At 55.0% G+C, this 70407-nt stretch overlaps 2 gene segments (V, D, J or C); both read right to left on the reverse strand.

Moving 5' to 3' along the window:
* Positions 1-14739: 14739 nt before the first annotated feature.
* Positions 14740-43050, reverse strand: LOC308614135 (Ig gamma chain C region-like). The segment is given in 6 exons: positions 43017-43050; positions 42342-42497; positions 16138-16470; positions 15762-15806; positions 15294-15623; positions 14740-15210 (listed from the first exon to the last, which is right to left on the reverse strand).
* Positions 43051-48100: 5050 nt separating this feature from the next.
* LOC308614136 (Ig gamma chain C region-like) lies at positions 48101-49959 on the reverse strand. The segment is given in 5 exons: positions 49946-49959; positions 49525-49841; positions 49125-49211; positions 48655-48984; positions 48101-48571 (listed from the first exon to the last, which is right to left on the reverse strand).
* Between the last annotated feature and the right edge of the window lie 20448 nt (positions 49960-70407).

Here is a 70407-nt window from a genome sequence, read left to right on the forward strand (position 1 = left end):
CTCTCCCCCAGCTCTACCCCAGCACCCCAGGAGCCACTGGGCTGCCGGCACAGGGGCAGGGAGGGTAGGGGGGATGAGCCCTCGGTGCTGGAGGAGACTGGCTCCTGCGCCTGCTCAGCTGCAGGAAGGTAGCCAGGACCTGGCCAGACAGCCTGGGACGGGTGGGCCTTCAGCCAAGGCAGTGTGAGGTCCCTCTGAGGCTGGGCCTCCCTGTAAGGGCCTATGGGGTAGCCAGGGGCCAATGCTGGCTCCGGCCAGTGGGTTGCTTGGAGGGAAGGCCAAGCTGCAGATGTTTCTGACCAGGACACTAACTGGGCGGCAGCATTAGCCTCCAGATCCCTCAGACTCAGCCAGGGGCTCACTGCCCTTGGTACCCATGGTGGGGGCTAGGCTCCAGAGTTCTCCTGGACAGTGAGACCAGCTGACCCCCTTGTTGTCCTTGGTTGTGGCCCCAAACATGGGCCCAAAGATGCTTCAATCCCCCCTCCCCGGCTTCCGTCCCCCAGGGCAGGCCTGGCTCCACTGCTGCCCGCTCCCTCTTGGGGCTGACCCACCACCACCCAGGCCTCCAGACGTCCTCCACCCCAGGGAGGCCCCGCCTCTCCAGCTCCGTGCCTGTCTTCCCAGCAAGGACGCTGTCATCACGCTCTCTGAAGTGTGCAGTGCGTTGTCTCTCTTCTAATTTAAATGCTCCCGTTACTAATGAGCTGAAGTATCTCTTCAGAGACTTGGGAGACATTTGGACGCGTCTGTCTCTGATCTCATCCTGCTTTCTGAAGAGTTTCTTGGCGAGTTCCTGGGAATTTGCAAGGCAGTCATCTCTAGGCGCCTGCCCCTTGCTAGTTTTAACCTTGGGATAAACGTCTCCCGGTCAATCCCCTGGTTGTTAATGCTGCTTATTGAGCCCTCCTTTAACAGAAGTTCTTGATTTCCACGTGGCAGATTCATCAGCTATTTACCCTACAGCTTGCACGTTTGGAGGCCGCCGTGTGTGAGCCTCCTGTGGCTGTAGTAACAAAGGCCCACAAACTTAGTGGCTTAAACCACAGAAATGGACTCTCACCCTCTGGAAGGCAAGAAATCCAAAAACAAGGTGTTGGCAGTGCCAAGCTGCCCTGAAGCCTCCAGGGCAGGGTCCTTCCTGCCTCTTCCAGCCCCTGCTGGCTACCGACATCACTCCAGTCTTTCCTCCACTTTCACATGGCCATCTGCCCTGTGTGTCATCTTCTCCTGTTATAAGCCACTGGACTTAACAATGCTTCTGAAATCTCGTGTGATCTAATCCCAAGGTCCTTAACCTAATTACATTTGCAGGGACCCTATATCCAGACAAGGTCACATTCTGAAGTTCTGGGTGGACGTACATCCCACCAGGCTGTTGCTGTGACTGTGCTCTGCCAGCCTTGCTAGTCCATTTCCTTTCGGCTATATTTAAAGTTAGCCTTTCAGATGTAAGTGTTTGATCCCAGCAGGCTCCACCACCACCCACTGTGCATATGGTGTGGAGTAGAAACCCAGGTTGAAGTTCTCCACGGAAGAAGCCAGTTTCCCCCCCACCTCAGAAGCTTTCCCGCTGCCTGAAGGCGCCACCCTCATTGTAGTCCACGTTCCTAGGAACGACCAGGCTGTCTCTGAGTGCTCCCCTATCCCTTGGGTCTGGTAGTCTGTGCATGAGCACCATCCTTTTCAGTGATGGTTTTGTGTATGTGTTAACATTCAGGGGGACAGTCCCCCTGAAACCCCTCATCCTGTGCTTTTATTTTTCAAAATGGTCTAAGCTGTAAATGGATCTCACAAACAAAACAAAGAAACAAACAAAACCAACCCAGCTGGAATTTTGGTTGGGAGTACACTGTACTTCTTAGTCTGGGAGATAGATGACACTTTAATCTAACATGTCATTCTTTCCTTGACCAGTGTATCTCTCTAGCCATTCAGATTTCTTTTATATCCTTGAATAGAGTTCAATTTTTTTCTCAGAGGTCTTGGGCGTTCTTTCCCAGGTTATTCCTCCCATTGCTGTGACTTGTGCTCGGCTTTCTGTTACATTTTCTAGTAGGTTTTTGCTGACATAGAGGAACACAGCTGCTTTTGGTAAGTTGGTCTTGCATGGAAATTGTCCCGCTTTTCTTGTTAGTTCTAACAGTTTGTCTGCTGATTGTGTTGGCTTTTCCTTGGAAATGATCACATCATCTACAAATAATACCTCCTTCACATCTTTCCTTTCAATCTTAACAGCCCTGTTTCTTTTTCTTGTCACGTAGCATTGGCCAGGACCTCCAATAATCTATTAAATAAATATTTTCCAAACTGTTTTGACCACAATCCTTGTAAAAAAAGTGTCTTATATTATAATCTAATTCACATACACACATTATTTATATGTAACATATATTATGTATATTTATGTAACTGAAACAAAATTTTCATGAAAATATTTACCCTTGTTATGTACAATGCATAGACTTTTTTCTTTGTTTATTAAAGAGAGCTGCTGTAACTGTCTGATTTGATTTCACAATGCACAAATAGTTAAGCACATATCTGAGAAGCACTGCAAAATAGTGTAACAGAAGCGACAGGCGTCCTTGCTGTGTCCCTAATCTTATGGGAACACCTCTTAAAGTTTGTCTATCAAGTGTGTTCACTGTAGCTTTATTCCTTCTTTCCTATATTCTTTTGGGTTAATAAGTACTTCTTAGTACTTATTAGTTAATACTTAGTACATAGTAAGTACTTTAAGTACTTATTCCATTCTAACTTCTCTGGGGACTTCCCTGGTGGCTCAGTGGTTAAGAATCAGCCTGCCAATGCAGGGGACATGGGTTCAATCCTGGTCTGGGACGATCCCACATGCCGCAGAGCAACTAAGCCCATGTGCCACAGCTACTGAGACTGCACTCTAGGGTCCATGCACCATAACTACTGAAGTCTGCTCACCTAGAGCCTGTGCTCTGCAACAAGAGAAGCCACCGCAATGAGACACCCGTGCACCACAATGAAGAGTAGTCACTGCTCAAGAAAGCCCACGCGTAGCAATGAAGAGAAAGCCCACGCGTAGCAACAAAGACCCAATGCAGCCAAAAATAAGTAAATCAATAAGTGTATAAAAAAAATAAGGAGGGGCTTCCCTGGTGGCGCAGTGGTTGAGAGTCCGCCTGCCGATGCAGGGGATACGGGTTCGTGCCCCGGTCTGGGAAGATCCCACATGCCGCGGAGTGGCTGAGCCCGTGGGCCATGGCCGCTGGGCCTGCGCGTCCGGAGCCTGTGCTCCGCAACGGGAGAGGCCACAGTAGTGAGAGGCCCGCGTACCGCAAAAAATAAATAAATAAATAAATTAAAAAAAAAAAGGAAACGAAAGAGGCATGACAACTGAAACAATGTGTGATCTAGGATTTCCTTTTTTTCTTTTCTTTTTTTTTTTTTTTTTTTTTTTGCGGTACGCGGGCCTCTCACTGTTGTGGCCTCTCCCGTTGTGGAGCACAGGCTCCAGACACGCAGGCTCAGCAGCCATGGCCCACGGGCCCAGCCGCTCTGCGGCATGTGGGATCTTCCCGGACCGGGGCACGAACCCGTGTCCCCTGCATCGGCAGGCGGACTCTCAACCACTGCACCACCAGGGAAGCCCTAGGACTTCCTTTTTCAAAAAAAATTTCTCTGTTGACTTTTAATAAATTTATATTTATTCATTTATTTATTTTTGGCTGTGTTGGGTCTTTGTTTCTGCGCAAGGGCTTTCTCTAGTTGCGGCGAGCGGGGGCTACTCCTCATCGCGGTGCACGGGCCTCTCACTGTCGTGGCCTCTGTTGTTGCAGAGCACAGGCTCCAGACGCGCAGGCTCATTGGTTGTGGCTCACGGGCCCAGTTGCCCTGTGGCATGTGGGATCTTCCCGGACCGGGGCACGAACCCGTGTCCCCTGCATCAGCAGGCAGATTCTCAACCACTGCGCCACCAGGGAAGCCCCTCTGTCGACTTTTTAGATAAGCCTCTTTGCATATGGATTCAGTGAATATGCTGTGCATCCTGAAGGCATCACAATGAACTTAGATTAAATACTTGACTACCTCACATACGTCGTTAGAGCCTTGAGGAAGCACAGTTTCATTTATGACCTCATCTTTTGGGCTACTGTCATATACTTTGCATCTGTACCTATTATAAATCCCACAACACTCTGTTAATAATTTTTACCTTAAACAATCAATTATCTTTTTAAGAAGCCAAGAGAAAAAAGATTAGTTTTTGCACTTGCATATTTTCCATCTCTGATGCTCGCCTTTCCATCCTGTAGATCCGAGTTTCCATTTGGTGTCATTTCCTTTCAGCACAAAGATTTTCTGTTAGCCTTTCCTTTACTGCAGGTCTCTTGGAAATGCACTCCCTCGGTTTTTGTGTATCTAAAAATGTCTATTACATATTCATTTTGGAACGATATTTTCTCTGGATATAGAATTCTGGGTTGAAACTCCCCCCTTCTATTGTTTCCTGGTCACCATTTTTTCCGACGAGAAGCCAGATGTAGTTTGTTCCCTGTATGTCGGTGTTCTTTCTCTGGCTGCTATCAAGACATCTTCTTTACCTTTGGTCTTCGTCAGTTTGCACAATGTGTCTCAGCATGGCACATCATGTTGTATTTATGGTTAGGAACTGGCTGAGCTTCTTAAATCTGTAAACTGATATTTTCATCACATTGGGAAATTTTGCTTTTTATCTCTTCAAAGACTTTTCCTGCCCCATTCTATCTCTTGTCCCTTTCTGGGACTCCAAAATTTTATGTATTTTCAAATGTTTCATAGTGCCTCATAGGACATTGAGTCTCTTTTCTTTTCTTTTTTTGCAATATTTTTCTTTCTGTTCTTTGGATTGGATTAAAAGAACATTTTATTGATATATAAAATATATAGGTATTATATATGATCTATGTATTATATATAAATATATTTTACATACATAATACATTAGAATATCTATAATAAATACAGAATGTCTCTATATTGAAATGTAGTTTTCTGACCTTTCTTTTGCTTTCTCCAATCTGCTGTTAAGCTCATCAAGTGACTTAAAAAATTCAGAACTGTACTTCCTAGTTCTAGAATTTTTATTTGGTTCTTGTAGATAGTTTAAAATTTTCTGTAGAGGTTATCTAGACACTCATTATGAGCATATTTTCCTTTAAGATCTCTGAACATATTTATAATAGCTGCTTTAATGTCCTTGTCATAATTGGGTCTGTATCTGGGTCATCTTTGGATCATTCTCCATTGACTATTTTGTATTTTGACCATGGGTCACATTTTCTTATTTCTTTGCACATTTAGTAATTTTTTTTTTTTTGCAGTGCGTGGGCCTCTCACTGTTGTGGCCTCTCCCGTTGTGGAGCACAGGCTCTGGACGCGCAGGCTCAGCGGCCATGGCTCACGGGCCCGCCGCTCCACGGCATGCGGGATCTTCCCGGACCGGGACATGAACCCGTGTCCCCTGCATCGGCAGGCGGACTCTCAACCACTGTGCCACCAGGGAAGCCCCGTTTAGTAATTTTTGAATGTGTGCTGGGTGTGGTGGATGAAGTATAATCCAGAGTATGGATTTTGTACTCTTCCTCAGAGAAGTATTGATTTTTTTGTCAGGAGGCAGTCAGCTTGACTGGATTCCAAAACCTGTCTGCCATGGGATTCTTTCTGTGGTTGGCAGTAGCTAATGTCTCCTCAGTTCTTTCAACCTCCTGCTTGTGGTTTTTCCCAGGCCCTCTGGAGTTTCCCCTACACATGCACAGGTAAGGGGACAGTCAAGGATTTGAGCAGAATGTACATACAGAATTTGGGGGTTCCCCTTCTGTGGCTCCCTCCTTTTATGGACATCTCCCCTTAATTTCCAGCTGCCCTTGCAATGCAGCCCTGCATCCCATGATCTGACCCCTCGAGCCAGTGTGACTACAGTTCCTGTTCATGTTCTAGTTGTACCTGGTACCTGGTAAGGGTACATCCTCAGAGAAATATTTCAAGGGGATCATTTTCTTCTGTGTCTGCTTGCTTTCGGTCATTCCCCAGTGCCTTCAACTCCTCTTTTAAACCAGTTCCCCCCTCACCGCCCCCCCCCCCCACCAGGGCTTATAATTGCTATTTGAAAGGGATTAGTCTGGCCCAAGCTGCCTCACCTGTGGTGGAGTCAGAACTACTTTCTCTGATGTGGTTTTTCATTTTCATTTCCCTCGTAACCAGTCTGGTTCCTTTCAAATGTTTGAGGGCTCTTTGGACACTTTGTTTTTTTTTTTTTTTTTGGTGGTACACGGACCTCTCTCAGTTGTGGCCTCTCCCGTTGCAGAGCGGGGCACGAACCCGTGTCCCCTGCATCGGCAGGCAGACTCTCAACCACTGCGCCATCAGGGAAGCCCTGGACATCTTTTGTGAAACATCTGTTTAATTCTCTTTACCACTTCTCTACAGAATTGTTTGATTTTTCTGATTGATTTGCAGGAGTTTGCTATATATTCTGGATCTGTTTCTGTGAGTTGTATATGTTAATAGGAGAAATTGTGAAAGACTTGGAAATGGACCAAAGGGTTACTCCTTGTGTCTTCGGTGGAAAGCAAGGCATTGTCTTGCACACCCTTCAAGGTAATCTTATTCTACGGGCTCTATGATTTTCATTATCTTTGAGCTACTTCACAACTCTGTAAGCCATGGATAATTGATGGCAATGCAAATTCTCTTTTCTGGAAGGACGATTGATTCTTCTCCGCCTCCTATGTATAAACTCATTTCAGCATCCTTGATTCAACTATATACATGTAGTACTTTGAATTCTACTTTGAAGTGGGTGTAAACCATTAATTGAGTTAAATAAAATTGTGAGATGTGTTCTTTATGTATCTGTGTGAGAGTCATCATCAGACCATGTTTTGAAACCTATCATGTCACTGACATCTGCTCCCACTTGGCCCCACGTATCCTGGGTCCAGAAGTTCTGTGGCCAGGAGGGCAGGAGACCAGGTGTTGACAAGCAGACCCAAGGCAGCCACACCATTCCTCCAGGGCTCCGCTTCAGGGTGCTACCCCCAGGGGAGTTCACCCTGGCCCCGAGACTGGGCTGTTTCTTCCGTTGTAGGGCCTCATGCTCCAGCTTTCCATTCGTAGCACTTATCCTGATGGTCCTTACGTCACTGTTTGTGGAATGATTTACTGGATGCCTGCCTTTGCCCTGCTCCCTCCTGTCCTTGAGGCCAGAGGCCACATCTGTGTTATTCACCACGGGGTACTCAGTGCCCAACGATGATGGCAGGGTTGCCGTCGGGTGAGTAGTTTGTCCGGTAGATAAATGGACGCCCCTTCACAGGACGTCCAGAGCTTCTGTCTCTCCAAACATCTCCAGGCTGGAGGGACGTCCTCAGGCAGCCTGTCCCCGAGGGCAGGAATCGGATGAGGAGGGTGCTGTTGAGTCTCCCTACGGGGTAGTGGGGGCAGTGGAAAGAACACGAGCTTTGGCTCCGGACGCAGATGAGGCCCTGGCGTCTCCCCAGAGGCAGGGTGTCCTCTCGGGCAGGGGCTTCCATGGTAAGATTGTGACGGTGACCCCCGCCTCTTGGGGCGCTGTGAGTGCGAAAGGAGAGGAAGTCCCTGTAAGGGTCAGAGTCACGGCCCCACTCAGCTGGTCACGGCCCCACTCAGCTGGTCACGGTCCCACTCAGCCGGGCCCTGCGTTCCGACATCAGTCCGGGCGTCGCTGTGGAGGTATTTTGTAGAGGTGGTAAACATCTACAGTCAGCGGGCTCCAAGTAGATGAGATGCCCCTGCATGATGTGGGCGGGCCTCTTCCAACCAGGGGAGGACAACAAAATTGAGACTTCCTGGAGAGGAAGGAATTCTGCCTCAAGACAGCAGCACCTACTCCCGCCTGAGCTTCCAGCCCGCTGGCCTGTCCCACAGATTTCAGAACTGCCAGGCAACCCTGCACAAACATGAGAGCCAGTTCCTTGAAAGAAATCTTGTTGTCTCTATATGTCGACATATGTATGTCATCTATATCTATGTCTATCTTTAGCTGAGTTTTAGCTCTGTCTATAGATGTACATATATACATATATAGCTATATCATATGTATGTATGTATCTATTATCTGTCTATCATCTATCATAGATCTATCTATCAATCATCTATCTATCATCTATCTATCTATATCTGTCATCTATGTTCTATTGGTTCTGTTTCTCTTGAGAACCCTGACTAATAGTCTCTGAAAACCCTCTGAAAGTCAGGACACCATGTGCACGACAGATGTGGTTATTACATTTGTGCTTGTTGTCGAGTTTACTTCACTCAGTGGCATTTGAGGGTGGCTGTATCAGCCACCTTTCACTTGGATGCACTGTGATCATAGCCCCCAGGTGAACAGGCTACGATGTCAGGGTCTATTTCTCTCTCGCTGCCGCGTTTGTTGCAGTTTGTCTGGGCTTCTCTGTTCTGGGATCCAGGACAAAGGAGCAGGTGCTTTCTGGAACTTGCCAATGTCAGGGCAGAGGGACGAAGCAGCGGTGGTCTGCACAGTGGACACTCCAGTGCATGCTCCTCAGCTGACGCAGAGCCAATGTGTGCTGAGTGTCCTTGTCCCCCAGGACAGAACCACAGAGGGTGGGCCGTGAGTGGTGGGGACAGTCATCGATGTACCCCCAGGATGAAGACACACTTGAGGAGCCCAGAGCCAGCTGCCTGACAGCTGGGTCACCTCGTCCTGTGCACTGTGCCCTCCTGGGTCTGTCTGTGTCACTGACGCTGCAGGCACCTTGCTTGGTCTGGTTCTCCCCACACCTGGCCGTGGGCAAGCTCTACAGCCCCCACTGGCCTCTCCCCCAGCCTGGTCCTCTGCAGCCTGCATTTGGAAAGAGCCCAGGGGTGACAGTGGGGGGGGTTGTCACGCAACCCCAAGTCATGCTGATGCTTTTACCAACTCCTCCACCTACTGGCCCCCAGCCCCAGCCCCAGCCCCTGCCCACATCCGTGCCGGTCGGGGCCGGGTCCGGGCAGGCCCTGGCTGTGACTTTACAATGGTGATCCCAGCCTGGACAGCAGGCTGACGGATTCACAGGGATGACGGGGAGACGGGTGCCCAGCCTGGTCCCTCTCTCGTGCTGCGACTCAGCCACGTCTGGGGGTGCCCGTAAGAGCCTCTTTGGGGAGGCCAGGCTGCACTCCCTGCGCCCTCCCCTGCAGGCTGACTGTCCCTGTGACTCTGGGCGGGCCTGGTGACGTTGTAGCAGCAGGGCTCCACACGACCCCCAGTCCCGGCCTGGCCCGTCCCCAGGCCCGCCCCATGCAAGCTGAGCACACCTGGGGGCTTCAGCAGCACGCGTGCCCAGAGTCTTGTGTGCCTACACCCCACAGTGGCGGTGGCGGGTCCTTCCTGCATCTCACCAGCCCTGCGACTGCTCTGCCAGCCCACCAGGGTCCTGGGGGTGGGGGGCACCTGGCCAGGGGTTTCCTGTCTCAGGTCGTCCGGCTGCTCCAACAAGGCACCACACACATATGGACGGCAGACAGTTGCCCTCACTGTTCTGGGGGCTTGAAGTCCAAGGTCATGGAGCCGACAGGTTCGGTGTCTGGTGAGGGCCGCTTCCTGGTTCACAGATGGCATCGCCCTGCTGTGTCCTAACGTGGAGAAGGACTGGAAGCTCTATAGGGTCCCTACAGGGACACTAATCCCACTCACAAGGGGTCACCTGATGACCTCATCAACTCCCCAAAGCCCACCTCCTAACGGCATCATATTAGAGGCTTAGGGCTTCAATGTATGAATTTTGGGGGAAATATTCAGTCCATTGCATCGCCTTCTCTTCCCCTCCTCCACCCATACCGACCATTCTGTCTTGGACCCCACAGACACCACACCACGGACATCACACCACAGATGCCACAACGGGATTCAGAGTTCAGACTGACAGTGTCTCCCTTGGTGAGGGAGGAGGCTGGGACCGGGTGGTGGCCCAGGGGTGCAGGCGTGTGTGTGCGTGTGCAAGACACAGATGGAGGTGTGTGGTGGTGAGGTGAGACACTGACAGGTGTGTGTGGAGCTCATGGTATGGGGGGACTCTAGGGGTCAGGAGGCAATGGGAGGCTGATCTCAGGCTCACACAGGGGCAGCCTGAGGGGCTCAAGGGCAGGCGTCGCCACTGGGCTTCGGGGTGCTCGGGGGGCATGGAGAAGTGAGGGATGCCGTGTGGTGTGGCACTGCTGGGGGGTGAGGGTGGGAGCCCTGGGGCTCAGTGTGGGGCAGTTCTCGAGGAGCCCAGAGGCAGCCGTGCCAGGGACGGTATTCAGTTAGGAGGCCGTGGGGGCGGCCCTCGTGTGACCACCCTGGCATTCCTGCGGGGTGGGCCGGCTAGCGGCTGATTGTTGGTCAGGGGGATGGAAATGAGGGACAGGGCCCAAGCTGGGCAGGCTGTGCTGCCCTCAGGCAAGTTCAGCTTCTTGGTTACATGTTTAGGGGGAGGGAAATGCTGGGTGTAGGGTGACCCCCAGGTCCATCACCTGGAGCCCCCACGGAGCCCAGCAGGCAGAGGGGCTCCTGTGCCAGCGTGCCCAGCGTGCCTGGTAGGGTCCCCGAGGGCCAGATGTTCCCCTGGACACTGCTGTCCACGGTCGGCCGTCCTGTTTGCCGCCCCTCCTGGCCTCCCCGTTTGGTGCAAGGACCCCTGAGCAATGCAGTCCCTTCCCTGCATACCATTCTCTCTGTGTCAGCCTCTGTCTGTCTCTCTTTCCCAAAAGGAAGCTGGACTGGCACATTGGACGGCCTTGGGGCACAGTGTCCATGCTGACCAGACTCTGGCAACCGGTCTGGGGGGCTGTCCTGCTGGTCCCCTCGCCCTGAAATGCTGCAACAAACACAAGCGCAGCTTCCAGCAGCCCAAGGCCACGTCCCCGGGATGAGCCAGCCCCTGTGAAATGCAGGGCTGAGGGAGCCCAGCATGGCCAGCAGCCGACCCAGACGCCGGCCCACTTTTTTGGAGCTTTGACTGAGAAGGGCCGACAGCTGTGGATCCTGACTCTGCCCTCTGGGGAGGGTTGTGTCTCCTCTGAGGTGGAATCACCAGGAGGGATGGGTCCCTGGTCTCTGTGAGGGCGGAGTCCTGACCCATCCCTGCATCCTTGCCCACCGGCGGGCACAGCGGCTTCATGGCATCTGCACGGCCACCCTTCCTGGTCCCTCACCGGAGCCCCTGGAGCCCCACTCCTGCTCTCCTGTGACACACTGGTCACCTCTGTGCAGCCAGCTGAGTTCAGTGCCCCCCGGACGCCCTCCCCTCCTGCGGTCCTTCTCGCTGCCCAGGCTGTCCTGAGCGCTGAGCCAGGTCTGCCTCTGCTCCCCTTTGGCAGCCCCTCCCCACCGCTGCCCCTCCTGGCCTGGCTTCCTGGCCTTCCCTCCTGGTCCTCCTTTCTCGCACCCAGCTCGGCTGTTTTGGGCTGAATTGTGTGCCCCAACTTCCAGTTTTGAAGCCCGGACCCCCAGGACCTCAGAATGTAACTGTATTTGGAGATGGGGTCTGTAAAGATGTGATGATGCAAACTGGGGTCTCCAGGGTGGGCCCTAATCCAGGCTGACTGGCGTCCTTAAAAGAGGAGGACATTAGGACAGAGACACGCACAGAGGGACGGCCACGTGAGGACACGGGAGAAGACGGCGTCTACACGGCACGGAGACAGCCCTCAGGAGAAGCCAGCCCTGCACCTCCTGGATCTGGGATTCCAGCTTCCAGGGTGTCAGACAGTGATGTCTGTTGTCAAAGGCCCCCTGTGGTGTCTGTTACAGCCTCCTGTGCAGACACACCCAACACGTGCGACTTCCCTGTGGCTCCCCCAGGCCCCTGGCTCGCCCCTGCGCCCACAGGCCAGGCGGGCACCCCAGGCTTGGGTGGTGGGTGGGGGAGACCGGCTGTGGATTTCACGAGGGTAGGCGGCGTGCTAACCTAGGGAGACTTCTCAGCGAGCTAGGCGATTGTAAAGAACACTTTATTGTCATTAAAAAAATGAAGAGACAGCGAAGAGCATCAACGGGCTCCAACATTCAGAAAAGGAGAAACGCCTCTCAGGCTGCGGTGACGTGGACCTTCTTTTCGGTCCGGGGAGCAGCTCCTCCACATGCGGATGCTGACTGTGCTTTTCTGCAGAGACGGGAGAGTTGGTACTGGGCCCTGAGGCGGGGGCCCGGGGTCGGAGGCTGGCCCTACGCGGGTCGCGCCTCTCACCCCCACCCCTGTGCAGGCGGAGCTCCTGCTGTACGTGACTCAGGCCTTTGGCTGCAGGATGGGTTGGCCGTGCCTTCTGCCTTCTTCTCCGGGAGCCCCTCCAGCTCAGCCCGCGGGGCACCAGGTCAACAGCGTCCTCTTCGGGAGGCCGGTCTGGCTGGACCTTACCGCCTCCCGTGCTGGGGCTCCCGTGCCGGCCTCGGGCCCACGACCTGCTCTGAGCAACCTCCTCGGTGGAGGTGACCTGAGGGACTGTTAGCAGCACCTGCAGAAAGTCTCCTGCTGGGAGAGGCGGGCGCTGAGGGGGGCGGTTTCCCTCCAGCATCTGGCACAGGCCCTCCTCCTGGGGACCCTGCATCTGGAGCCTGGCTGGGACAAGAGGCAGTGGGTGGTCCCTGTGCAGAAGCCCGGACGCCGGCCTCCTCCTCTTTGAGGGGGACCCCCAAGCCGACCCGGGCGTTCCCGGTGTTCCCTGGGCCCAGGAGGTGTCCTGCGGGGACATCAGCTCAGGGTGGGCATCACGTGCAGTCCACTCGGGTCTGTGAGGGGGGTAGGGGGCAGGTTGTAGTGGCCATGAGACCAGAGGCCGGGAGAGCAGGTGAGGGTGCTTGTGAGCTCGGAGGCTGGCGAGGTCAGCGGGCGGAGGAACAGGCCTGGCACAGGCTGAGCGGCACAAGGGGATGGACGTGGTCCTACAGGTCTGGGGCGGCCCTGGACGCAGCCCGTCATGAGCACTAGGCGCCCTGGCCGATCATGTTTCTGTAGTCGGGGACGATCGTCTGCTTCAGCTCCACCACCGATGAGAAGATCCACTTCACCTGAGGGGCGGCGGGGGTGAGTGCAGGCTGGAGACCACCCAGGCCGCCCCCCGGGGCCTGACCCCCAGTCCCTGGGCCGATGGACAACGAGGGGTTCCAGTGGGGACAGGAGGCCATGATGGGGACAGTGAGGGAGAGTGTGGGACAGTGAGGGAAGGTGAGGGACAGTCATGGAAGGTGTGGGGTCAGTGAGGGGACAGTGAGGGGACTTGAGGGACAGTGAGGGACCAGGGGCCAGGTGGAGACACAGTGGGGACCGCGAGGGCACAGTGGGGCTGACCCGCCCACCTTGAAGAGGGTCACGGTGGCGCTGTAGCACACGCTGAGCAGGAAGAGGGTGATGAAGATGGAGATGGTCGTCCACAGCCCGTCCAGCTCCCCGTCCTGGGCGTCAGCACAGGCCTCCTCCTCTAGGAGCAGTTCTGCACAGGGAGGGCGGGGTCAGTGCTGCGCCTGCCCCTGGGGGGCGGGGGGGGCGCTCATCGGGGACTCACAACGCAGCTCCCACTGTGGCGCGGAGGTGGCGGGATGCCCCGGGTGGGCCGGGCAAGAGGCACCTGAGGACAGTCGCTGGGCACCAGCCCCAGCCCCCCATTCCTCCAGCCTGGGCCCCCGTCTCGGCCTGCCTAGTGTGTCCTGCTCCCTCTCCTGTGCTGTGTGCTGAGATGGGGCCCTTGTGGGGAGGGTGCCTGGACTCCCTGGCAGGACAGTGGCTCAGGCCCTGGGCTCCTCTCCCGCTGGGGGCCAGACCCGGAGGGCGGGAGGGTCAGCAGAGCACGTGGGCCCTGCCCCTATTGGGCTCTGTCCCGTGGGCGTTGGAGGGTGGGGACCAGGCTGGGGTCTACGGTGAGGGCTCATGAGACCCAGCTCTGAGGTCGGGTGTGGGTCTGTGCGGCTGCCCTGTGGGAGGGCCCGTGTGCAAGGCCCGCGTGTGTGCACGTGGGTGTTGTGGTGGGTGCACTGCACACGTGTACGTGGGCAGGTGAGTGCCTGTGGATGAAGGCAGTTGTGTGCCGGCTGGTGTGACTCAGTGGGGGGTCTGTTTTCAATGGCTCTGGGCTCGGTGTCCACGGGTGCGTGTGGAGGGTCCCCCCCGGGCACTCAGGGCCGCTTGCCTCTGCCCCTTTTGGGCACAGGGATGAGTGTCCCCACGAGTGCCAAGGCCTGGTCCCCGGCAGGGACAAGCAGGGCAGAGCCATCTGGCCTGAGGGGGGGGGGCCTGATCTCCCGTGCCCGACCGTGAAGGAGGGCCATCCCCCTACCCCGTGCCGTGTGTGGCCCCCGTGGGGACACAGAACCGGCACGCGGACTCTGGAGCCAGGGACAGGAACATGGGGACGAGGACAGCCAGTGTCCCACAGCTTGGGCTGCAACAGGGGCGGGAAGAAGTGGGCACTCATTCTCCTGAGGGTCTCTGGTGGGCTTCTCCCGTTCCGGGCACACACTCGAGCCCCAGCAGCTGCGGGGTGGAGGGCGGCCGGAGCAGCTGTTGCCTCCAGGAGAGGCCCTCCCCGGCCTCGGGCAGCCCCCAAGCGGCCTGCGCAGACCCGCACACTCTGGGTCCGGCCCTGAGTGGGGTCAGCTCTCCCGCATTGCTGGTGACACCTGTGACCCAGAGCCGGGTCCACCCCTGCCCCTCGCAGGCCCGACGTGGCCCGGGGCTCTGCTCGGAAAGAACCATGACAGCATTGCGGGGCCCAGGGCGGCGCTGGGTGCTTTATTTCACGGCGCCCAGGAGGAATGTACACAGGGCTGGGGCTCGGGCGGCCTCACTGGGCCCTGAGAGCCCAAGGGGAGGGAGGGCTCGCTGGGGCACCAATGCCGTGTGGCTCATTTACCCGAAGACTTGGAGATGGACTTCTGCGTGTTGTGATTGTGTAGAGCCTCGTGCAAAACCACACACGTGTAGGTGTCTCCCTGCTGCCAGCTCTTCTTGTCCACCCTGAGCTTGCTGTACAGGAAGAAGGACCCGTCGGTGTCCAGCTGGGGTGGGGTCGTGCCGTACTTGCCCTCTGACTCTGGCTGCCCGTTTCTCTGCCACTCCACGTCGATGTCGCCCGGGTAGAAGGCGGTGACCATGCAGGTTAAGCTGACCGAGCTCTTGGCCAGCTCTTCCTGCGGTGGGGCCAGTACATACACCTGTGGCTCCTGGGGCTGCCCTGTGGGGAGAGGTATGGCTGTTAGCACGATGGTCACTGCTCTTGGCCCCAGGGACCCTCCTGCGCCCGTCCACCTGACCCACCTTTGGCCTTGGAGATGCTCCTCACGATGGGGGCCGGGAGGCCTTTGTTGTTGACTTTGCACTTGAACTCCTTTCCCTTCAGCCAGTCCTGGTGCTGGATGGGCAGGGCGCTGACCACACGGTAGGTGCTGTTGAACTGCTCCTCCCTTAGCTTCGTCTTGGCCGTGTGCACCTCTACAGCGTCCACGTACCACGAGAACTGGATATCGGTGTCCTCCTTGCTCACGTCCACCACCATGCAGGTGACTTCCGGTGTTCGGGTTATTGTGAGGGTGTCCTTGGGTTTCGGGGGGAAGATGAAGACGGACGGTCCTCCTGGGAACTGAGGGGCTGGTCGGGGAGACACGGTGGGGGTCAGCCCCTGGGTGGACTTCCTCTTAGGCACCCATCCACCCCCCCACACACCCCAGTGCCACGCCTGGGCAAGGTCCACCTCCGAGGGGCGGAGGCTGAGGCCGGCTCACTTACGTGGGCATTTGGGACACCTGGAACAGGGGTTTGGCCCGTTGATTTCTGCAGAGAACAGACTGGAGGTTACCGGGGCTGGGGATGGCCCGGGGCTGGGCTTAGGGCAGGGCCAGGTTTTGGCAGGTGAGACCTGTGCCCGCCTCTGTGGGCCCAGGGGCTGGGGGAGGCGTCCAGCCTGTGCCCACACTGGACCTGGTGGAAACACCCAGAGGACCCCCTCCCTGAGCCTGGGAGGCCTTCAGGTGAGGGAGAGAGACAGGCCTCCCGTGACACCCTGGGCGGGATTCACCACTCCTGCTGTGCGGTCCGTTCAGGTGGGAGGGCTGACCCCAGGTCTGTCCCATAGTGGACACCCTCCCTGCGCCCGTCCTCTCACCGATGCGCTTGTCCACCTTGGTGCTGCTGGCCGGGTGGGCTACGTTGCAGGTGAATGTCTTGCCGGACGAGGTGCTGGCCAGCACGGTCACAGTGCTGCTGAGAGAGTACAGCCCCGAGGACCCTCGGACGGATGGGAAGGTGTGCACACCGCTGGATTGGGTGCCCGAGTTCCAGGTCACAGTCACTGGCTCAGGGAAGTAGCTCGAGACCAGGCAGCCCACGACCACTGTGGAACTAGGTGTGTCCCCACAGCTGGGAGGCAGAGGGTAGACTGCCGGGGCCGTGGTGGGGGCTGTGAGAGAGAGGCCGTGTGACTGCCAGGGCCTCACCCCTGCGAGGGTCCAGGCAGGGCATCAGGTGTCCAGGCCTGGGGCACCATTGTGCCCAGAGACTATGTGATTCCAGAGTTTCTGAAGGCCAGCGGCCTGGCATGGTTTCTGCCACTGTGGTTCTCTGCCTTCGCAGCTGTGGGTCCTGGACTCAGCAGCCCAGTCAGGGCTGGGTGTCCACCTGGATTAAAGTCCCGTGGACCCCAGTCCCCCTGTGGGTCCCTGGCCTGATCAGGCCCTCGGTCTTAGCCCTGAGCAGTGGCTACTGCTCCGTGCCCACTGCCCTGCTCTGTTCCTGTCCCCTTGTCCTGGCCTGCTCTTTGCCACCCAGGGCCTCTGTGTTCTGGATCACTCTGCCCATCGGCATCCCTGGGAACCTTGCACCGCCCTCGTCATTTTCTCCTGCACGGTGGTAGCAACCCAAGCACCATTCCCCAGCTGGACCTGTCCCCTCTGAACCGGGTCTGATTAACCCAGACCTGCAGCCCCCTTAGAGCTCTGAAAGGGCCCCTCGTTTCCCCTCAGCCATGCCCGCTGCCCTGTCAACCTCACCTCACTTTGGCATGTCGTAACCTCGTGTCCCAAGCCCCGACAGGCACCTGGAATACTGGGGACCCTGGGCCCATGAATTGCAGCCCATCAGGTCCCCTCAGTGATGCCCGTGCCCCTTCAGCCTCAGAGACCTTCCCTCCCATGGTCGTCTCTCCATCCGGCCTTGCCGTCCACCTGGCCCCTCCCACCAGACCAAAGCACCTTTAGCTCAGCCCCTCGTCCCCTGACCCTGGGGCTCATGGGCAGGCCCTGCCCTCCCAGCCCCCTGCTGCCCTGCACATCCCCGCCTGCTCCCCTGAGCCCCCCCATGCCTGGCCTTACCAGCCCCCTGAGCTCCAGCAGAAAGGCTGCTCTGCTTTCTCTGTGCACTCAGGTTCCCCTCCTCTAGATGTTCCCTCACCTGCCTCCAGCCCCTCATCCTGGCCCCTCAGCTGAGCCCGGGCTTCCTGTCCATCGAGTGTCTAGCCTCTGCCCATCTGAGCTCCGGTTCACCATCTCAGGCCTGAGTCCTCCCTGCCCTTGTGTCCCTTCTACCCGGCCCTGGGCCCTCAGCACAGCCCAGGGGGACCCCCAGCCCGATGTCCTGTAGGACTCCCTGCTCTGCCCCCACTGCCAGCTGCCCTGCGTCCTGCCCTCCCAGCCCCCTTGGCTCAGGTCTCTGGGCTCAGCTCACGGATGCTGTGTCCTCATGTCACCTGCTCACCTGGCGTCGGACTGACCACTGTCCCTGGAGTGCTGGGCACAGAGCACCAAATGGCCCTTGCACCCTATGACACTTGCCGACTCAACTGCTCACCCCAGTACCTGGTTGGCTGAGGTTCTGGGCAGGTCCCTGCCCTCCCAGCCCCAGGCTCACCTACACTAGATCTACCTGCTCACCCATAGCTCCCAGGCAGCTCCCTGCCCTCCCAGCCCCAGGCTCACCTGCAGAAGCTCTACCTGCTCCCACAAAGCTCCCGGTACATCCACCTGCCCTCCCAGCCCCAGGCTCACCTACACTAGCTCTACGTGCTCACCCAAAGCTCCCAGGGAGCCCCCTGCCCTCCCAGCCCCAGGCTCACCTACACTAGCTCTACGTGCTCACCCAAAGCTCCCAGGGAGCCCCCTGCCCTCCCAGCCCCAGGCTCACCTGCAGAAGCTCTACGTGCTCACCCAAAGCTCCCAGGCAGCCCCCTGCCCTCCCAGCCCCAGGCTCACCTACACTAGCTCTACGTGCTCACCCAAAGCTCCCAGGCAGCCCCCTGCCCTCCCAGCCCCAGGCTCACCTGCAGAAGCTCTACCTGCTCCCCCAAAGCTCCCAGGCAGCCCCCTGCCCTCCCAGCCCCAGGCTCACCTACACTAGCTCTATGTGCTCACCCAAAGCTCCCAGGCAGCCCCCTGCCCTCCCAGCCCCAGGCTCACCTACACTAGCTCTATGTGCTCACCCAAAGCTCCCAGGGAGCACCTAGCCCTCCTAGCCCCGTGCTCACCGACACTAGCTCTACGTGCTCACCCAAAGCTCCCAGGCAGCCCCTTGCCCTCCTAGCCCCAGGCTCACCTACACTAGCCTACATGCTCACCCAAAGCTCCCAGGGAGCCCCCTGCCCTCCCAGCCCCAGGCTCACCTACACTAGCTCTACGTGCTCACCCAAAGCTCCCAGGGAGCCCCCTGCCCTCCCAGCCCCAGGCTCACCTGCAGAAGCTCTACGTGCTCACCCAAAGCTCCCAGGCAGCCCCCTGCCCTCCCAGCCCCAGGCTCACCTACACTAGCTCTACGTGCTCACCCAAAGCTCCCAGGCAGCCCCCTGCCCTCCCAGCCCCAGGCTCACCTGCAGAAGCTCTACCTGCTCCCCCAAAGCTCCCAGGCAGCCCCCTGCCCTCCCAGCCCCAGGCTCACCTACACTAGCTCTATGTGCTCACCCAAAGCTCCCAGGCAGCCCCCTGCCCTCCCAGCCCCAGGCTCACCTACACTAGCTCTATGTGCTCACCCAAAGCTCCCAGGGAGCACCTAGCCCTCCTAGCCCCGTGCTCACCGACACTAGCTCTACGTGCTCACCCAAAGCTCCCAGGCAGCCCCTTGCCCTCCTAGCCCCAGGCTCACCTACACTAGCCTACATGCTCACCCAAAGCTCCCAGGGAGCCCCCTGCCCTCCCAGCCCCAGGCTCACCTGCAGAAGCTCTACCTGCTCACCCAAAGCTCCCAGGCAGCCCCCTGCCCTCCCAGCCCCAGGCTCACCTACACTAGCTCTACGTGCTCACCCAAAGCTCCCAGGGAGCCCCCTGCCCTCCCAGCCCCAGGCTCACCTGCAGAAGGTCTACCTGCTCCCCCAAAGCTCCCAGGCAACCCCCTGCCCTCCCAGCCCCAGGCTCACCTACACTAGCTCTACGTGCTCACCCAAAGCTCCCAGGGAGCCCCCTGCCCTCCCAGCCCCAGGCTCACCTACACCAGCTCTACCTGCTCACCCAAAGCTCCCAGGCAGCCCCCTGCCCTCCCAGCCCCAGGCTCACCTACACTAGCTCTACGTGCTCACCCAAAGCTCCCAGGGAACCCCCTGCCCTCCCAGCCCCAGGCTCACCTACACCAGCTCTACCTGCTCCCCCAAAGCTCCCAGGCAGCCCCCTGCCCTCCCCGCCCCCTGCTCACCTGCTGCCTCCATGCCACTTGTCCCTGGAGCTCTGGCCCTCAGCACCCATGCCCTCTGGCCCACCCCCGGGCCCTCACCCTAGTGCAGCTCCACTCCTGCCTCCTTTCTTTCCTGGGGCTGAGCTCTCTTCCCTGGAGCCGCTAGGTGCCCACCCTGTCTCCGGCCCACTCTCTCCTGGCAGAGACGCTGTCCCACCGTGGGCCCCTCCCAGAGGAGCTCCTGGCCTTCCGAGCTTCACCCTCCTCTCTCTCCCACCACCCGCGGGATCCTCCTTGGTCGCTTCTCCCTCCAGTTGCCGGGTCACCTGCCCTCTGCCTCCCCGCTCCCGGCCCCCAGCCCCTGCTCCCGGCCCTCAGGCCCTGGCTCCGCTCGCCCCTCGTGTAGCCTGTGCAGCTGCGTGCTCAGCCTCTGTGCGGCCAGCTCTGCGCACACAGGAGCCCAGGCCAGCCCTGCCTGCTGTGCTCCCAGCGCTACCCAGAGCCCACCGCCACCCCGGGTGCCACTGCCCTGAGATCCAAGCCGGCCCCACTGTCCTGGGCAGGACCCTCAGCCGCCCCCCACCCCCAACACGGGAGGCCTTTCCTTCCCCTGTGCCGAGCCAGCGTCCTCCCTCTGTCCTTGCTCAGACCCACCTGTCCATCCTGGCCTCGTCCTCAGCCCCAGCCCCTGTGCCCGCAGCACATCCTGCTGAGCGAAGCCCTGAGGCTCCCATCCCCAAGCCTATCATGTTCCTTGAAGGCCCAGCAGCCCTGCCGAGCTCTGCCGCCCCTGGGTTTCCAGCCTTGTTGGTGTGGACATGCCCCTGCCCGGCTCCCTAGTCCCTGCCCTGGGCCAGCACTGTGACCCCTGGGCAGCCCGCCTTCCCCGTGCCCGCTTTGCTGCTGCAGCCGCTCTGTGTGGTCCCCGAGGTCCGTCTTCCCTCCATGGCTCCCATTCCACGCCCTTGTCCTGATCCTCTCAGACCCCACTCACCAAGTGTTGGGGTGGTGGACTCGCTCCCCTGCAGCCCAGGGCTCCACGTCCCCTCCCTGCTCTGGCCCCAGGAGCATGTGGCTCTTCAGGGCTGTGCTCTGTGTCTGCAGCCCTGCTTCCTAGGACTGGTAACCAGTTCCTGGATGTGTGAACTCCTTGACCACAACCCTGCAAATATGAAGAAGTGGATTGAAACCGTGTGGCACGACCTGCTTCCTGAAGTTCCCTTTTCTTTTGGGTGGTTTCTGTCTCAGAGGGCCTGGGGGAGTCCCGATGCAGCCGGGGTGTCTCTTTTGGGTGTGTGTGTTGTGGTGAGCGGTGCCCTTGGACCCAGGGGGCAGAGTGGGCACCCCAACTGTCACAGGTTTCCACCTTCTGCAGAGATTGTGCCTGGTTTGCCCACCGCAGTCCGGGTACCGGGCCCCTCGCCTGAGCCCTCTGGGTGTCCTTACCATGGTGGGCACCTCTCCTGACCCTGGACAGTGTGTGGTTGGGCGCAGCCTGCAGCCCAGCCCCTGCCTCGTCCTGCCTACCTGCCTTGGTGGCCTCCCCTCCAGACCTCTGTTTTCCGACTCTTCCCTCCTCCTCTCCCTGGCTCCATCCATGGCCCAGATATCTGACCAAAGGCCAGTGTAACGTGCACGGTCAGAGGGCAGTTGTTACCCCGGCCACAGCTGTCCCCCGGAGGACAGAGTTCACGATGGTCACTGGGGCCCGAAAATGGCCATCTAGGTGAGAGAGAGCGTGCAGCCTCTCCACTGCTGTGTGTGGGCCGAGACTGGTCGTCCCATATTTGGGGGACACTGACCCTCAGTTTCTCGTTTGAGTGCTGCAGCGGACCCTACACCCTGTGTGTGCCCCCTGGGCCATCCCGTAACTTCAGCATTAGGTCTGGGATTGGGGACCCGAGAGACATCGTAGCCCCCAACCCAGAAGTGCCATGGGTGGAGATCTTGTTCTCGGAGAGACAGCAGTGAGCGGTCCTGAAGTGGGATCTTAGTTCCCTGCCCAGGAATTGAACCCGGGTGTCCTGGATGAAAACCAGGAATCCTAGCTGCTAGACCACCAGGGGCCGGAGGCTAGGAGCAACGTTGCCCTGGCTCTTGCCCTGTTTGAAAGCAAGAATGTTTCAAGGAGGCAAAAACTGTAAAAAGCAGGTATAAAGTTTATTATTAGAAGCACAGCACAACGTGTGGGATAGAGAAGTAGCTTATTTAAGACAGGAGCAAGGCAGAGATACTCACCTGGAGAGAGAGGGTGTGGGCGTCCTCCCTGATGAGGCGCAGTAAAGGGATGGTCAGGTGGTTTGCACAGGGCAGTTCTCCTGGATCTTTGTCTCCCTCTGGCGCATTTCCTCGCCTCTTTTCCCACCTCTGACCTGTCCTAGGGCCCTCCCGACAAGTGTGTGTCTTTTTGACAAGAAAGATTCCAACGCAAAGGCTGACGGGAAGTTTGACCACACGTTATGGGGGGGCAGCCCCTCCCTTTTCGACCCCCGAGGAGGCTTCCTGCGCATGTGCAGTCGGGGAGCTTTCCCTGACCTCAGGAACGATAGACGTGGTCGTCTCATCTCTACTCCAGCAGGGCTCAGCTCCGGCCACTGACTTTGTCCTGGGAGTGTCAGGGAAAACAGAGCTCCAGTTCACTCTGCTTGGCAAGCTCCAGCTGCTCAGCCCAGGGGCCCATCTATCTCTTACCCCAAATCTCCCCTGAGAGACGTGAACCCTGTGATATTTTATTGGGAAGATGAAGGGTGAACGTCTGTCTTCTGCAGCTTCTTCAGGTTGGCATGGGGCTCACAGATCCTACCTAGTTGGGGGTCATGGAGCTCTTGCTCCGTTTTATTAAGGGGCCCCAGGGTGACTTCTGTTGTTACTTTGACAGGATCTATTCTGAGGAATGACTGGAATCTTTGCATTATTGTCATCTTGTCTAGAAGACTGCTGTGTTCTAGAGAGAACAAACTAAACAAGTTGGTTAAAAGAAGGCAGGGGTCAAAGATCGGTAAAAGAATTATTGTAACCAGGGGCCCAAGTAGGAGTAAGAACCAGGTTATGTTTCATAATATATATATATTTTTTTGCGGTACGCGGGCCTCTCACTGCTGTGGCCTCTCCCGTTGCGGAGCACAGGCTCTGGATGCGCAGGCTCAGCGGCCATGGCTCACGGGCCCAGCCGCTCTGCGGCATGTGGGATCTTCCCAGACCAGGGCACGAACCCCTGTCCCCTGCATCATCAGGCAGACTCTCAACCACTGCGCCACCAGGGAAGCCCCTTGTAACATTTTTTGATGGTAGTCCAGGTAGTGTCAGTGCTTGGGTTACCCTGTCCAAAGGAATGGAGCATTTGGCACGGTTATATACATTTTTTTAAAAGTTTTTTTTCTGATGTGGACTATTTTTAAAGTCTGTATTGAATTTCTTACAATATCGCTTCTGTTTTGATTTTTTGGCCACAACATCTTTTTTATTAGCCCATTGTGATTGATGTAGGTGTAACAGACCCAGTTAGAAGTAGTTGGACAATGTGAATGTTAATAGACAAAATCCATCTCATTTCTTTTCAGGAGAATAAGTCTGAAAACCAGTCTGGACCTGGCATTTCGAAGAGACTTGTAGCCACTTATCTGGTTTTATCTAAGTAGGTTTTAACGCTTAATGTGGTATTAACACATAAATAACAGGAGCTATTTGTCATCATACATGTTTTTTCATCTTGTTACCATCTGATCTAAAGCAATTTCATTGTCTAAAATGTAATAGATACAAGAAGAGACCTTGCAAGCGTAAGGTTGCAGTTACTAGCTGCCAGCTGGTGTTGTCTTGAGACTAGCTGAGGGCCTCACATCTGACACAGCTCATAAAGCTTAAGTTCTCAGCAATACAAGGACTGGCTGAAATCACACCCATAGTGGCACCTAGTACTCCCTTGGATGTCTGAACCACAGTTCTTCTATCTTGACTTTTAATTGTAGTTTTCTCCTTAATAGCCCAAACTGTTGTCACCATTAATGATTTTAGTGTTTTTCTAGTATGAGAAGATGCAAGAATTTTGGCCCTTAAAAATCTACCTGAGAATATGTATCTGAAGGCCTGTTCTGTCAGTTTTCCCCAGAGCACAGAGTGCCTCTTTCCTGAACTCCACCTTGAACTCCATTCAGGGGATGTTGAAGGTTAGCAGCCATAGTGGCTCATGATTTAATCCTGGTAGAGGTAGGCAACAGGTGCTAGTTTCCAGTTGGCAGGGTCCCTTCATGGTCATGAATTTGACCAAGGTTTGGGGGGCATTTCATGACCATTTCGTCTCACAGTGCTAGAAATGCTCATTCCCAGTTCTGGCAAAGATTTCTTTGACAGGCCACTCAATGTGCTGTTACTGAAGTAGGCCTTATTAACAGTGGCCAAAAGTCTCTGGACCACCTGTCTTCCTAGTCTCTTATGGTCCAGGAAACTCTTCCCTCTTGTTGTTTCTTCCCATACCAAGAGTTACACTATTACAATCATTGATCTCATATGGGACTATATATTATCATTTTATCAGAGGCTCAGTCGTACATTTGGTAATGTAAGAAAGAATGATTTTGTAAAACAGGCAATAAAAAATAAAATAGCTAGCAGTATTAGTAAGGTCATAAGTAAGAATGTATTAGTAAGGTCATAAGTAAGAATGTAAGTCAAGAACTTCCATTAGGTGCAGCCCAGTATATCCCCAGGTTGTCTGACTTAGTCTGTTTTTTCTAGTATTACTAGGCTGGTTCCTTTAAACTTAAATGACCATAGCCTGGTGTTAATCTCCTGTTTGTAGATAGTGGAGATCTTTATCCAAAGACTGATTACGAAGTTAAGCTTCAGGAACAAACTTAGAGTGTCCTTTTAATAACTTAATTAAATCTTGTAGCAATATAACAACAGCAAGGGACCATCTGGGAAGTGGGTTTTAATAAACACCTTAGTTAACAAATCTAGAATTTAATATTTAGTGAAACATAATCTTCTTTTTTTTTCTCCCTAAAGTACCCTCATCTCCATTAAACACAGCCAAATCAAGACTAATTTTTTAAAATCTTTATTGGAGTATAATTGCTTTACAATGGTGTGTTAGTTTCTGCTTATAACAAAGTGAATCAGTTATACATATACATATGTCCCCATATCTCTTCCCTCTTGTGTCTCCCTCCCTCCCACCCTCCCTATCCCACCCCTCTAGGTGGTCACAAAGTACCAAGCTGATCTCCCTGTGCTATGCGGCTGCTTCCCACTAGCTATCTATTTTACGTTTGGTAGTGTATATATGTCCAAGCCACTCTCTCACTTTGTCACAGCTTACCCTTCCCCCTTCCCATATCCTCAAGTCCATTCTCTAGTAGGTCTGTGTCTTTATTCCTGTCTTAACCCTAGGTTCTTCATGACATTTTTTTTTCTTAAATTCCATATATATGTGTCAGCATATGGTATTTGTCTTTCTCTTTCTGACTGACTTCACTCTGTATGACAGACTCTAGGTCTATCCACCGCATTACAAATAGCTCAATTTCGTTTCTTTTTATGGCTGAGTAATATTCCATTGTATATATGTGCCACATCTTCTTTATCCATTCATCCGATGATGGACACTTAGGTTGTTTCCATCTCTGGGCTATTGTAAATAGAGCTGCAGTGAACATTTTGGTACATGACTCTTTTTGAATTATGGTTTTCTCAGGGTATATGCCCAGTAGTGGGATTGCTGGGTCATATGGTAGTTCTATTTGTAGTTTTTTAAGGAACGTCCATACTGTTCTCCATAGTGGCTGTACCAATTCACATTCCCACCAGCAGTGCCAGAGTGTTCCCTTTTCTCCACACCCTCTCCAGCATTTATTGTTTCTAGATTTTTTAATGATGGCCATTCTGACTGGTGTGAGATGATATCTCATTGTGGTTTTGATTTGCTTTTCTCTAATGATTAATGATGTTGAGCATTCTTTCATGTGTTTGTTGACAGTCTGTATATCTTCTTTGGAGAAATGCCTATTTAGGTCTTCTGCCCGTTTTTGGATTGGGTTGTTTCTTTTTTGTTATTGAGCTGCATGAGCTGCTTATAAATTTTGGAGATTAATCCCTTGTCAGTTGTTTCATTTGCAAATATTTTCTCCCATTCTGAGGGTTGTCTTTTGGTTAGATCACTCCCTAACACCATACACAAAAATAAGCTCAAAATGGATTAAAGACCTAAATGTAAGGCCAGAAACTATCAAACTCTTAGAGGAAAACATAGGCAGAACACTCTATGACATAAATCACAACAAGATCCTTTTTGACTAATTTGTTTGTAAAATAAGTCTGGCCCATTGACCACATAGGCTCCTCCATACTGACTCTGGTGTAATTCCTCAGGAGTCTCAGACTAAATTCACAAAAGGCCTCTCAAGGCCGAGAAAGCCATGCCAAAGTCCTGCCATCACATTTTGCCTGGTGGATTTCTCTCTTCTAGAGGTCCCCCAAATATTTGGAGATTCCTGTACGTGTCAGGAGACAGTCTTTTGTATTTACCTGATAAGGCTGCTCATAACCAAGTGTCTCCAATTTCTGGAGGGACAAGGCAGAGAGAAAAGAAAAATGTTTTCATTTGATCCACAGGTGTAAATCACCTAATTGTCGTAAACCATAAGTAGCTTGAAGAGAAGGGCTTCTCTATATCTGAAAAACAAAGATTAGAAGCCAGTAATATGTCAGGCAAAAATCATAAAAATCATAATCATATTTAGCAGTTCGTTGGATCCCATGTAATTGGTTTTGGTTTTGTTTGAGTACAGTTTTTCCATTAGTTTTATTGACCTTGCCTGATGGTAGAGGGTGATAGTGACGGTGATAATTTTAAGAAATTTGTAAGGTTTTTGGTTAAGGCTTATATGATTTGTCCAGTGAAGTGGCTGCCTTGATCACTGGAGATTATAGAAAGTGTACCCCCAGTGGAAAACACATTTTCTAACCATTTCCTCTTTCATTGTGAGGGCATCAGCCTTGCAGCCAGGGAAGGCTTTAAGCCATCAAATAAAAAATGAGGCTTGCCAGGGAGCCGGGAGAAGCCAGACAGCCATCTTGGATTTCCCGTAGCCCTGACTACTTAATTTACAGTTATTGTTGACCCGTTTCAATTTCTCTGATTTTGGAGTAGACCGCTGCCATGCTACAAGGGCGTCAGGATGGCAAGTCTGACAATGAGGGGTTAATCTTTGTGTAGAAGTGGAATGAATTTTATCTGCATGTGCCATAATCTTTACAGGCTCTGTTGTTATTACCTTTTATTTGACAGTTTCTCCTGTAATTTAATCTGTCAAATAATCCTAGTTAGTTTAATATATATTTTTTGAGATGCTCCAGGGGCCTTCTGAAGCACCTCAAAGTTAGCTGGAGGTCAGAAGAACTTTAATTAGAATTTGACTCTTAGGAAGTTTGTTAAAAATATCAAAAAGTTTTAAAACACTTAGTCAAATAGAATCGTAGGTCATTGTGAAATAATACTTATTTATTCAACCAAAGTGACAAAAGATTTTAAAAGCAAATATAAGTCACTTAAAGGCAAATAAATTCATATAATCTGTTACCAAAGGCAGCTTTCCAAGGAAACTTTGTTCTCTTAACAGAGAGAGAAAACCAAATTCCAGTCTTCATATCTTCTATCACTGACAACATATATTCTACTTGCTTCACACACCGAAATATTTCCCTTATCCTTTTTAAAAAATATTTTATTTATTTATTTGGTTGTGTGGGGTCTTAGTTGCAGCAGGCAGCCTCCTTAGTTGTGGCATTTGAACTCTTAGTTGTGACATGCATGTGGGATCTAGCTCCCTGACCAGGGATCGAACCCAGGCCCCCTGCATTGGGAGTGCGGAGTCTCATCCACCATGCCATCAGGGAAGTCCCTCTCTTATCCTTTTAGTAGCTTTAATGATGTATTATAATTTTTAACCCTTAAAAACCTTAATCTCTAGTGAAAACCAAGAAGAAAGCAATTGTGAACTGTTTGTCATGTTGGCATTTTCTGATTAACAACCTTAAGAACATATTCCATAACCTCTAAAAACATGCACTTTCACAAAGCACAATTTCTTTTCTCAGTGTGGTACAAGGCATGTGTCCAATAAAGCCAAACATCTTTAGTTTCCCTCTTGTAAGAAGACAAAAGGTAAATTTACATTTGTTCAGCAATCAATATTCCAGTATTTTATCTTAAAAATGATTTAGACCTTTAATGAGTTTTTCTCATTTGACCTGATTTAGCAAAGCTCTAAAGTTTCAAGTTGCCAAAAATCTGGAAAAACTAAAACATAATTATTTCCAAAGTGTACAAACGTTGTAAGAGATTCAACACTGAATATTTCCCAGATCATGTGAACCTGAAATTTATTTAGCTTAGTATCTCTTCTATTTAGAATTGCTTGATTTGTAAGTGCTTACTTTTAAAAAGCCAAGTAAATAGAGCTTATTGACAAATTAACTTCAGCAATATTATCCAAAGACAAAGACACATACTGAGGCATAAATATATCCAGACAGATATCTCATAGTTTCCACTTGAGGTTTAAATGCCTCTTTGTCTCTCTCTCTCTCTCTCTCTCTCTTTTTCTTGGCTTGAAGTTCTACTAATTAATCCAAGGCCGAAGTCTCAGGCAAAATGGGCTATGTCTGTATTTCAAGGACAGCATAAGAGTTAATTTCAAGTTTTCCCCTAGGCATATTTTTGTTCTCTCAGGGTCAGAATTCTGAAAAAAAGTGTTTTAATGAGCTAGCTTTCTCTAACTGCACATGCAAAAAGAACCAGTTTTGTAATTTCAAAAGAGTTTTACCTTAACCAACTTTCTCCGGAGTCTAAAGAATATTGTGGCCATCCAGTGTCAAAAAAAATCGTCTTTCTTTTTCTGTAGTCATAGTTTCATAGCTAAAATATAGACCAAATATTGCTCAAATTGGCCCTAATAACAGGGGCAGGCTGGCTGATACACTGTCCCATCAGGGGTTGTCCCTCTGGGGAGGTGGGGATCTTAGTTGGACCAGAAGAAACTGGAGGGAATTTGCATGAGTGGGAGAAGCTTGGTTTCCCCCATGAGAGCTGGGTGCGGGGTGGTGGTGGTTAAAAGAGGATCGTTTAGAATGTCAGGAGAGTGGTTTTTTTTTTTTTTTTTTTTGATTCCTCAGGCTTTTGATTAGAGGAGCCACATAGAGCAGGGTTATGATAAATGGCCATAAAGGCCTGAACATAGGGAAGCTCAGTGCATTTCGCCATCCTGTGGCAAAAAGATCTAACTGTAAGCAACACATTTTAGGCCATTTTCCCAACCCCCAACTTATATAAAGGCCAGGCAGTGTTACAGCAAAACCTAAGCTTCCCCTTTCTCAGCCCATCTGGCTTAGAAAGGGGATCCTCCCATGTTGAATAACCTGCAACCAAGAACAGTGCTCCTAGAGATGAAGGCCAGCACCCTGGAAACAGTAGTAGGAGGCGCCTGACGGACACTCAGAGGGCCTGGGTTCCCTTCTCTCGTCTAATGGGGTGTGGGGTGCCCTCTACTCCCCCACTGATTTCTTTTCTTTTCCTTTTTTTTAAAAAAAGATCTTTACTGGGGCTTCCCTGGTGGCGCAGTGGTTGAGAATCCGCCTGCCAATGCAGGCGACACGGGTTCGAGCCCTGGTCCGGGAAGATCCCACATGCCACGGAGCGGCTAGGCCCGTGTGCCACAACTGCTGAAGCCTGCGCGCCTAGAGCCCATGCTCCGCAATGGGAGAGGCCACTTCAATGAGAAGCCCGCACACTGCAACGAAGAGTAGCCCCTGCTCACCACAACTAGAGAAAAGCCCGTACGCAGCAACGAAGACCCAACATGGCCAAAAATAAATAAATAAATTTATAAAAAAAAAAAAAAAAAAAGATCTTTACTGGAGCATAATTACTTCACAATACTGTGTTAGTTTCTGTCGCACAACAAAGCGAATCAGCCATCTGCATACACATGTCCCCATATCCCCTCCCTCTTGAGCCTCCCTCCCACCCTCCCTATTCCACCCCTCTAGGTCATCGCAAAGCACCGAGCTGATCTCTGTGTGCTATGCGGCTGCTTCCCACCAGCCAACGATGTTACATTCGGTAGTGTGTATATGTCGATGCTACTCTCACTTTGCCCCAGCTTCCCCCTCCTACCCCACGTCCTCAAGTCCATTCTCTACGTCTGCCTCTTTATTCCTGCCCTGAAACTATGTCCATCAGTACCACTTTTTTTTTTTTAAGATTCTCTATATATGTGTTAGCGTACGGTATTTGCTTTTCTCTTTCTGACTTACTTCACTCTGTATGACAGACTCTAGGTCCATCCACCTCACTACAAATAACTCAATTTCATTTTTTTTATGGCTGAGTAATATTCCATTGTATATATGTGTCACATCTTCTTTATCCATTCAGCTGTCGATGGACATTTAGGTTGCTTCCATGTCCTGGCTATTGTAAATAGTGCTGCAATGAACATTGTGGTACATGACTCTTTTTGAATTATGGTTTTCTCAGGGTATATGCTCAGTAGTGGGATTGCTGCGTCATATGGTAGTTCTATTTTTAGTTTTTTAAGGAACCTCCATACTGTTTTCCATAGTGGTTGTATCAATTTACATTCCCACCAACAGTGCAGGAGGGTTGCCTTTTCACCACACCCTTTCCAGCATTTATTGTTTCTAGATTTTTTTGATAATGGCCATTCTGATCGGCATCTGGTGACGCCTCATTGTAGTTTTGATTTGCATTTCTCGAATAATTAGTGATGTTGAGCATCTTTTCATGTGCCTCTTGGCCATCTGTATGTCTTCCTTGGTGAAACGTCTATTTAGGTCTTCTGCCCATTTTTTAACTGGATTGTTTGTTTTTTTGATATTGAGCTCCATGAGCTGTTTGCATATTTTGGAGATTAATCCTTTGTTGTTTCATTTGCAAATAATTTTTCCCATTCTGAGTGTTGTCTTTTTGTCTTGTTTGTGGTTTCCTTTGCTGTGCAAAAGCATTTAAGCTTCATTAGGTCCGATGTGTTTATTTTTGTTTTTATTTCCATTACTCTAGGAGGTGGGTCAAAAAAAATCTTGCTGTGATATATGTCAAAGAGTGTTTTCCTATGTTTTCCTCTAAGAGTTTTATAGTGTCCGGTCTTACATTTAGGTCTTTAATCCATTTTGAGTTTATTTTTGTGTATGGTGTTAGGGAGTGCTCTAATTTCATTTTTTTACATGTAACTGTCCAGTTTTCCCCGCACCACTTATTGAAGAAGCTGTCTTTTCTCCACTGCATATTCTTGCCTCCTTTGTTGTAAATTAGGTGCCCATATGTGTGTGGGTTTATCTCTGGGCATTTTGTCCTGTGCCATTGATCTATATTTCTGTTTTTGTGTCACTACCATACTTGTCTTGATTACTGTAGCTTTGTGGTATAGTTTGAAGTTGGGGAGCCTGATTCCTCCAACTCCGGTTTTCCTTCTCAAGATTGCTTTGGCTATTCGGGGTCTTTTGTGTTTCCATACAAACTGTAAAATTTTTTCTTCTAATTCTGTGAAGAATGCCATTGGTAGTTTGATAGGGATTGCATTGAATCTGTAGATTGCTTTGAGTAGTAGAGTCATTTTCACAATGTTGATTGTTCCAGTCCAAGAACGTGGTATATTTCTCCATCTGTTTATGTCATCTTTGATTTCTTTCATCAGTGTTTTATAGTTTTCTAAGTAAAAGTCTTTCGCCTTCTTAGGCAGGCTTGTTTCTAGGTATTTTATTCTTTTTGTTGCAGTGGTAAATGGGAGTGTTTCCTTAATTTCTCTTTCGGACTTTTCATTGTTGGTGTATAGGAATGCCAGAGATTTCTGTGCATTAATTTTTTATCCTGCAACCTTATCAAATTCATTGATGAGTTCTAGTAGTTTTCTGGTGGCATCTTTAGGATTTTCTATGTATAGTATCATATCATCTGCAAATAGTGACAGTTTTACTTCTTTTTTTTCCAATTTGTATTCCTTTTATTTCTTTTTCTTCTCTGATTGCTGTGGCTAGGACTTCCAAAACTATGTTGGATAAGAGTGGAGAGAGTGGACATCCTTGTCTTGTTCCTGATCTTAGAGGAAATGCTTTCAGGTTTTCACCATTGAGATTGATGTTTGCTGTGGGTTTGTCATATATGACCTTTATTATGTTGAGGTAGGTTCCCTCTATGCACATTTTCTGGAGAGTTTTTTTCATAAATGGGTGTTGAATTTTGTCAAAAGCTTTTTGTGCATCTAATGAAATGATCATATGGTTTTTATTCCTTAATTTGTTAATATGGTGTATCACATTGATTGATTTGCATATACTGAAGAATCCTTGCATCCCTGCGGTAACTCCCACGTGATCATGGTGTATGACCCTTTTAATGTGCTCTCAGATTCTGATTGCTAGTATTTTGTTGATGATTTTTGCATCTATGTTCATCAGTGATATTGGTCTATAATTTTTGTTTTTTTGTGATATCTTTTTCTGGTTTTAGTATGAGGATGGTGGTGGCGTCATAGAATGAATTTGGGAGTGTTTCTCCCTCTGCAATTTTTTGGAAGAGTTTGAGAAGGATGGCTGTTAGCTCTTCTCTAAATGTTGATAGAATTCGCCTGTGAAGCTATCTGGTCCTGGACTTTTTTTTTGTTGGAAGATTTTTGTTGTTGTTGTTGTTGGAAGATTTTTAATTACAGTTTCAATTTCATTACTTGTGATGGGTCTGTTTATATTTTCTAATTCTTCCTGGTTCAGTCCTGGAAAATTGTAACTTTTCAAGAATTTGTCCATTTCTTCAAGGTGGTCCATTTTATTGGCATATAGTTGTTTGTAGTAGTCTCTTATAATCCTTTGTATTTCTGCTGTGTCAGCTGTGATTTCTCCTTTTTCATTTCTAATTTTATTGATTTGCGTCCTCTCCCTTTTTTTCTTGATGAGTCTGGCTAAGGGTTTATCAATTTTGTTTATCTTCTCAAAGAACCAGCTTTTAGTTTTATTGATCTTTGCTATTGTCTTCTTCATTTATGCTCTGATCTTTATGATTTCTTTCCTTCTACTGACTTTGGATTTTCTTTGTTCTTCTTTCTCTAGTTGTTTTAAGTGTAGGGTTAGATTGTTTATTTGAGATTTTTCTTGTTTCTTGAGGTGAGACTGTATTGCTATAAACTTCCCTCTTAGAAATGCTTTTGCTGTGTCCCATAGGTTTTGGGTCGTCTTCTTTTTATTGTCATTTGTTTCTATGTATTTTAAAAATTTCTTGTTTGATTTCTTCAGCGATCTCTTGGTTATTTAGTAGTGTACTGTTTAGCTTCCATGTATTTGTGTTTCTTTACAGTTTTTTTCCTGTAATTGATTTCCTATCTCATTGTGTTGTGGTCAGAAAAGATGCTTGACACGATTTCAATTTTCTTAAATGTTCTGAGTCTTGATTTGTGACACAAGATGGGATCTATCCTGGAGAATGTTCCATGTGCACTTGAGAAGAAAGTGTATTCTGCCGCTTTTGGGAGGAATGGTCTATAAATATAAGTCAGATCGATCTGGTCTATTGTGTCAGTTAAAGCTTGTGTTTCCTTATTTATTTTCTGTTTGGATGATCTGTCCGTTGGTGTAAGTGGGGTGTTAAAGTCCCCTACTATTATTGTGTTACTGTCAATTTCTCCTTTCATGGTTGCTAGTATTTGCTTTATGTATTGAGATGCTCCTATGTTGGGTGCATAAACACTTAATAATTGTTATATCTTCTTCTTGTATAGATGCCTTGATCATTATGTTGTGTCCCTCCTTATCTCTTTTAATAGTCTTTATTTTAAAGTCTATTTTATCTGATATGAGTATGCTGCTCCAGCTTTCTTTTGATTTGCATTTGCATGGAATTTTTTTTCCATCCCTTCACTTTCAGTCTGTGTGTGTCCCTAGGTCTGAAGTGGGTCTCTTGTAGACAGCATATATAAGGGTCTTGTTTTTGTATCCATTCAGCCAGTCTGTGTCTTTTGGTTGGGGCATTTAATCCATTTACATTCAAGGTTATTATCGATATGTATGTTCCTATTCCCATTTTCTTAATTGTTTTGGGTTTGTTTTTGTGCACCTTTTTCTTCTCTTGTGTTTCCCACTTAGAGAAGTTTCTTTAGCATTTGTTGTAAAGCTGGTTGGTGGTGCTGAATTCTCTTAACTTTTGCTGGTCTGAAAAGCTTTTGACTTCTCCATTGAATCTGAATGAGATCCTTGCTGGGTAGAGTAATCTTGGTTGTAGGTTTTTCTCTTTCATCACTTTAAGTATATCCTGCTACTCCTATCTGGCCTGCAGAGTTTCCACTGAAAAATCAGCTGATAGCCTTATGGGGATTCCTTTGTATGTTATTTTTTGTTTTTCCCGTGCTGATTTTAATATTTTTTCATTGAATTTAATTTTTGTTAGTTTGCTTAATATGTGTCTTGTGTTTTTCCTAGGGTTTATCCTGTATGGGACTCTCTATGCTTCCTGGACTTGGGTGACTATTTCCTTTCCCAAGTTAGGGAAGTTTTCAACTATAATCTCTTCAAATATTTTCTCAGACCCTTTCTTTTTCTCTTCTTCTTCTGGGACCCCTATAATTTGAATGTTGGTTTGTTTAGTGTTGTCCCAGAGGTCTCTGAGATTGTCTTCAATTGTTTTCATTCTTTTTTTTTTTTATTCTGCTCCTTGGCAGTTATTTCCACCATTTTGTCTTCCAGCTCACTATTGGTTCTTCTGCCTCAGTTATTTTGTTATTGACTCCTTCTAGTGTATTTTTCATTTCAGTTATTATGTTGTTCATCTCTGTTTGTTTGTTCTTTAGTTCTTCTAGATCTTTGTTAAATATTTCTTGTATTTTCTCAATGTGTGTCTCTATTCTATTTCTGAGATTCTGGATCATCTTTATTATCATTACTCTGATTTCTTTTTCAGGTAGATTGTCTATTTCGTCTTCATTTATTTGGTCTTGTAGGTTTTTACCTTGCTCCTTCATCTGTGACATATCCTTTTGCCATGTCATTTTTTTTTTTTTTTTTTTTTAATGAGTGGAATTGTGTTCCTCTCTTACTGGTTGTTTGGCCTGAGGCTTCCAACACTGGAGTTTGTAGGCTATTGGGTAGAGCTTGGTCTTGGTGCTGAGGTGAGGAACTCCGTTGCGACCTCACTCTGATGAATATTTCCTGGTGTCTGAGGTTCTCTGTTAGTCCAGTGGTTCTGACACGGAGCTCCCACTGCAGGAGCTTTGGCCTGACCTCAGGCTTGTGTACCAAGATCCCTCAAGCCACCTGGGGCAGCAAAAAATAAAACAACAACAACAATAACAAAGTAAAAAATAAAATTAGGCTAGGAAACTAACAGATATGTTGGGAAGAATATAAAAATAAAAATATAGATGAATCAACAACTGGAAGGTACAACAGTACCACAATAGTAAAAAAGAGGAGGAGGGGAAAAAAAAGAGGGTGGGGGAGACCTTGGCTGTGGAGGGCTGGGCCTAAGCAAGGGTGAGGTTTGGGCAGTGGGCGGGGCCAATGCTCAGGACCCACAGGGCTGGAAAAGGCCCTGGGGGCTGTGGGAGGTGGGGCTTAGGCTCAAGTAACAGAAGGGGCCCCGGTGTGCCCCCCACCCCTGGTCTCAGAGGGCAGGGACCTCAGCTGGGAGCCCAGTAGGCTTCCTGGGTTCGAACGTGTGGGGCAAATGCCCTCCTCTCCTCTCCTGCTCCTCTGGTCTGGGGTCTGGGAGGGCCCCTCCCACCTGCCTCTCCTGATCCCCTGGCCTCCCTCCTATGCCCCCAGGACCCAGGCGGACTGGATGGGGTGTTGGAGTGGGGGGAAGCAGCTTGAGAGCTCAGCAGTCTCCCCGGCCGAGTGGGCCAGGCGATCGCCCTCCACTCCTCTCCTGCTCTTCCTCTTCCCGGAGAGTCCCTTCCACCTGCGTCTTCTGATTTCCCTGGCCTCAGGGGCACCAGTCCTTTCTGGCCTCCACTTCTCCTCCTTCCTCGGTCCCCCTATGTCCTACCGGTTCACTCTGGGGTTCCTCCCATCTCCTTGGGGGTCACTGTCCCCCACCAGCTGCTGGCAGGCGTCCTTGTTGTGGGGAGATGCTAACTCTGCATCTTGCCCCACCTCCATCTTGACTCCACTCCCTCCCCCACTGATTTCTAACAAGATGTCTCTGGTCATCCTTGGTACCTTGCACAAGGTGTCCTCCTTTATTACCTGGAGAGGACATTTGGACCAGTGTAGAGCAGTTGCCATGATGTTTCTGGTGGTGGGGGGTGGGGATCTGTTGTCTATCCTTGAGACTGAGCGCTGTGGCCTGCTTGAATGTGGCCAGCCTAATAGGCTGGGCATTGCGGTGTATGGGCTTCCAAGGCCTGGAGTGAAAGGGGAGCTCCTGGAGGAACTGCAGTTGGCCACTCTGGAAAGTGCCATGGGGGTCAGGACTTGAGGATTTTATCTGACACTGACAACAGTGGGCTTGCCTGCGGCCAGGGTGCAGTTAGTCCTTCCTGAAGAGGGTGTTAAAGTATTAGGTAAAAAAGAAAGCTTGCTGTGCAAGTAAGGTGGGAAAGAAAATCAGAGAAGCGTGGGAGAGACAGTGAAAGTCAGGAGTCTCCAGCCAGCAGTTTGGACGAGACCCGCAGTTTACCTTGAACTTCCGTGTTTTGGCACCAAATGATCTCAGAGAGATAGCAAGGAGCAGTCCTGAGGCAGGATCTTAGTTCCCTGCCCAGGAATTGTACCTGGGTATCCTGGATGAAAACCAGGGTCCTAGCTGCTAGTCCAGCAGGGCTAGAGGCTAAGAAACAAAGTTGCCCTGGTTCTTGCACCATCTGAAAGCAAGAGTGTTTCAAGGAGGAAAAACTATGAAAAGAGGTACAAAGTTTATTATCAGAGACACAGCACTACATGAGGGAGAGCTCATAGAGAAGTAGTTTATTTATTTAAGACAGAAGCAAGACAGAAATACACACCTGGAGAGAAAGGGTGTGGGCATCCTCCCTCATGAGGAGGAGAGCCGTAAAAAGTGATTAAAATCACTTATATAGGACAGTCCTTCCAGGTCTTTGTTCGCCTCTGGCCAATTATCTTGCTTATTTTCCCACATTTGACCAGTCCTAGGACCCTCTCTGATAAGCATGTGCATCTTTTTGCTGAGATGGATTTCAGCTTAAAGGCTAAAACAGGAAGTCTGACAACATCAGAGGGAGTGAACATTGTAGGAGAAGCCATTAGATGTGGAACAGGATCGGTGTCACCCTCTGGACAGTCAGTCACTGGCTCTGCAAGCTGCACTCACAACTCCCTGGTGTTGCTCACAAAGCACATGGATCTATGTAAGCTCTGCTTAACTCTGCATTAATGAAGAGTCTGGAAAAAACCTGCCCACAACCTGGCTCAATCCTGACTTGACCCGACCTGTTGCAACTGAGTCTCCTGGGCTCACCCCTGCTCACTTCTCTATTTGGCACTTCCTTCTGTCATTGCTGAGGATGCCCACACCCTTTCTCTCCAGGTGCTGGTGTGGCCACCATGTGCCCGGATCTCATGCCCACTGTCCCGGGATCATGATGGTTGCTGCTTGCAGGGCAGAGACACGGTGCCCATTCCACCTTTGAAGTTCTGCTTCCAGAAGGACTTTTTACTTATTGCTGGGCAAGTCCAGGTTGAATCCAGAAAACATAAGCCCCTGGAGGCCTTTCAGGCAGGAATTGATGTCACCCAGGAAATCAAACGTGTATAAAATTGTAACAAGAGCAGGCGAAGTGTTATAAGGTGAGATGGCCACTGAGGCTCAGGGGGCCCAGGGAAGCTCATGATCTTCTGCCCCAAGAGGTTGCTCAGACTTTGGATGGGAACACTCACTCAGAGCTTCAAAGAAATATCCCTCAACATGATAAAGGCCACATATGACAAACCCACAGCTAACATCATTCTCAATAGTGAAAAGCTGAAAGCATTTCCTCTAAGATCAGGAACAAGACATGGATGTACAGTCTTACCACTTTTATTCAACATAGTTTTGGAAGTCCTAGCCACAGCAATCAGAGAAGAAAAAGAAATAAAAGGAATCCAAATTGGAAAAGAAGAAGTAAAACTGTCACTATTTGCAGATGACATGATACTATACATAGAAAATCCTCAAGACAGTACCAGAAAGCTACTAGAGCTCATCAATGAATTCGGTAATGTTGCTGGATACAAAATTAATACACAGAAATCTGTTGCATTTCTATACACTAACAATGAAAGATAGAAAGAGAAATTAAAGAAACACTCTCATTTATGATCACATCAAAAAGAATAAAAAACCTAGGAATAAACCTACCTAAGGAGACAAAAGACCTGTACTCCGAAAACTATAAGACACTGATGAAAGAAATCAAAGATGACACAAACAGATGGAGAGATATACCATGTTCTTGGATTGGAAGAATCAACATTGTTAAAATGACTGTTCTACCCAAGGTAATCTACAGATTCAATGCAATCCAGATCAAATTACCAATGGCATCTTTCACAGAAGTAGAACCAAAAATTTTAAAAATTGTATGGAGACAGAAAAGACCCTGAATAGCCAAAGCAATCTTAAGAAAGAAAAATGGAGCTGGAGCAATCGGGATCCCTGACTTCAGACTATACTACAAAGCTACAGTCATCAAAACAGTATGGTACTGGCACAAAACCAGAAATATAGATCAATGGAACAGGATAGACAGCCCAGAAATAAACCCACACACCTATGGTCAATTAATCTATGACAAAGGAGGCAAGAATATACAATGAAGAAAAGATAGTCTTTTCAATAAGTGGTGCTGGGAAAACTGGACAGCTACATGTAAAAAAATGAAATTAAAAAATTCTCTAACACCATGGACAATAATAAACTCAAAATGGATTAAAGACGTAAATGTGAAACTGGATACTAGAAAACTCCTAGGGGAAAACATAGGCAGAACACTCTTTGACATAAATCACAGCAAGATTTTTTTGACCCACCTCCTAGAGTAATGGAAATAAAAACAAAAATAAACAAATGGGACCTAATTAAACTGAAAAACTTTTGCACAGCAATGGAAAACCATAAACAAAACAAAAAAAGAACTTACAGATTGGGAGCAAATATTTGCAAACCATGCAACCAATAAGAGATTAATCTCCAAAATGTATATACAGCTCATATGGCTCAATATAAAGAACAAACAAAGAACCCAATAGAAAAGTGAACAGAGTATCTAAATAGACATTTCTCCGAAGAAGACATACAGATGGCCAAAAGGTAAATGAAAAGATGCTCAACATTCCTAATTATTAGAAAAATGCAAATCAAAGCACAATGAGGTACCAACTCTCACCAGTCAGAACGGCCATCATCAAAAACTATACAAACAATAATGCTGGAAAGGATGTGGAGAAAAGGGAACACTCTTACACTGTTTGTGGGAATGAAAATTGGTGCAGCCACTATGGAGAACAGTATGGAGTTTCCTCAAAAACCTAAAAATAGAGCTACCGTATGATCCAGCAATCCCACTCCTGGGGATATATCCAGGAAAACCATAATTCAAAAAGATAACATGCACCGCAGTGTTCATTGCAACACTATTTACAATAGCCAGGACATGGAAGCAACCTAAATGCCCATCGACAGATGAATGGATAAAGAAGATGTGGTACATATATACAATGGAATATTACTCAGCCATAATAAGAATGAAATAATGCCATTTGCAGCAGCATGGATGGACCTACAGATTACCATACTAAGTGAAGTTAGTCAGACAGAGAAAGACAAATATCATATGATATCACTCACATGCGGAATCTAAAAAAAATGATACAAATGAACTTACATACAAAACAGTAATAGACTTCACAGACATAGACAACAAACTTATGGATACCAAAGGGGAGAGGGGAGGGGAGGGATAAATTAAGAGTTTGGGATTAACATATACACACTACTCTATATAGAATAGATAATAGCCTATAAGGGAAAAGAATCTGGAATAGCTACATGTATATGTATAATTGAGTCACTTTGCTGTACAACTGAAACTAACACAGCATTGTAAATCAACTATATTTCAAAAAAAAAAAAAAAAAGAAATGTCCCAACACTCCTCGGGGTGTGGTTTGTGTGCCCTTCAGGGTGCCTGCAGGCCCGGCTGTGTGACCAGTCCTGTGAGGAAGAGGAGGCAGGGTCCTCTGCCAGCATCTGTCTCTGCGCAGTAGAGCACGGTGGTCAAGCACGGTGCTCCCTGTCCTGTTGCTGCTCTGGCCTCGTGGCCGTCCCATCAACCCCGTCTCTGCTCATTTCCATGGGTGATCACCTCCCTGCCCAGGCCCGAATGCCAACTTCACCTTTGTCTCTGTTGTGTCCAGGTCTCGGGATGCATTTGGGGCTGTTTGTCACTGTGACCCTGAGCTACTGTCACGAGAACTTGTGTCTCCTAAAACACTGGAAATGTTTTAATGGGAAAAGCAGAGGCTGTTTATTCTGAGCTGCTGCAGCCAGGGAGCCGTGCCCAGCTGGCTGGGCAGCGACTCGGGCAGCAGGAGAGTGGGTGGCTTTGAGGCTTTATTATGTGTATGTGGCTTAATTGTTACTATATACATATAACACTATGCCCATGTAAGGGCCTATAACATACTTATTATATCATGTGTGTGTTAGCATGTTAAAATATTTTCTGTGTATAGAAAGCTTCTTTATAGGAAAAAGAGTGCCTCCGGTGTCCTGATGGGGGCTGCGGGGCTGGGGAAGCTGGACAGCCGACAAGACGCAGGCACCCCTGCGATGGCTGGGGCACATCCAGTTTTCTCTGATTGGTCCTCAGTCAGAAGCGAGGACAAAGAACGTGGAAGCCGTGGGTTATTGATCAAGCCCCGCCCGTGGGAAGGGTGTCACAGGGCGGTTGTAGGGCTTCCTGGGCTGTCGCTAGAGATGGACGTCTGACTTCCTGCAGGTCTAGCACGGAGGGTTAGGTTTAGGTTAGCATGGAGGGAGCAGGCTGTTTCCTGGGCTGGATCCTGTGATGGTGGCTGGGTGTCCTGGGCTGTTGGCTGCATTCTTGGGTCAGAGTTCCATCTTTATATATGGTTGGCCAGGTACAGGTGTAAATTGAGTATCCCACCACAGCTCTGGCCTAGTGTCTTGTGAATGAGAATGTTCTTGAGGACCCCTTGGGATTTATCCCATGCATCCCCCCTCCCCCGCCCCAGCACAGATCCCCAGGGCACCTCTCCGCATCCAGCTTACATTACAGTGCATCTCCCCTCCCTCCCAGATCCCCAGATCCCCAGTGCATCTTGCCCGCCTCCGGAGCAGTTCCCCAAGGAGTGTCAGTGTGTCAGGGCCGAGCAGAGCAGGACTGCGCCCTGGACCTTGTGTGAATTGCTCTACTGCCCCTCTCATGTTCTACTGCAACCAAACACTCGGGCCCTCTGGACAAGCCTCAGAGTTGCCCAATCCTGGGTTTTCTATGCCCAACCGCAGCAGGCTGCATGGTCCGTGTCGGAGTCCACGGGAGGCCTGGTCTCCCAGCGCAGATGGCAGCTCTCAGAAGGGCCTTCGCCACAAGTGGACTCTCCTGTCTACAGAGTCTGGGCACTTGTATGCTGGGAAGGAGGCCACTGGGCCCTGAAGAATGGTCTTAACTGCTCACAGGTCCTCAAAGAGGCCAAGAGGGTCACTCACCACCCCTAGTTTCCTCCTTTTTGTACCTTTCCTAATAATCGAAACCTTTTCTTCCTGTTATTGGCCACCCGGTTTTTCCTTTCTGTGAAGGACCCACTGCTCACATTTCTTTCTTTTCATTGGTTGCTGAGTGCTCTTTGTATACGAAGGAGTCCTGCCCTGTGTCACATGTGCTCATGTGCTCTGCCCCGTTTCTGTTGCACTAGAGCCCCTTGTGGGCGGGCTTCTCCAGGTCTTTACCCTCAGGAGGAGGCTCAGCCCATGCCCACCACTGTGCTTGGCCAGCCGGCCCTCTCCCTGGTGCCTGTGGCTCCTGCCTTTGTGGCTCCCAGCTTTCTTCTCGAGGACGGTGGCGGCCAGCCCCAGACAGCTCTTGCTTGCTCATCAGGACGTCCGGGCTGGCGGGACGGGGCCTGAGGACTGGCCTGTCTGTGTGAGCTCAGTGGGTGGATGGCTGGGTGGTGACAGGGGCCCCAGGAGGCTGATGCCGGCCTCCAGCCTGGTGCTTGTGCAGCTGTGTTCCTGTGGTCTCCTGCACTGACCGCTGAATGAACCCCTCAGGGTTTGCCCATGGGGAGGGGAACTGTAGCCTTTACCTTCATGCGGGGAGGGGTGGTGAGTCTGGGCTGGAGGCCTGTAGTGCAGGCGTGGTGGAGCCTGAACCGGGGTCCCTGTGGGCATTGAAGGACTCTTGAGGTGGAGCCTGGCTGGACACTTGGGTCCTCGAGGCCCAGAGCTGCCCTCTGCCCCCTTCCCTCTGGCCCCTTGTCCACGTCCTCGGGGGGGGGCACCTCCTGCTCCCAAGGTACCACAGGCACCTCCCCCAAGGTACGCTCAGGTGGCATGGGATTCTTTAATGAACTTTACTAGGAAAAGTTAGGAGAGAGGTCAGACGAGGGCACGGGGGATGGGGGCGGGTGCTGCAGGGCTGATTTGGCCACACTGCGGACCCCTTGGGAAGCGCCTTCTGCTGTGGGACCCTGCCTCACAGCCTAGGGCCCTGCCTGCAGCCCCGAAAACTCCCTTGGCCTCTCCCCAGAAGGTCTGCTCTGCATCCTCATTCTGCACGAACGGGGCCTGGGGGTGGACAGCAGGGAGGGTGGGCACGGGACAGGAGCAGGGCATGGGGGGCAGCGCACTTGGACCTGGGGGCACGGAGGGCGGGACTGAGCCTGGGGAGTGAGCCCTTGGCTTGGTTGGGCTGGACTCAGACGCTGGATTGGGCTGGTGGGGACGCTGAGTCCTAGATTTGGCTCTGGGCTCCAGCATGGGCTGGGCCATGGGCTCCAGGCAATCACTGTGTTTCAGGGGTTGTTCAGTCAGAACCGGTGTGGGTCCAAGCGCAGGAGCCTGGGAGAAGCCTGGGGTGGTCAGCACCCACGCCCAGCCCAGGTCTCTCTGTGGAGGGAACAGATGCTCTTCTGGGACTTGCCCCAAAGTGGGGTGGGGTGGGGCTGTGATAGGCGGGCCCCCTGTTGCTTTTGACCTTGGGGCTGAGCTGGGGCCTCTGGGCGCCCGTGTGTGTGTGTGTGTGTGTGTGTGTGTGTAAGACACAGATGAAGGTGTATGGTGGCAAGGTGAGACACTGACAGGTGTGTGTGGAGCTCATGGTCTGGGGGGGCACTAGGGGTCAGGAGGCAGCGAGAGGCTGATCTCAGGCTCACACAGGGGCAACCCGAGGGGCTCAAGGGCAGGCATCGCCACTGGGCTTCGGGGTGCTCGGGGGGCATGGAGAAGTGAGGGATGCCATGTGGTGTGGCACTGCTGGGGGGTGAGGGTGGGAGCCCTGGGGCTCAGTGTGGGGCAGTTCTTGAGGGACCCAGAGGCAGCCATGCCAGGGACGGTATTCAGTTAGGAGGCCGTGGGGGCGGCCCTCGTGTGACCACTCTGGCGTTCCCGCAGGGCGGGCCGGCTAGTGGCTGATCGTTGGTCAGGGGGATGGAAGTGAGGGACAGGGCCCAGGGCTGGGCAGCCTATGCTGCCCTCAGGCAAGTTCAGCTTCTTGGTTACATGTTTAGGGGGAGGGAAACGCAGGGTGTAGGGTGACCCCCAGGTCCATCACCTGGAGTCCCCATGGAGCCCAGCAGGCAGAGGGGCTCCTGTGCCAGCGTGCCCAGCGTGCCTGGCAGGGTCCCTGAGGGCCAGATGTTCTCCTGGACACTGCTGTCCACCCCTCGGCCGTCCTGTTTGCCGCCCCTCCCAGCCTCCCCGTTTGGCGCAGGGCCCCCTGAGCGATGCAGTCCCTTCCCTGCATACCATTCCCTCTGTGTCTGCCTCTGTCTGTCTCTCTCTCCCCCACAGGAAGCTGGAACGGCACATCGGATGGCATCGGGGCACAGTGTCCATGCTGACCAGACTCCGGCTCCCGGTCTGGGCGGCTGTCCAGCTGAGCCTTGGCCTGGAGCTGTCGAGTGGCGACCTCCTCACCTCGCCCTGAAAGGCTGCAACAAAATTAAGCGTGGCTTCCAGCAGCCCAAGGCCACGTCCCCGGGATGAGCCAGCCCCTGTGAAATGCAGGGCTGAGGGAGCCCAGCATGGCCAGCAGCCGACCCAGACGCCGGCCCACTTTTTTGGAGCTTTGACTGAGAAGGGCCGACAGCTGTGGATCCTGACTCTGCCCTCTGGGGAGGGTTGTGTCTCCTCTGAGGTGGAATCACCAGGAGGGATGGGTCCCTGGTCTCTGTGAGGGCGGAGTCCTGACCCATCCCTGCATCCTTGTCCACCGGCGGGCACAGCGGCCTCATGGCATCTGCACGGCCACCCTTCCTGGTCCCTCACCGGAGCCCCTGGAGCCCCACTCCTGCTCTCCTGTGACACACTGGTCACCTCTGTGCAGCCAGCTGAGTTCAGTGCCCCCCGGACGCCCTCCCCTCCTGCGGTCCTTCTCGCTGCCCAGTCTGTCCTGAGCGCTGAGCCAGGTCTGCCTCTGCTCCCCTTTGGCAGCCCCTCCCCACCGCTGCCCCTCCTGGCCTGGCTTCCTGGCCTTCCCTCCTGGTCCTCCTTTCTCGCACCCAGCTCGGCTGTTTTGGGCTGAATTGTGTGCCCCAACTTCCAGTTTTGAAGCCCGGACCCCCAGGACCTCAGAATGTAACTGTATTTGGTGATGGGGTCTGTAAAGATGTGATGATGCAAACTGGGGTCTCCAGGGTGGGCCCTAATCCAGGCTGACTGGCGTCCTTAAAAGAGGAGGACATTAGGACAGAGACACGCACAGAGGGACGGCCACGTGAGGACACGGGAGAAGACGGCGTCTACACGGCACGGAGACAGCCCTCAGGAGAAGCCAGCCCTGCACCTCCTGGATCTGGGATTCCAGCTTCCAGGGTGTCAGACAGTGATGTCTGTTGTCAAAGGCCCCCTGTGGTGTCTGTTACAGCCTCCTGTGCAGACACACCCAACACGTGCGACTTCCCTGTGGCTCCCCCAGGCCCCTGGCTCGCCCCTGCGCCCACAGGCCAGGCGGGCACCCCAGGCTTGGGTGGTGGGTGGGGGAGACCGGCTGTGGATTTCACGAGGGTAGGCGGCGTGCTAACCTAGGGAGACTTCTCAGCGAGCTAGGCGATTGTAAAGAACGCTTTATTGTCATTAAAAAAATGAAGAGACAGCGAAGAGCATCAACGGGCTCCAACATTCAGAAAAGGAGAAACGCCTCTCAGGCTGCGGTGACGTGGACCTTCTTTTCGGTCCGGGGAGCAGCTCCTCCACATGCGGATGCTGACTGTGCTTTTCTGCAGAGACGGGAGAGTTGGTACTGGGCCCTGAGGCGGGGGCCCGGGGTCGGAGGCTGGCCCTACGCGGGTCGCGCCTCTCACCCCCACCCCTGTGCAGGCGGAGCTCCTGCTGTACGTGACTCAGGCCTTTGGCTGCAGGATGGGTTGGCCGTGCCTTCTGCCTTCTTCTCCGGGAGCCCCTCCAGCTCAGCCCGCGGGGCACCAGGTCAACAGCGTCCTCTTCGGGAGGCCGGTCTGGCTGGACCTTACCGCCTCCCGTGCTGGGGCTCCCGTGCCGGCCTCGGGCCCACGACCTGCTCTGAGCAACCTCCTCGGTGGAGGTGACCTGAGGGACTGTTAGCAGCACCTGCAGAAAGTCTCCTGCTGGGAGAGGCGGGCGCTGAGGGGGGCGGTTTCCCTCCAGCATCTGGCACAGGCCCTCCTCCTGGGGACCCTGCATCTGGAGCCTGGCCGGGACAAGAGGCAGGGGGCGGGCCCTGTGCAGAAGCCCGGATGCCGGCCTCCTCCTCCTCTTCGAAGGGGACCCCCAAGCCGACCCGGGCATTCCCGGTGGTCCCTGGGGCCCCGGAGGTGTCCTGCGGGGACATCAGCTCAGGGTGGGCATCACCTGCAGTCCACTTGGGTCTGTGAGGGGGGTGGGGGGCAGGTTGTGGTGGCCACGAGACCAGAGGCCGGGAGTGCAGGCGAGGGTGCTCGTGAGCTCGGAGGCTGGCGAGGTCAGCGGGCGGAGGAACAGGCCTGGCACAGGCTGAGCGGCACAAGGGGATGGACGTGGTCCTACAGGTCTGGGGCGGCCCTGGACGCAGCCCGTCATGAGCACTAGGCGCCCTGGCCGATCATGTTTCTGTAGTCGGGGACGATTGTCCGCTTCAGCTCCACCACCGATGAGAAGATCCACTTCACCTGAGGGGCGGCGGGGGTGAGTGCAGGCTGGAGCCCACCCGGGCCACCTCCCAGGGCCTGCCCCCCAGTCCCCGGGCCGATGGACAGCGAGGGGTTCCAGGGGGGACAGGAGGCCATGATGGGGACAGTGAGGGAGAGTGTGGGACAGTGAGGGAAGGTGAGGGGACAGTGCGGGGACATTCAGGAAAGCTGAGGGACCGTGAGGGACAGTGAGGGACAGTCAGGGGACAGTGAGGGGACAGTGAGGGAAAGTGAAAGACCATGAGGGGACAGTGCGGGGACAGTCAGGGAAGGTGAGCGGTCAGTGAGGGGACAGTGAGGAACAGTGAGGGACAGTGAGGGACAGTGGGGGACAGTGAGGCACAGTAGGGGACAGTGAGGGGACAGTGAGGGACAGTGAGGGAAGGTGAGGGGTCAGTGAGGGGACAGTGAGGTACAGTGAGGCACCATGAGGGCCAGTGAGGGACCGTGAAAAACAGTGAGGGAGAGTGAGGGACCGTGAGGGACAGTGAGGGACATTGAGGGACAGTGAGGGGACTTGAGGGACAGTGAGGGGACAGTGAGGGGTCAGTGAGTGACCGTGAGGGACAGTCATGGAAGGTGAGGGGTCAGTGAGGGGACAGTGAGGGGACTTGAGGGACAGTGAGGGACCAGGGGCCAGGTGCAGACACAGTGGGGACCGCGAGGGCACAGCGGGGCCGACCCGCCCACCTTGAAGAGGGTCACGGTGGCGCTGTAGCACACGCTGAGCAGGAAGAGGGTGATGAAGATGGAGATGGTCGTCCACAGCCCGTCCAGCTCCCCGTCCTGGGCGTCAGCACAGGCCTCCTCCTCTAGGAGCAGTTCTGCACAGGGAGGGCGGGGTCAGTGCTGCGCCTGCCCTTGGGGGGCGGGGGGGGGCGCTCATCGGGGACTCACAGCGCGGCTCCCACTGTGGCGCGGAGGTGGCGGGATGCCCCGGGTGGGCCGGGCCAGAGGCACCTGAGGACAGTCGCTGGGCACCAGCCCCAGCCCCCCATTCCTCCAGCCTGGGCCCCCGTCTCGGCCTGCCCAGTGTGTCCTGCTCCCTCTCCTGTGCTGTGTGCTGAGATGGGGCCCTTGTGGGGAGGGTGCCTGGACCCCCTGGCAGGACAGTGGCTCAGGCCCTGGGCTCCTCTCCCGCTGGGGGCCAGACCCGGAGGGCGGGAGGGTCAGCAGAGCACGTGGGCCCTGCCCCTGTTGGGCTCTGTCCCGTGGGTGTTGGAGGGTGGGCACCAGGCTGTGGTCTACGGTGAGGGCTCATGAGACCCAGCTCTGGGGTCGGGTGTGGGTCTGTGCGGCTGCCATGTGGGAGGGCCCGTGTGCAAGGCCCGCGTGTGTGCACGCGCGTGGGTGTTGTGGTGGGTGCACTGCACACATGTACGTGGGCAGGTGAGTGCATGTGGATGAAGGTGGTGGTGTGCCGGCTGGTGTGACTCAGTGGGGGGTCTGTTTTCAATGGCTCTGGGCTCGGTGTCCACGGGTGCGTGTGGAGCGTCCCCCCCGGGCACTCAGGGCCGCTTGCCTCTGCCCCTTTTGGGCACAGTGATGAGTGTCCCCACGAGTGCCAAGGCCTGGCCCCCGGCAGGGAGAAGCAGGGCAGAGCCACCTGGCCTGAGGGGGGGCCCTGATATCTCATGCCCGACGGAGCAGCACGGCCGTCCCCCCACCCTGGGCCGCGTGTGGCCCCCGTGGGGGCACAGAACCGGCACGCGGACTCTGGAGCCAGGGACAGGAACATGGGGACGAGGACAGCCAGTGTCCCACAGCTTGGGCTGCAACAGGGGCGGGAAGAAGTGGGCACTCATTCTCCTGAGGGTCTCTGGTGGGCTTCTCCCGTTCCGGGCACACACTCGAGCCCCAGCAGCTGCGGGGTGGAGGGCGGCCGGAGCAGCTGTTGCCTCCAGGAGAGGCCCTCCCCGGCCTCGGGCAGCCCCCAAGTGGCCTGCGCAGACCCGCACACTCTGGGTCCGGCCCTGAGTGGGGTCAGCTCTCCCGCATTGCTGGTGACACCTGTGACCCAGAGCCGGGTCCACCCCTGCCCCTCGCAGGCCCGACGTGGCCCGGGGCTCTGCTCGGAAAGAACCATGACAGCATTGCGGGGCCCAGGGCGGCGCTGGGTGCTTTATTTCACGGCGCCCAGGAGGAATGTACACAGGGCTGGGGCTCGGGCGGCCTCACTGGGCCCTGAGAGCCCAAGGGGAGGGAGGGCTCGCTGGGGCACCAATGCCGTGTGGCTCATTTACCCGAAGACTTGGAGATGGACTTCTGCGTGTTGTGATTGTGTAGAGCCTCGTGCAAAACTACACACGTGTAGGTGTCTCCCTGCTGCCAGCTCTTCTTGTCCACCCTGAGCTTGCTGTACAGGAAGAAGGACCCGTCGGCGTCCAGCTGGGGTGGGGTCGTGCCGTACTTGCCCTCTGACTCTGGCTGCCCGTTTCTCTGCCACTCCACGTCGATGTCGCCCGGGTAGAAGGCGGTGACCATGCAGGTTAAGCTGACCGACCTCTTGGCCAGCTCTTCCTGCGGTGGGGCCAGTACATACACCTGTGGCTCCTGGGGCTGCCCTGTGGGGAGAGGTATGGCTGTTAGCACGATGGTCACTGCTCTTGGCCCCAGGGACCCTCCTGCGCCCGTCCACCTGACCCACCTTTGGCCTTGGAGATGCTCCTCACGATGGGGGCCGGGAGGCCTTTGTTGTTGACCTTGCACTTGAACTCCTTTCCCTTCAGCCAGTCCTGGTGCTGGATGGGCAGGGCGCTGACCACACGGTAGGTGCTGTTGAACTGTTCTTCCCTTACCTTCGTCTTGGCCGTGTACACCTCTTCATCGTCCACGTACCAGGAGAACTCGACATCGAGGTCCTCGTGGTCCACGTCAACCACAACGCAGGTGACCTCGGGTGTTTGGGATATTGTGAGGATGTCCTTGGGTTTCGGGGGGAAGATGAAGACGGACGGTCCTCCTGGGAGCTCAGGCTCTGGTTGGGGAGACACGGTGGGGGTCAGCCCCTGGGTGGACCTCCTCTTGGGCACCCATCCATCCCCTCTCCCAAGCCCCAAGGCCACGCCTGGGCGAGGTCCACCCCCGAGGGGCGTAGCGTGCGGCCGGCTGACTTACCTGGACATTTGGGACACTTGTGGCATTCGGGACACTTGTGGCATTCAGGACACTTGGGACATGGGCCAGGTTTGGAGCCATTGATCACTGCAGAGAACAGACTGGAGGTTACTAGGGCTGGGCGTAGGGCAGGGCCAGGTTTTGGCAGGTGAGACCTGTGCCCGCCTCTGTGGGCCCAGGGGCTGGGGGAGGCATCCAGCCTTGCCCACAGTGGATCTGGTGGAAACGCCCAGAGGACCCCCTCCCTGAGCCTGGGAGGCCTTCAGGTGAGGGAGAGAGACAGGCCTCCCGTGACACCCTGGGCGGGATTCACCATCCCTGGTGTGTGGTCCTTTCAGGTGAGAAGGCGGACCCTGGGCCTGTCCCGTAGTGGACACCCTCCCTGCGCCCGTCCTCTCACCGATGTGCTTGTCCACCTTGGTGCTGCTGGCCGGGTGGGCTACGTTGCAGGTGAAGGTCTTGCCGGACGAGGTGCTGGCCGGCACGGTCACAGTGCTGCTGAGAGAGTACAGCCCCGAGGACCCTCGGACGGATGGGAAGGTGTGCACACCGCTGGATAGGGCGCCCGAGTTCCAGGTCACGGTCACTGGCTCAGGGAAGTAGCTTGAGACCAGGCAGCCCACGGTCACTGTGGAGCCAGTTGTGCCCCCGCAGGTGGTATCCAGAGGGTAGACTGCCGGGGCTGTGGTGGAGGCTGTGAGAGAGGAGGCCGTGTGACTGCCAGGGCCTCACCCCTGCGAGGGTCCAGGCAGGGCATCAGGTGTGCAGGCCTGGGGCATTGCTGAGCCCAGCAACCATGTGCTTCCAGTGTGTCTGAAGACCAGCCCCCCGGCATGGCTGTCTCCCACCCCAGGTATCTGCGTCTGCAGCTGTGGGCTCCAGACCCACCTGGGGGCCAGTACTGGGTGACCACCTGGATTAGAGACCCCTGGGGCCCCTACCCTCCTGTGGGTGTCTGGCCTGATCAGGCCCTTGGTCTGAGCCCTGACCAGTGGCTACTGCTCTCGGAGCCCGCTGCCCTGCTGCCGCAGCCTGGCAAGGCCTCTGCCACCCACTGCCCTGCTCCGCTCCTGTCCCCTTGTCCTGGCCTGCTCTTTGCCACCCAGGGCCCGTGTGTTCCGTATCAGCTCTGCCCATCGGCATCCCTGGGAGCCTTGCACCGCCCCTGGCCTTCTCCTCCTGCAGGGTGCCAACACCCCAAGTTGCATTCCCCTGCTGGACCTGTCCCCTGTGACCCTGCTCTGCTCAGCCCAGGTATGCAGACCCGTCTGAGCCCCAAAAGAGCCCCTCATTTCCCCTCTGCCAGGTCCGCTGCCCTGCCAACCCCACCTCGCTTTGGCACGTTCACCCCTCCTGTCCCAGCTCCTACACTCTCCTGGAAGAGGGTTGGGACCCTGGGTACAAGAACTGCGGCCAACTGGATCCCCTCAGGGTCGCCCGTGCCCCTTCAGCCCCAGAGACCTGCACTCCACCCGGAGACCAGGTTCCCTCTCCACCTGGCCTTGCCATCCACAAAGCTCCTCCCAGCAGACCAGGGCTCCCTTTTCCTTGGCCTCTCTTCCCCTGACTCTAGGGCACCTGGGGCAGGCCCTGCCTTCCCAGCCCCGGCTGCCCTGCACATCTCCGCCTGCTCCCCTGAGCTCCCCCTGTGCCCGGCCTTACCAGCCCCCGGAGCTCCAGCAGAAAGGCTGCTCTGCTTTCTCTGTGCACTCAGGTTCCCCTCCTCTAGATGTTCCCTCACCTGCCTCCAGCCCCTCATCCTGGCCCCTCAGCTGAGTCCGGGCTTCCTGTCCATCGAGTGTCTGGCCGCTGCCCATCTGAGCTCCGGTTCACCATCTCAGGCCTGAGTCCTCCCTGCCCTTGTGTCCCTTCTACCCGGCCCTGGGCCCTCAGCACAGCCCAGGGGGACCCCCAGCCCGATGTCCTGTAGGACTCCCTGCTCTGCCCCCACTGCCAGCTGCCCTGCGTCCTGCCCTCCCAGCCCCCTTGGCTCAGGTCTCTGGGCTCAGCTCACGGATGCTGTGTCCTCATGTCACCTGCTCACCGGCGTCGGACTGACCACTGTCACTGCAGCGCTGGGCCCACAGCACCAAATGGCCCTTGCACCCTATGACACTTGCTGACTCAACTGCTCACCCCAGTACCTGGTTGGCTGAGGTCCTGGGCAGGTCCCTATCCTCCCAAACCCCTGCTCACTTGCACAAGCTCTCCCTGTTCCCCAAAGCTCCTGGGGCAGCAGCTTACTCTTCCACCCACAATGCTCAGCTGAAGAAAATCTACCTGCTCCCCCATGCTCCCAGGCCGCCCCCTGCCCTCCCAGCCCCAGGCTCACCTACACCAGCTCTACCTGCTCCCCCAAAGCTCCCGGGCAGCCCCCTGCCCGCCCAGCCCGAGACTCACCTACACCAGCTCTACCTGCTCCCCCTAAGCTCCCAGGCAGCCCACTGCCCTCCAGCCCCAGGCTCACGTACACCAGCTCTACCTGCTCCCCCAAAGCTCCCAGGCCGCCCCCTGCCCTCCCAGCCCCAGGCTCACCTACACCAGCTCTACCTGCTCCCCCAAAGCTCCCAGGCCGCCCCCTGCCCTCCCAGCCCCAGGCTCACCTACACCAGCTCTACCTGCTCCCCCAAAGCTCCCAGGCCGCCCCCTGCCCTCCCAGCCCCAGGCTCACCTACACCAGCTCTACCTGCTCCCCCGAAGCTCCCAGGCCGCCCCCTGCCCTCCCAGCCCCAGGCTCACCTACACCAGCTCTACCTGCTCCCCCGAAGCTCCCAGGCCGCCCCCTGCCCTCCCAGCCCCAGGCTCACCTACACCAGCTCTACCTGCTCCCCCAAAGCTCCCGGGCAGCCCCCTGCCCTCCCAGCCCCAGGCTCACCTACACCAGCTCTACCTGCTCCCCCAAAGCTCCCAGGCCGCCCCCTGCCCTCCCAGCCCCAGGCTCACCTACACCAGCTCTACCTGCTCCCCCAAAGCTCCCAGGCCGCCCCCTGCCCTCCCAACCCCAGGCTCACCTACACCAGCTCTACCTGCTCCCCCAAAGCTCCCGGGCCGCCCCCTGCCCTCCCAGCCCCAGGCTCACCTACACCAGCTCTACCTGCTCCCCCAAAGCTCCCGGGCAGCCCCCTGCCCTCCCAGCCCCAGGCTCACCTATTCCAGCTATACCTGCTCCCCCAAAGCTCCCAGGCAGCCCCCTGCCCTCCCAGCCCCAGGCTCACCTATTCCAGCTATACCTGCTCCCCCAAAGCTCCCAGGCAGCCCCCTTCCCTCCCAGCCCCAGGCTCACCTACACCAGCTCTACCTGCTCCCCCAAAGCTCCCAGGCAGCCCCCCGCCCTCCCAGCCCCAGGCTCACGTACACCAGCTCTACCTGCTCCCCCAAAGCTCCCAGGCAGCCCCCTGCCCTCCCAGCCCCAGGCTCACCTATTCCAGCTCTACCTGCTCCCCCAAAGCTCCCAGGCAGCCCCCTGCCCTCCCAGCCCCAGGCTCACCTATTCCAGCTATACCTGCTCCCCCAAAGCTCCCAGGCAGCCCCCTTCCCTCCCAGCCCCAGGCTCACCTACACCAGCTCTACCTGCTCCCCAAAAGCTCCCAGGCAGCCCCCCGCCCTCCCAGCCCCAGGCTCACGTACACCAGCTCTACCTGCTCCCCCAAAGCTCCCAGGCCAACCCCTGCCCTCCCAGCCCCAGGCTCACCTACACCAGCTCTACCTGCTCCCCCAAAGCTCCCAGGCCACCCCCTGCCCTCCCAGCCCCAGGCTCACCTACACCAGCTCTACCTGCTTCCCCTAAGCTCCCAGGCAGCCCCCTGCCCTCCCAGCCCCAGGCTCACCTACACCAGCTCTACCTGCTCCCCCAAAGCTCCCAGGCCGCACCCTGCCCTCCCAGCCCCAGGCTCACCTACACCAGCTCTACCTGCTCCCCCAAAGCTCCCAGGCAGCCCCCTTCCCTCCCAGCCCCAGGCTCACCTACACCAGCTCTACCTGCTCCCCCAAAGCTCCCAGGCCGCCCCCCGCCCTCCCAGCCCCAGGCTCACGTACACCAGCTCTACCTGCTCCCCCAAAGCTCCCAGGCCAACCCCTGCCCTCCCAGCCCCAGGCTCACCTACACCAGCTCTACCTGCTCCCCCAAAGCTCCCAGGCCGCCCCCTGCCCTCCCAGCCCCAGGCTCACCTACACCAGCTCTACCTGCTCCCCCAAAGCTCCCAGGCCGCCCCCTGCCCTCCCAGCCCCAGGCTCACCTACACCAGCTCTACCTGCTCCCCCAAAGCTCCCAGGCCGCACCCTGCCCTCCCAGCCCCAGGCTCACCTACACCAGCTCTACCTGCTCCCCCGAAGCTCCCAGGCAGCCCCCTGCCCTCTCAGCCCCAGGCTCACCTACACCAGCTCTACCTGCTCCCCCAAAGCTCCCAGGCAGCCCGCTGCCCTCCCAGCCCCAGGCTCACCTACACCAGCTCTACCTGCTCCCCCAAAGCTCCCAGGCCGCCCCCTGCCCTCCCAGCCCCAGGCTGACCTACACCAGCTCTACCTGCTCCCCCAAAGCTCCCAGGCAGCCCCCTGCCCTCCCAGCCCCAGGCTGACCTACAGCAGCTCTACCTGCTCCCCCAAAGCTCCCAGGCAGCCCCCTGCCCTCCCAGCCCCAGGCTCACCTACACCAGCTCTACCTGCTCCCCCAAAGCTCCCAGGCCGCCACCTGCCCTCCCAGCCCCAGGCTCACCTACACCAGCTCTACCTGCTCCCCCAAAGCTCCCAGGCCGCCCCCTGCCCTCCCAGCCCTAGGCTCACCTACACCAGCTCTACCTGCTCCCCCAAAGCTCCCAGGCCGCCCCCTGCCCTCCCAGCCTCAGGCTCACCTACACCAGCTCTACCTGCTCCCCCAAAGCTCCCAGGCAGCCCCCTGCCCTCCCAGCCCCAGGCTCACCTACACCAGCTCTACCTGCTCCCCCTAAGCTCCCAGGCAGCCCGCTGCCCTCCCAGCCCCAGGCTCACCTACACCAGCTCTACCTGCTCCCCCAAAGCTCCCAGGGAGCCCCCTGCCCTCCCAGCCCCAGGCTCACCTACACCAGCTCTACCTGCTCACCCAAAGCTCCCAGGCAGCCCCCTGCCCTCCCAGCCCCAGGCTCACCTACACTAGCTCTACCTGCTCCCCCAAAGCTCCCAGGCAGCCCCCTGCCCTCCCAGCCCCAGGCTCACCTACACCAGCTCTACCTGCTCCCCCAAAGCTCCCAGGCAGCCCCCTGCCCTCCCCGCCCCCTGCTCACCTGCTGCCTCCATGCCACTTGTCCCTGGAGCTCTGGCCCTCAGCACCCATGCCCTCTGGCCCACCCCCGGGCCCTCACCCTAGTGCAGCTCCACTCCTGCCTCCTTTCTTTCCTGGGGCTGAGCTCTCTTCCCTGGAGTCGCTAGGTGCCCACCCTGTCTCCGGCCCACTCTCTCCTGGCAGAGACGCTGTCCCACCGTGGGCCCCTCCCAGAGGAGCTCCTGGCCTTCCGAGCTTCACCCTCCTCTCTCTCCCACCACCCGCGGGATCCTCCTTGGTCGCTTCTCCCTCCAGTTGCCGGGTCACCTGCCCTCTGCCTCCCCGCTCCCGGCCCCCAGCCCCTGCTCCCGGCCCTCAGGCCCTGGCTCCGCTCGTCCCTCGTGTAGCCTGTGCAGCCGCGTGCTCAGCCTCTGTGCGGCCAGCTCTGCGCACACAGGAGCCCAGGCCAGCCCTGCCTGCTGTGCTCCCAGCGCTACCCAGAGCCCACCGCCACCCCGGGTGCCACTGCCCTGAGATCCAAGCCGGCCCCACTGTCCTGGGCAGGACCCTCACCCGCCCCCCACCCCCAACACGGGGGGCCTTTCCTTCCCCTGTGCTGAGCCAGCGTCCTCCCTCTGTTCTTGCTCAGACCCACCTGTCCATCCTGGCCTCGTCCTCAGCCCCAGCCCCTGTGCCCTCAGCACATCCTGCTGAGCGAAGCCCTGAGGCTCCCATCCCCAAGCCTATCATGTTCCTTGAAGGCCCAGCAGCCCCGCCGAGCTCTGCCGCCCCTGGGTTTCCAGCCTTGTTGGTGTGGACATGACCCTGCCCGGCTCCCTAGTCCCTGCCCTGGGCCAGCACTGTGACCCCTGGGCAGCCCACCTTCCCCGTGCCCACTTGGCTGTTGCAGCTGCTCTGTGGGGTCCCCGAGGCCAGTCTTCCCTCCGTGGCTCCCATTCCACTCCTTTGTCCTGATCCTCTCAGACCCCACTCACCAAGTGTTGGGGTGGTGGACTCGCTCCCCTGCAGCCCAGGGCTCCACGTCCCCTCCCTGCTCTGGCCCCAGGAGCATGTGGCTCTTCAGGGCTGTGCTCTGTGTCTGCAGCCCTACTTCCTAGGACTGGTAACCAGTTCCTGGAAGTGTGAACTCCTTGACCACAACCCTGCAAACACTAAGAACAGGACTGAAACCCAGCGGCATGGCTTGCTTCCTGAAGTTCCCTTTTCTTCTGGGTGGTTTCTGTCTCAGAGGGCCTGGGGGAGTCCCGATGCCACAGAGATGCATTATTTTGGTGTGTGTGTTGTGGTGAGTGGGGCCCAGGGACCCAGGGGACAGAGTGGGAACCCTAGCCATCACGGCTCCACCCTCCTGAGGGAATATGCCTGCTCGGCCCACAGCACCCTGGGTAATAGGCCCCTCGCCTGAGCCTTCTGGGCCTCCAAACTCTGGTGGGCACAACTCCCACCTCCTCCAGCACAGATCCCCAGGGCATCCTGCCTGCCTCTGGAGCAGATCCCCAGAGAGTGTCGGTGTGAGGGGGCCGAGCAGAGCAGGGCTGTGCCCTTGACCTTGTGTGAATTGCTCTACTGCCCCTCTCATGTTCTATTTGAACCAAACTGGACAGGCTTGTCTCTGGACAAGCCTCAGAGTTGCCCAGTCCTGGGTTTTCTATGCCCGACCTCCACAGGCTGCATGGTCCGTGTCGGAGTCCATGGGAGGCCTGGTCTCCCAGCGCAGATGGCAGCTCTCAGAAGGGCCTTCGCCACAAATGGACTCTCCTGTCTACTGAGTCTGGGCACTTGTATGCTGGGAAGGAGGCCACCGGGCCCAGAAGAATGGTCTTAACTGCTCACAGGTCCTCAAAGAGGCCAAGAGGGTCACTCACCGCCCCTAGTTTCCTCCTTTTTGTACCTTTCCTAATAATCGAAACCTTTTCTTCCTGTTATTGGCCACCCGGTTTTTCCTTTCTGTGAAGGACCCACTGCTCACATTTCTTTCTTTTCATTGGTTGCTGAGTGCTCTTTGTATACGAAGGAGTCCTGCCCTGTGTCACATGTGCTCATGTGCTCTGCCCCGTTTCTGTTGCACTAGAGCCCCTTGTGGGCGGGCTTCTCCAGGTCTTTACCCTCAGGAGGAGGCTCAGCCCATGCCCACCACTGTGCTTGGCCAGCCGGCCCTCTCCCTGGTGCCTGTGGCTCCTGCCTTTGTGGCTCCCAGCTTTCTTCTCGAGGATGGTGGTGGCCAGCCCCAGACAGCTCTTGCTTGCTCATCAGGACATCCGGGCTGGCGGGACGGGGCCTGAGGACTGGCCTGTCTGTGTGAGCTCAGTGGGTGGATGGCTGGGTGGTGACTGGGGCCCCAGGAGGCTGATGCCGGCTTTCACCCTGGTGCTTGTGCAGCTGTGTTCCTGCGGCCTCCTGCACTGACCGCTGAATGAGCCCCTCAGGGTTTGCCCACGGGGATGGGGATTGTTGCTTTTACCTTTGTGCGGGGAGGAGCGGTGAGTCTGGGTTGGAGGCCAGTGGCGCAGGCGTGGTGGAGCCTGAACCGGGGTCTCTGTGGGCATTGAAGGACTCTTGAGGTGGAGCCTGGCTGGACACTTGGGTCCTCGAGGCCCAGAGCTGCCCTCTGCCCCCTTCCCTCTGGCCCCTTGTCCACGTCCTCGGGGGGGGCACCTCCTCCTCCCAAGCTACCACAGGCACCTTCCCCAAGGTATGCTCAGGTGGCATGGGATTCTTTAATGAACTTTACTAGGAAAAATTAGGAGACAGAGGTTGAACTGATTCCTGTGCTGGGCTCATCTATCTCGTACCTCAAATCACCCCTGAGACATGTGGACCCCAAGAAGTCTTTATTGGTAGGATGTAGGGCAATGTCCCTCTTCTGTAGCTCCTTCAGGCTGGTACTGGGCTCATGGACCCTCCGTACCTGGGGCCACAGAACTCTCACTCTGCCTTGTTAAGGGGCCCCAGGGTGAGTTCTGCTACCACCCCGACAGGATGTGTTTCAGGGAGTGGCTGAAATCCCCGCATCACCATCATCTTGACATGGAATTGCCGTAATCTAGAGGAGACAAATCTTTCTAAGACGATAAACAGACAAGAGGAGAAGAGGAAAGATAGAGGTTCAAGGTCCTATGAGTGGTAGGAACCGAGAGAACCAGGACCAGATGAGAGCCATCCCTGGGATGCCTGCTCCCTGAGTTGAGAGGCCTCAGATAAGAAGCCCTGAGTATCTTTTTGGACTTGACCTGTTTGGTTTACCCAAAGCCAGCGCTGTTCCTTTAACATGGCGCACATTCCCCCTTGGGCCGCGGCTAGCACGTTGATGGCCTTCTCAGGGGTCACTGTATCTGCAGAGATGTGGTTAGGGATAGGTTCTAGCTCCCTCTTTTCTTTAGCCTCAGTTAGGGTCAAAATAAGGGGTTGCTCAGGGTCTCCTAATCATAATATGGCCCCAAGGAAGCTCAGAAGATCTCTCCCCAGCAGTGGGGTGGGGCTTCCGGGGACAACCAGAAAGGCATGCGAGCTCAAACGCTGTTGAAGCTGGCAAACGAGAGGCTCAGTGAAGTAACGGGTGAGAGGCTTTCCATCGACACCAGTTACAATGCAGCTTTTAGAGGAAAGAGGCCCAGCGTGAGAAATCAGGACAGAGTAAGCGGCTCCCGTATGGACTAAAAAGTTGATCTTCCTACCTGCCACGTCAAGGATGCCCGGGGCCCCTTGATGGAGACGGACATCTCGCTGGGGGGAGCTGCCAGAATCCCCGGGCTGACTCAGTTGTCCAGCATGGCCATCCCAGGAGCAGGAACCCCCCTTCCCCTTCGGGACCGAGGGCAGTCCCACCCTGATGACCGTCTGCTTGCAGACTGGGCATGGCCTGGGGGGCTCCTTCTGGCATTCATGGGTCCAATGGCCAGTCGACTTGCATTTGAAGCATTCCCCTTTCCTGGTCTTACTTCTGGACTGATGGTTGAACTTTCCTGTGTCCTTTGGGTTCTCCCGAGGTTGCAAAACATGGCTGACAGCAAGGGCTGTCAGCTGAGCTTGAGCTTTGACCTGCCTTTACTCATGCTGGGTTCGTTCTTCCCCCTCCGGCTGGTCTTGATTATTAAATACCCCAAAGACCACCTCTACGAGTTGGTGCATAGGGGTGGGCCTAATTGTGACTTTTGGGGTTTTTGCCTAATATCAGGGGCAGACTGGCTGATGAAATGTTGTCCCAGCAGGGACTGACCCTCAGGAGTGAAGGGGCCTATGTTAGTAAATTTTCTAAACACCTCCACAAGCCATCATGAAGAAGAGCTGCGTTTTCTTCTTTCTCTTGGGTCACTTCCTTGACCTTTTCATGGCTGACTGGCTTCCTAAAGTACTTTCTCGTTCCTTCTAATAGGCATTGGACCATGTGGCTCCTGGCCTTCGTTCCCCCACTGCCCACCACCCCTGGGAACTATAATCCCAAACAGGCTCTTGATGGGGGACTGTGTTCCCACCCCCATCATAAATGTAGAGTTGGTGCCTGGCGAGCTGGTCAGCATGCCCCTGGTCTGCTGTCCAAATCCTTTGTTTCTCCTCATGGGTACAGTAGGTAGACAATACTATTTGGAGGTCCTTCCAAGTTAAATCAAAGGCCGGAGTTAGTGCTTGAAGTCCTTCAGCAAACCTACTAGGGTCTTTAGAAAATCGGCCCAGTCTTGGTTGCATTGGGCTAAAGCGGGTAGGGAGAAGGGCACGTGGACTCTGATTGTGCCTTTGCCATTTGCCCCTTGCCCAGAGGGCATAATCTCCCTGATCCTAGATGGTGGGAAGTTCCACTGCAGGTTACCCAGTAAGACTAGCTTTTCCATCCTGGGGTACCAGTGGGCGTGGAGGGGCACAGGGAGGCTGGGTTTGGGTTTGGTTTTGGTCAGGGACTTATGGAGAAGTAGGGCGCTCAAAGTAGGAGAGGTTTGCTCTCCCCGCAAGAGTCGTGCAGGGTTAAAGGAGGGTCATCTAGGATGTCGGGGGAGCTCTTTGACTCCCTAGGCCTCTGATTTTAGGAGCCGCACAGAGCGGGATTTGGGGAAAGGGCCACGAAGGCCTGGACACAGGGAACCTCAGTCTATTTTCAAACCTGGGCCAATAAAGATCCAATTGCAAGATAGTATTATAATTCTGGGCCATTTCTCTCCATCCCCCCAACTCATATAAACGCCAGGTGGTGTTACAGTAAAATTCAGGTTTTTCTTTTCTTAGCCCCACTCAATTAAAAAGCTTCCAGTTCTTCAGGATCCATCCCAGATGTGTTTCTTCTGGTTTAGAAGGGGTCCTCCCGTGCTGAACCACCTGCAGCCAAGCACAAAGAGGCTCTCGTAGGAATTACATCCGGCACGCCAGAGACACTTACCACGAGGCTTTAATCTGGAAGGGGTCCAGGGCTTCCCCTAGACCCCCCTCGATCCGGAACCAGACATCTCTGGTGGAACGTAGTTTCCTGCACGGGCAGTCCTCCCATATTGCCTGGGGAGGACCTTTTGATTAGGGCAGAGTGGTTGCCAGGACTTTCCTTAGGGATGATATTTTGACTATATCCTTTGCTGGGGTGTCTCGCCCTGGACCGGGCATCTAGAAGATTCAGGACGTGGGCTGCGTGGAATCGACCAACCCAAAGTCTTTTGCTGGGAGGGAATAAGTTGCCAAGGCCTGAAGAGAAGGGGTTCCAAGAGATGAAGAAAAGAACTCTTGGAGGAATTGGAGTTGGGTGCAATGTAAGGTGGCATGGAGGTCAGGGCCTGAGGGTCGGAGGTGTCAGTATTCCTGTAAGGGGTCAGTGGACAGAGGGCAAGGTGGATGACCAGGAACACAAGAGTCCAAGACCACTCGCCCTGTTTTCCTAGCAGCTAAAATAAGTCCTACACAGACCTGTGAATTCTACCTACATAGCACAACGCTTGGCAAGGATGGGGGAATTGAAGAAGAGACCCCTGTGCAAGTAAGGTAGGAAAGAAAGCCCCAGAAGAGGATCCCAAAAGGAATTAGGAGAAAGGCTCATGAGGCTCCTTCATGGCTGGAGAATGTGTTTCTATCAGACGCTGGAGGATGGTGTCCACTGTCACTCAGAGTGTGACTTGAAGCTACGTGGCTCGGGGAAACCCCAGCCATCCTCCGAAAAGGGGAAACATAACACGATGGATGGACTGAGATCATGGCCCAAGAGCCTTAGAAAAGGCAGAGTGTGGAAGGCGGAGAGAGAACTCAGGGGTCTCTAGCCGCAGCTGCACGAGGCCTGCGATCTACCTTGAATCTGGGGATCCGAATCACGGCACCCAAATTAATCTGGTGGTGGAGTGGCTGGAAGATGGACCTTGGTCCTTGTCTTCTTTGAAGAAAGAATTTAGGAAAGAGACCAAGATTGTGAAATGGAGACTGTGTTTACTAGAAGGAAGGTAAGAGTGGAAGAGCACACGGGGAACTTGGAGTGAGTCATGTGCCGTAGGGGTAGCTTGGGTTGCTTACATGGGGACGGTTTTCCAGGTGGTCTCTGGCCAATCATCTCGAAGTGTCAGCAGGAGAGTGGTTGCAGCTGCTCAGCCTGGAGCCCATCTCTCTCCTATGTCAGGACGAGGGCACGGGGGATGGGGGCGGGTGCTGCAGGGCTGATATGGCCACACTGTGGACCCCTTGGGAAGCGCCTTCTGCTGTGGGACCCTGCCTCACAGCCTAGGGCCCTGCCTGCATCCCCGAAAACTCCTCTGGCCTCTCCCCAGAAGGTCTGCTCTGCATCCTCATTCTGCACGAACGGGGCCTGGGGGTGGACAGCAGGGAGGGTGGGCACGGGACAGGAGCAGGGCATGGGGGGCAGCGCACTTGGACCTGGGGGCACGGAGGGCAGGACTGAGCCTGGGGACTGAGCCCTTGGCTTGGTTGGGCTGGACTCAGACGCTGGATTGGGCTGGTGGGGACGCTGAGTCCTAGATTTGGCTCTGGGCTCCAGCATGGGCTGGGCCATGGGCTCCAGGCAATCGCTGTGTTTCAGGGGTTGTTCAGTCAGAACCGGTGTGGGCCCAAGTGCAGGAGCCTGGGAGAAGCCTGGGGTGGTCAGCACCCACGCCCAGCCCAGGTCTCTCTGTGGAGGGAACAGATGCTCTTCTGGGACTTGCCCCAAAGTGGGGTGGGGTGGGGCTGTGATAGGCGGGCCCCCTGTTGCCTTCGACTTTGGGGCTGAGCTGGGGCCGCTCGGCGTGGGTGTGTGTGTGTGTATAAGACACAGATGAAGGTGTGTGGTGGCAAGGTGATACACTGACATGTGTGTATGGAGCTCATGGTCTGGGGGGGCACTAGGGGTCAGGAGGCAGCGAGAGGCTGATCTCAGGCTCACATAGGGGCAACCCGAGGGGCTCAAGGGCAGGCGTCGCCACTGGGCTTCGGGGTGCTCGGGGGCCATGGAGAAGTGAGGGATGCCGTGTGGTGTGGCACTGCTGGGGGTTGAGGGTGGGAGCCCTGGGGCCCAGTGTGGGGCAGTTCTTGAGGGACCCAGAGGCAGCCGTGCCAGGGACGGTGTTCAGCTAGGAGGCCGTGGGGCCGGCCCTCGTGTGACCACCCTGGCGTTCCCGCGGGGCGGGCCGGCTAGAGGCTTATCGGTGGTTAGGGAGGTGAAAGTGAGGGACAGGGCCCAAGCTGGGCAGGCTGTGCTGCCCTCAGGCAAGTTCAGCTTCTTGGTTATATGTTTAGGGGGAGGGAAACGCAGGGTGTGGGGTGATCCCCAAGTCCCTCACCTGGAGTCCCCATGGAGCCCAGCAGGCAGAGGGGCTCCTGTGCCAGCGTGCCCAGTGTGCCTGGCAGGGTCCCCGAGGGCCAGATTTTCTCCTGGACACTGCTGTCCACCCCTCGGCCGTCCTGTTTGCCACCCCTCCCAGCCTCCCCGTTTGGTGCAGGCACCCCTGAAATGCCGGCCTGAGGGAGCGCAGCACGGCCAGAACCCGACCCAGACGCCAGCCCAGTTTTTTGGAGCTTTTACTGAGAAGGGCCGACAGCAGTGGATCCTGACTCTGCCCTCTGGGGAGGGTTGTGTCTCCTCTGAGGTGGAATCACCAGGAGGGATGGGTCCCTGGTCTCTGTGAGGGCGGAGTCCTGACACATCCCTGCATCCTTGCCCACCGGCGGGCACAGCGGCCTCATGGCATCTGCACGGCCACCCTTCCTGGTCCCTCACCGGAGCCCCTGGAGCCCCACTCCTGCTCTCCTGTGACACACTGGTCACCTCTGTGCAGCCAGCTGAGTTCAGTGCCCCCCGGACGCCCTCCCCTCCTGCGGTCCTTCTCGCTGCCCAGTCTGTCCTGAGCGCTGAGCCAGGTCTGCCTCTGCTCCCCTTTGGCAGCCCCTCCCCACCGCTGACCCTCCTGGCCTGGCTTCCTGGCCTTCCCTCCTGGTCCTCCTTTCTCGCACCCAGCTCGGCTGTTTTGGGCTGAATTGTGTGCCCCAAATTCCAGTTTTGAAGCCCGGACCCCCAGGACCTCAGAATGTAACTGTATTTGGAGATGGGGTCTGTAAGGATGTGATGATGCAAACTGGGGTCTCCAGGGTGGGCCCTAATCCAGGCTGACTGGCGTCCTTAAAAGAGGAGGACATTAGGACAGAGACACGCACAGAGGGACGGCCACGTGAGGACACGGGAGAAGACGGCGTCTACACGGCACGGAGACAGCCCTCAGGAGAAGCCAGCCCTGCACCTCCTGGATCTGGGATTCCAGCTTCCAGGGTGTCAGACAGTGATGTCTGTTGTCAAAGGCCCCCTGTGGTGTCTGTTACAGCCTCCTGTGCAGACACACCCAACACGTGCGACTTCCCTGTGGCTCCCCCAGGCCCCTGGCTCGCCCCTGCGCCCACAGGCCAGGCGGGCACCCCAGGCTTGGGTGGTGGGTGGGGGAGACCGGCTGTGGATTTCACGAGGGTAGGCGGCGTGCTAACCTAGGGAGACTTCTCAGCGAGCTAGGCGATTGTAAAGAACACTTTATTGTCATTAAAAAAATGAAGAGACAGCGAAGAGCATCAACGGGCTCCAACATTCAGAAAAGGAGAAACGCCTCTCAGGCTGCGGTGACGTGGACCTTCTTTTCGGTCCGGGGAGCAGCTCCTCCACATGCGGATGCTGACTGTGCTTTTCTGCAGAGACGGGAGAGTTGGTACTGGGCCCTGAGGCGGGGGCCCGGGGTCGGAGGCTGGCCCTACGCGGGTCGCGCCTCTCACCCCCACCCCTGTGCAGGCGGAGCTCCTGCTGTACGTGACTCAGGCCTTTGGCTGCAGGATGGGTTGGCCGTGCCTTCTGCCTTCTTCTCCGGGAGCCCCTCCAGCTCAGCCCGCGGGGCACCAGGTCAACAGCGTCCTCTTCGGGAGGCCGGTCTGGCTGGACCTTACCGCCTCCCGTGCTGGGGCTCCCGTGCCGGCCTCGGGCTCACGACCTGCTCTGAGCAACCTCCTCGGTGGAGGTGACCTGAGGGACTGTTAGCAGCACCTGCAGAAAGTCTCCTGCTGGGAGAGGCGGGCGCTGAGGGGGGCGGTTTCCCTCCAGCATCTGGCACAGGCCCTCCTCCTGGGGACCCTGCATCTGGAGCCTGGCCGGGACAAGAGGCAGGGGGCGGGCCCTGTGCAGAAGCCCGGACGCCGGCCTCCTCCTCCTCTCCGAAGGGGACCCCCAAGCCGACCCGGGCATTCCCGGTGGTCCCTGGGGCCCCGGAGGTGTCCTGCGGGGACATCAGCTCAGGGTGGGCATCACCTGCAGTCCACTTGGGTCTGTAAGGGGGGTGGCGGGCAGGTTGTGGTGGCCACGAGACCAGAGGCTGGGAGTGCAGGCGAGGGTGCTCGTGAGCTCGGAGGCTGGCGAGGTCAGTGGGCGGAGGAACAGGCCTGGCGCAGGCTGAGCGGCACAAGGGGATGGACGTGGTCCTACTGGTCTGGGGCGGCCCTGGACAGAGCCCATCGTGAGCACTAGGCGCCCTTGCTGATCATGTTTCTGTAGTTGGGGACGATCGTCTGCTTCAGCTCCACCACTGATGAGAAGATCCGCTTCACCTGAGGTGCGGCGGGGGTGAGTACAGGCTGGAGCCCACCCGGGCAACCTCCCAGGGCCTGCTCCCCAGTCCCCGGGCCGACGGACAGCGAGGGGTTCCAGGGGGGACAGGAGGCCATGATGGGGACAGTGAGGGAGAGTGTGGGACAGTGAGAGAAGGTGAGGTACAGTGAGGGACAGTTAGAGGACAGTGAGGGGACAGTGAGGGACAGTGAGGGGACAGTGAGGGACAGTGAGGGACAGTAAGGGACAGTGGGGGACAGTGAGGCACAGTAGGGGACAGTGAGGGGACAGTGAGGGACTGTGAGGGACAGTGAGGGACCATGAGGAACAGTGAGGGACAGTGAGGGACTGTGAGGGACAGTGAGGGACATTGAGGGACAGTGAGGGGACTTGAGAGACAGTGAGGGGCCAGGGGCCAGGTGGAGACACAGTGGGGACCGCGAGGGCACAGCGGGGCCGACCCGCCCACCTTGAAGAGGGTCACGGTGGCGCTGTAGCACACGCTGAGCAGGAAGAGGGTGATGAAGATGGAGATGGTCGTCCACAGCCCGTCCAGCTCCCCGTCCTGGGCGTCAGCACAGGCCTCCTCCTCTAGGAGCAGTTCTGCACAGGGAGGGCGGGGTCAGTGCTGCGCCTGCCCTTGGGGGGCGGGGGGGGGCTCATCGGGGCCTCGCAGTGCGGCTCCCATTGTGGCGCGGAGGTGGCGGGATGCCCCGGGTGGGCCGGGCCAGAGGCACCTGAGGACAGTCGCTGGGCACCAGCCCCAGCCCCCCATTCCTCCAGCCTGGGCCCCCGTCTCGGCCTGCCCAGTGTGTCCTGCTCCCTCTCCTGTGCTGTGTGCTGAGCTGGGGCCCTTGCGGGGAGGGTGCCTGGACCCCCTGGCAGGACAGTGGCTCAGGCCCTGGGCTCCTCTCCCGCTGGGGGCCAGACCCGGAGGGCGGGAGGGTCAGCAGAGCACGTGGGCCCTGCCCCTGTTGGGCTCTGTCCCGTGGGTGTTGGAGGGTGGGCACCAGGCTGGGGTCTACAGTGAGGGCTCATGAGACCCAGCTCTGGGGTCGGGTGTGGGTCTGTGCGGCTGCCATGTGGGAGGGCCCGTGTGCAAGGCCCGCGTGTGTGCACGCGCGTGGGTGTTGTGGTGGGTGCACTGCACACATGTACGTGGGCAGGTGAGTGCATGTGGATGAAGGTGGTGGTGTGCCGGCTGGTGTGACTCAGTGGGGGGTCTGTTTTCAATGGCTCTGGGCTCGGTGTCCATGGGTGCGTGTGGAGCGTCCCCCCCGGGCACTCAGGGCCGCTTGCCTCTGCCCCTTTCGGGCACAGTGATGAGTGTCCCCACGAGTGCCAAGGCCTGGCCCCCGGCAGGGAGAAGCAGGGCAGAGCCACCTGGCCTGAGGGGGGGCCCTGATATCTCATGCCCGACGGAGCAGCACGGCCGTCCCCCCACCCTGGGCCGCGTGTGGCCCCCGTGGGGGCACAGAACCGGCACGCGGACTCTGGAGCCAGGGACAGGAACACGGGGACGAGGACAGCCCTCCCACCCCCCAGTGCCACGCCTGGGCAAGGTCCACCTCCGAGGGGTGGAGGAGGCTGAGGCCGGCTGACTTATGTGGGCATCTGGGACACCTGGAATAGGGGTTTGGGCCGTTGATTTCTGCAGAGAACAGACTGGAGGTTACCGGGGTTGGGGATGGCCCAGGGCTGGGCTTAAGGCAGGGCCAGGTTTTGGCAGGTGAGACCTGTGCCCGCCTCTGTGGGGCCCAGGGGCTGGGGGAGGCATCCAGCCTGTGCCCACAGTGGACCTGGTGGAAACGCCCAGAGGACCCCCTCCCTGAGCCTGGGAGGCCTTCAGGTGAGGGAGAGAGACATGCCTCCCGTGACACCCTGGGCGGGATTCACCACTCCTGGTGTGCGGTCCGTTCAGGTGGGAGGGCTGATCACAGGTCTGTCCCGTAGTGGACACCCTCCCTGTGGCCCATGCTCTCACCGATGCGCTTGTCCACCTTGGTGCTGCTGGCCGGGTGGGCTACGCTGCAGGTGAAGGTCTTGCCGGACGAGGTGCTGGCCAGCACGGTCACAGTGCTGCTGAGAGAGTACAGCCCCGAGGACCCTCGGACGGATGGGAGGGTGTGCACGCCGCTGGATTGGGTGCCCGAGTTCCAGGTCACAGTCACTGGCTCAGGGAAGTAGCTCGAGACCAGGCAGCCCATGACCACTGTGGGACTAGGTGTGTCCCCACAGCTGGGAGGCAGAGGGTAGACTGCCGGGGCCGTGGTGGGGGCTGTGAGAGAGAGGCCGTGTGACTGCCAGGGCCTCACCCCGGCGAGGGTCCGGGCAGGGCATCAGGTGTCCAGGCCTGGGGCACCATTGTGCCCAGAGACTATGTGATTCCAGAGTTTCTGAAGGCCAGCGGCCTGGCATGGTCTCTGCCACTGTGGTTCTCTGCCTTCGCAGCTATGGGTCTTGGACTCAGCAGCCCAGTCAGGGCTGGGTGTCCACCTGGATTAAAGTCCCGTGGGCCCCAGTCCCCCTGTGGGTCCCTGGCCTGATCAGGCCCTCGGTCTTAGCCCTGAGCAGTGGCTACTGCTCCGAGCCCACTGCCCTGCTCTGTTCCTGTCCCCTTGTCCTGGCCTGCTCTTTGCCACCCAGGGCCTCTGTGTTCTGGATCACTCTGCCCATCGGCATCCCTGGGAACCTTGCACCGCCCTCGTCATTTTCTCCTGCACGGTGGTAGCACCCCAAGCACCATTCCCCAGCTCGACCTGTCCCCTCTGAACCGGGTCTGATTAACCCAGACCTGCAGCCCCCTTAGAGCTCTGAAAGGGCCCCTCGTTTCCCCTCAGCCATGCCCGCTGCCCTGTCAACCCCACCTCACTTTGGAACATCGTAACCCCGTGTCCCAAGCCCCGACAAGCACCTGGAATACTGGGGACCCTGGGCCCATGAATTGCAGCCCATCAGGTCCCCTCAGTGATACCCGTGCCCCTTCAGCCTCAGAGACCTTCCCTCCCATGGTCATCTCTCCACCCGGCCTTGCCGTCCACCTGGCCCCTCCCACCAGACCAAAACACCTTTAGCTCAGCCCCTCGTCCCCTGACCCTGGGGCTCATGGGCAGGCCCTGCCCTCCCAGCCCCCGACTGCCCTGCACATTCCCGCCTGCTCCCCTGAGCTCCCCCTGTGCCTGGCCTTACCAGCCCCCTGAGCTCCAGCAGAAAGGCTGCTCTGCTTTCTCTGTGCACTCAGGTTCCCCTCCTCTAGATGTTCCCTCACCTGCCTCCAGCCCCTCATCCTGGCCCCTCAGCTGAGCCCGGGCTTCCTGTCCATCGAGTGTCTAGCCTCTGCCCATCTGAGCTCCGGTTCACCATCTCAGGCCTGAGTCCTCCCTGCCCTTGTGCCCCTTGTACTCGGCCCTGGGCCCTCAGCACAGCCCAGGGGGACCCCCAGCCCGATGTCCTGTAGGACTCCCTGCTCTGCCCCCACTGCCAGCTGCCCTGCGTCCTGCCCTCCCAGCCCCCTTGGCTCAGGTCTCTGGGCTCAGCTCACGGATGCTGTGTCCTCATGTCACCTGCTCACCTGGCGTTGGACTGACCACTGTCCCTGGAGTGCTGGGCCCACAGCACCAAATGGCCCTTGCACCCTATGACACTTGCTCACTCAACTGCTCACCGCAGTACCTGGTCTGCTGAGTTCCTGGACAGGTCCCTGTCCTCCCAAACCCCTGCCCACCTGCAGAAGCTCTGCTGCTCCCCCAAAAGTCCTGGGACAGCTACCTGCTCTCCCAGCCCCAGGCTCACCTCCACAAGCTCTACTGCTTCCCGAAAGGTCCATGGCAGCACCCTGCCCTCCCAGCCCGTGCTCACATGCACAAGCTCTACTGCTCCCCAAAAGGTCCCTGGGCAGCGCCCTGCCCTCGCAGTCCTGTGCTCACCTGCACAAGCTCTACTGCTCCCCAAAAGGTTCTGGGGCAGCACCTTGCCCTCCCAGCCCCGTGCTCACTTGCACAAGCTCTACTGCTCCCCAAAAGGTCCCAGGACAGCACCCTGCCCTTGCAATCCCGTGCTCACCTGCACAAGCTCTACTGCTCCCCAAAAGGTCCACAGCAGCACACTGATCTCCCAGCCCCAGGGTCACCTACACCAGCTCTACCTGCTTCCCCAAAGCTCCCGGGCAACCCCCTGCCCTCCCAGCCCCAGGCTCACCTACAGTAGCTCTACCTGCTCACCCAAAGCTCCCAGGCAGCCCCCTGCCCTCCCAGCCCCAGGCTCACCTACACTAGATCTACCTGCTCCCCCAAAGCTCCCAGGCAGCCCCCTACCCTCCCAGCCCCCTGCCACCTGCTGCCTCCCTGCCACTTGTCCCTGGAGCCCTGGCCCTCAGCACCCATGCCCCTCTGGCCCACCCCCAAGCCCTCACCCTAGTGCAGCTCCACTCCTGCCTCCTTTCCTTCCCAGGGCTGTATCTGGTGACGTGGAAGATAAAATAGTGGAAAAAACTACTGCAGAGCAGAATAAAGAAAAAATAATGCAAAGAACTGAGGACAGCCTCAGAGACCTCTGGGACAACATTAAACATACCAACATTTGAATTATAGGGGTACAGAAGAAGAAGAGAAAAAGAAAGGGACTGAGAAAATATTTGAAGAGATTATAGTTGAAAACTTCCCTAATATGGGAAAGGAAATAGTTAATCAAGTCCAGGAAGCACAGAGAGTACCATAAAGGATAAATCCAAGGAGGAACACGCCAAGACATATATTAATCAAACTATCAAAAATTAAATACAAAGGAAAAATATTAAAAGCAGCAAGGGAAAAACAACAAATAACACACAAGACAATCCCCATAAGGTAAACAGCTGATCTTTCAGCAGAAACTCTGCAAGCTAGAAGGGACTGGCAGGACATATTTAAATTGATGAAGGAGAAAAAACTGCAGCCAAGTTTACTGTACCCAGCAAGGATCTCATTAAGACTCGATGGAGAAATTAAAACATTTACAGACAAGCAAAAGCTGAGAGAGTTCAGCACCACCAAACCAGCTTTACAACAAATGCTAAAGGAACTTCTCTAGGCAAGAAACACAACAGAAGGAAAAGGCCTACAATAACGAACCCAAAACAATTAAGAAAATGGGATTAGGAACATACATATCGATAATTACCTTAAATGTAAATGGACTAAATGCTCCCACCAAAAGACACAGATTGGCTGAATGGATACAAAAACAAGACCCATATATATGCTGTCTACAAGAGACCCACTTCAGACCTACAGACACATACAGATTGAAAGTAAGGGGATGGAAAAATATATTCCATGCAAACGGAAACCAAAAGAAAGCTGGAGTAGCAATTCTCATATCAGACAAAATAGACTTTAAAATAAAGACTATTAGAAGAGACAAAGAAGGACACTACATAATGATCAAGGATCCATCCAAGAAGAAGATATAACAATTGTAAATATTTATGCACCCAACATAGGAGCACCTCAATACATAAGGCAAATACTAACAGCCATAAAAGGGGAAATCAACAGTAATACAATCATAGTGGGGGACCTTAACACCCCACTTTCACCAATGGACAGATCATCCAAAATGAAAATAAATAAGGAAACACAAGCTTTAAATGATACATTAAATGAGATGGACTTAATTGAAATTTATAGGACACTCCATCCAAAAACAACAGAATACACATTTTTCTCAAGTGCTCATGGAACATTCTCCAGGATAGATCATATCTTGGGTCACAAATCAAGCCTTGATAAATTTAAGAAAATTGAAATTGTATCAAGTATCTTTTCTGACCACAGCGCTATTAAACTAGATATCAATTACAGGAAAAGATCTGTAAAAAATACAAACACATGGAGGCTAAACAATACATTACTTACTTAATAACGAAGTGATCACTGAAGAAATCAAAGAGGAAATAAAAAATACCTAGAAACAAATGACAATGGAGACACGACGACCCAAAACCTATGGTATGCAGCAAGAGC

This window comes from Mesoplodon bidens, assembly GCF_964165515.1.
Source record: "Mesoplodon bidens genome assembly, chromosome: 3".
NCBI lineage: Eukaryota > Metazoa > Chordata > Mammalia > Artiodactyla > Ziphiidae > Mesoplodon > Mesoplodon bidens.